The sequence below is a fragment of the Vigna angularis genome, chromosome 9 (genome assembly GCF_016808095.1).
Source record: "Vigna angularis cultivar LongXiaoDou No.4 chromosome 9, ASM1680809v1, whole genome shotgun sequence".
NCBI lineage: Eukaryota > Viridiplantae > Streptophyta > Magnoliopsida > Fabales > Fabaceae > Vigna > Vigna angularis.
In genome coordinates, this window is record NC_068978.1 from 2,706,484 (window position 1) to 2,767,952 (window position 61,469).

At 35.2% G+C, this 61,469-nt stretch overlaps 1 protein-coding gene and 1 long non-coding RNA gene across 2 annotated transcripts; both read right to left on the bottom strand.

The window, feature by feature from the left end:
- Positions 1-22,632: 22,632 nt before the first annotated feature.
- On the bottom strand, positions 22,633-26,265 carry LOC108320205 (seed linoleate 9S-lipoxygenase). The gene is made up of 9 exons (XM_017551570.2): positions 26,040-26,265; positions 25,498-25,799; positions 25,172-25,412; positions 24,758-25,036; positions 24,581-24,666; positions 24,362-24,469; positions 23,933-24,243; positions 23,563-23,826; positions 22,633-23,430 (listed from the first exon to the last, which is right to left on the bottom strand). Exons 1-9 carry the CDS (start codon positions 26,230-26,232, stop codon positions 22,689-22,691), a joined length of 2,526 nt encoding a protein of 841 aa, XP_017407059.2. The 5' UTR covers positions 26,233-26,265; the 3' UTR covers positions 22,633-22,688.
- A 7,035-nt stretch (positions 26,266-33,300) lies between these two features.
- On the bottom strand, positions 33,301-35,232 carry LOC128194126 (uncharacterized). Its single transcript, XR_008245451.1, has 2 exons — positions 34,047-35,232; positions 33,301-33,959 (listed from the first exon to the last, which is right to left on the bottom strand). It is a non-coding gene; the product is annotated as an uncharacterized LOC128194126 (long non-coding RNA).
- Between the last annotated feature and the right edge of the window lie 26,237 nt (positions 35,233-61,469).

Below are 61,469 nucleotides of genomic sequence, written 5' to 3' on the forward strand. Positions count from 1 at the left end.
AATAACAAACAAACAAATGATGAGATTCTAAGATCATATATATATATATATATATATATATATATATATATATATATATATATATATATATATATATATATATATATATATATATATATATATATATATATATATATATATATATATATATATATATATATATATATATATATATATATAATGATGAGAATTTTTTTCTCCGAAAAATTGGTCTCTATCGTGGCCTACTTCAACGCATTCTCTGCTACCTAGGATAATAATAAAGCCACAAGCAATATTATATAACGTCGGCTTATATCTACTTAAATATATTCATATATCTCCATGTTGATTGTAATAAGAAATGCCACGATGGATTTATGAATCTATTTGGTTTTACAATTTAATTATGTCAGTGTAAACCCTTTTACAGTGTTATTTAACAATGAATTGTTATAGAGAGACAAACATTAATTTTTAATTAATTTACTTTATAAATTAGTTGAGCACGTGTGTCAAAAATAGAACTATATATTATTTAGATTTTGGAAAGTTGCTTCAAGTCAAGGTCACACGTGTGAGAAGAATTATAACGATTTCTTTTAAGAAAATGGGGTTTCAGCATGGACCTTCCTTAAAACTTCATGATTTAGAGATAAAGAACAATAACAATTTTTAAACAATCTTCAAAATTCAATTACTAAATCACATGGCTTTGTTTGAATAAAATAATTAAAGAGAGAGAAGAAAGGAATAAAATGAGTTGAATAAAATGTAAAACCATAATATTCATGATTATAACTCTTGAATAATAAAACTCAAAGCACAGATAAGAAAGGTTTACAGTGATAAAAGGAAATATGCTAATGAGCTTATTTATCAGGATACAAAAGCTGTTGGAATATAAATTGATTTTGTATGTTGGGCCTAAAAGATAAAAGTCCAATATTAGCAAAGGCCCAAATAGCATTCTAGAAAATCCTATCTAGAAGGATTCTAGAATGTTCCACAAAAATATCTAGAGATGCTTATCCATAAGAAGTCTCTAGATAAGTTTAGAATTATAGGAATGTTTTAGAAAGTTCTAGAGAATAAATTATAACCCTTAGATGAATGTTGTGGTGGCAAGATCCTAACCATTGGTTAAGGAGGTGCCATTAGTATAAATAGGGGATGATTGTATCATTTGAAAACAAGCCAAAAAAAGTTTAGAAGCACTAAATACAAGCCTTTCCTCTTCTCTCAAAATCTTCCAACCTCTCCCAATCTTAAACACTTCCTTCTAGCCTTTAAAGTTTTTCCCAACAAAGTGGTATCAGAGCCATAAGATCTTCATAGAAATGGCAAATACTGGAGTTCCCTTTCAAGTCCCAATGCTCACTAAGAGCAACTATGACAATTGGAGCTTAAGGATGATAGCTCTCCTTGGTGCACATGATGTCTGGGAGGTGGTCGAGAAGGGCCACATTGAGCCAGAGAATCTAGAGAGTCTTTCTCAAGCTCAAAAGGATAACTTGAGAGACTCAAGGAAGAGAGACAAGAAAGCTCTCTGTCTAATCTATCAAGGATTAGATGAAGATACTTTTGAGAAGATTTCTGGAGTCAAGTCAGCCAAGGAAGCATGGGAGAAGCTTAAGATCTCTTACAAGGGAGCAGATCAAGTCAAAAAGGTACGTCTTCAAACTTTGAGAGGAGAGTTTGAAGCTTTGCATATGAAGGAAGGTGAACTAGTCTTTGATTACTTTTCAAGAGTTTTAACGGTTACTAATAACCTAAAAAGAAATGGTGAGAAGCTAGATGATGTAAGAATTATGGAGAAAATTCTTAGATCATTAGATCCAAAGTTCGAACATATTGTCACCATTACCGAAGAGACAAAAGACTTGGAGGCCATGTCAATAGAGCAACTTCTTGGTTCGTTGCAAGCTTATGAAGAAAAGAAAAAGAAGAAGGAAGAGATCACGGAGCAAGTCCTCAAGGCACACGTTGATTCAAGAAAAGAAGAAAATACACACAACCAATCAAGACGAAGTTATAGTCAAGAACAAGGACGAGGGCGTGCATATGGACGTGGACAAGGACGAAGGCCTAACAACAATAACCAAAGAGGAGAAAGCTCTAATAGAGGTCGTGGGAGAGGAAATCCAAATTCAAGGTATGACAAGACACGAATCAAGTGTTACAATTGTGATAAGTTTGGACATTATGCTTCTGAATGTAGAGCCCCTAACAAAAATAAAGTCAAAGAGAAAGCCAATTATGCTGAAGAAAGGTGTCAAGAAGATGGTACCTTGCTATTGGCTTACAAGGGCCAAGATAGAGGTGAGGATAATCGTTGGTACCTTGACAGTGGAGCAAGTAACCATATGTGTGGGAAAAGAAGCATGTTTGTGGAGCTTGATGAATCAGTAAAGGGAAACGTGGCTTTTGGAGATGAATCAAAGGTGGCAGTGAAAGGAAAAGGTAATGTTCTCATCCGACTAAAGAATGGAGAACATCAATTTATTTCCAACGTATATTATGTGCCAAGCATGAAGAGCAACATCTTGAGCTTAGGACAACTCTTAGAGAAAGGTTATGATATTCAACTTAAGAATAATAACCTTTCTATAAGAGATAATACAAGTAGGTTCATTGCAAAGGTGCCAATAACAAGAAATAAAATGTTCGTGCTCAACATTCAAAGTGATGGCCAACAATGTCTGAAGATGTGCTACAAAGACCAATCATGGCTTTGGCATCTTCGATTTGGCCATCTTAATTTTAAAGGATTAGAGTTGCTCTTCAAGAAAGCAATGGTGAGAGGACTGCCTCATATTACTTACCCCAACCAAGTTTGTGAAGGATGTCTACTTGGAAAACAATTTCGATTGAGTTTCCCAAATGAGTCGGACTCAAGAGCTCAAAAGCCATTAGAACTCATACACACAGATGTGTGCGAACCAATCAAGCCAAGATCACTCGGTAAGAGTAATTATTTCCTTCTCTTCATTGATGATTTTTCAAGAAAAACATGGGTATATTTCTTAAAAGAAAAATCAGAAGTGTTTGAGAACTTCAAGAAGTTTAAAGCCCATGTTGAGAAGGAAAGTGGCCTTCTGATCAAAGCTTTGAGATCCGATCGTGGAGGAGAGTTCACATCAAAAGAGTTTCAGAAGTATTGTGAAGACAATGGAATCAGACGACAGTTGACAGTGCCAAGATCCCCTCAACAAAATGGAGTGGCTGAAAGGAAGAATAGAACTATCCTGGAGATGGCAAGGAGCATGCTTAAAAGCAAGAAACTTCCAAAGGAGTTTTGGGCTGAAGCTGTTGCATGTGCAGTCTATCTAACCAACCGCTCTCCAACAAGAAACGTTAGTGGAAAAACACCACAAGAAGCATGGAGCGGAAGAAAACCAGGTATTTCTCATCTTAGAGTCTTTGGAAGCATAGCTCATGTGCATGTGCCAGATGAGAAACGAAGTAAGCTTGATGACAAAAGTGAAAAATACATCTTCATTGGTTATGACGCCAACTCCAAAGGGTACAAACTCTACAATCCTGATTCAAGGAAAACAATCATCAGCCGGAATGTAGTGTTTGACGAAGAAGGAGAATGGGATTGGTCGACAAACTGTGAAGATCATACCTTCTTCCCGTGCATTGAAGAAGATGATGTGGAACAACAACAACAACCGCAAGAGGCACCTGCTACTCCACCCACTTTACCAAATACAACCATTCAAGATGATGAAAGCTCAAGTGAAAGAATGCCACGTTTTCGAAGTCTCCAAGAAATTTATGAGGTAACTGAAAATCTAGACAATGTTACCTTATTCTGTCTATTTGCAGACTGTGAGCCCATGAACTTCCAAGAAGCAATTGAAAAGAAGAGTTGGAGAAATGCAATGGATGAAGAGATCGAGGCAATAAAGAAGAATGATACTTGGGAGCTAGTCTCGCTTCCAAAAGGGCACAAAGCAATTGGTGTCAAGTGGGTCTACAAAGCAAAGAAAGACTCCAAAGGAGAAGTTCAGAGATACAAAGCAAGATTGGTGGCGAAGGGCTACAGTCAAAGGGCTGGCATCGACTATGACGAGGTATTTGCTCCAGTTGCTCGACTAGAAACTGTAAGACTTATTATATCATTAGCAGCTCAAAATAATTGGAAGATACATCAAATGGATGTCAAATCCGCCTTCTTAAATGGAGTTCTTGAAGAAGAAGTCTACATTGAGCAGCCACAAGGATATGAAGTCAAAGGTGAAGAAGATAAAGTCTTAAAATTAAAGAAGGCTCTTTATGGGTTGAAACAAGCCCCGAGAGCTTGGAATGTTCGGATTGACAAGTACTTCAAAGCAGCGAATTTCATCAAGTGTCCATATGAGCATGCACTCTATATCAAAGCTCAAGGTAAAGATATTTTGATTGTATGCTTGTATGTCGATGATTTGATTTTTACAGGGAACAATCCAAGCATGTTTGAGGAATTCAAGAAGGATATGACAATGGAATTTGAAATGACCGACATGAGGCTTATGGCATATTATCTCGGAATTGAAGTAAAACAAGGAAACAAAGGAATTTTTATTACTCAAGAATGTTATGCCAAAGACCTCCTCAAGAAGTTCAAGATGGATGATGCTAATCCAGTTGGTACTCCTATGGAATGCGGCATCAAGTTGAGTAAAGATGAAGAGGGAGAAAAAGTGGATCCAACCCTCTATAAAAGTCTTGTTGGAAGTTTGCGCTATTTAACTTGTACAAGACCAGACATTCTCTATGTCGTTGGAGTCGTGAGTCGATACATGGAAGCTCCAACAACTACTCACTTCAAGTCTGCGAAGAGGATTCTTCGATATATCCAAGGTACGACAAGCTATGGCCTATACTACTCCATTTCTAACGATTACAAGCTTGTTGGATATAGTGATAGCGATTGGAGTGGAGATATGGATGACCGAAAGAGCACAAGTGGATTTGTGTTCTACATGGGAGACACAGCCTTTACTTGGATGTCCAAGAAGCAGCCTATTGTCACTTTGTCTACATGTGAAGCAGAGTATGTAGCTGCAACTTCATGTGTTTGTCATGCTGTTTGGCTACGCAACCTATTGAAGGAGTTAAGCTTGCCACAAGTGGAGCCGACAAAGATTTTCGTAGACAACAAGTCAGCAATAACATTAGCAAAAAACCCAGTCTTCCATGATCGAAGTAAGCACATCCACACCCGTTACCATTACATTAGAGAATGCATCAGCAACAAGGATGTGCAAATGGAATATGTGAAGACACATGATCAGGTAGCAGATATCTTCACCAAACCGCTGAAGAAAGAAGTCTTTATGAAGTTGAGAAGTTTGCTTGGAGTACAAAATCAAGTTTAAGAGGGGGTGTTGGAATATAAATTGATTTTGTATGTTGGGCCTAAAAGATAAAAGCCCAATATTAGCAAAGGCCCAAATAGCATTCTAGAAAATCCTATCTAGAAGGATTCTAGAATGTTCCACAAAAATATCTAGAGATGCTTATCCATAAGAAGTCTCTAGATAAGTTTAGAATTATAGGAATGTTTTAGAAAGTTCTAGAGAATAAATTATAACCCTTAGATGAATGTTGTGGTGGCAAGATCCTAACCATTGGTTAAGGAGGTGCCATTAGTATAAATAGGGGATGATTGTATCATTTGAAAATGTTGGTATCAAAGATAATTTTATTATTTTAAAAGTTGGAAATACAGGGTACAGAGACAACACTTCCTTCTCTTAGGAACTCACAATATTATTTTCTCACTCCACTTGCACACTCCCTCACGACACAAACACTTATTTTTCTTCTTCTTATACAATACTAATTTTCTGTTTTTGGAGGTCTGAGTTTGGTCTCCCATAGGGGTATCTATTTATAGAAGGGAAAAGCAAATGTAATAATTCCACTTTCGGTGCATTTGTATGGTAGGTACTAACGGTGATTTAATAATCACAAGCCAACAAAAACTTTCAGTGGGTTTATCATTTCTCCCTTCAATAATTTTATTTCTTTCGGCAGATTTTTTTCATAACCAGACAAGGTTTTTGGTGCAGTGGAAGACATGTGGGCACCATTTGAGTTTATTCTACAAAACTCCCCCATAAACTCAAATGCTTCTATCCTTCATCCCAATAAGCTTTCTGTATTCATGAAATATTACTGTAGGGAGTGGTTTTGTGAATATATCTGCAATTTGTTGTTTAGTTCCCACATGTTCTAACTCAACACTTCCTTCTTTTATCTTTTCCCGGATAAAGTGAAAACGAACATCAATATGCTTGCTTCTTTCATGATAGACTGGATTTTTTGCTAGCTCGATTGCTGATCTATTATCTACTCGAATCACTACCCTCTCTTCTTGCATCATATCCAAACTTTTTAGTAGGTTTCTTAGCCAAATTGCGTGTCGGACACTCCAGGATGCTGCCACATACTCTGCCTCACATGACGATAGCGTCACAATGGGTTGTTTCTTGGAAAGCCAAGTAAATGTTGTATCTCCCATAAAGAAAACATAGCCAGTCGTGCTTTTTCGATCATCAATATCTCCACACCAATCACTATCTGAATATCCACTAAGCTGGTAGTTGTCTGACATAGTATACATTAATCCAAAAGATATTGTACCCTTTACATACCTTAATATCCGCTTTACTGCTTTCCAATGAGAATATCTTGGTTCCTCCATAAAACGACTTGTAATCCCCACGCTTAGCATTAAGTCTGGCCTCGTGTTGGTCAAGTATCTTAGGCTTCCGATTAGGCTACGATACTTGCTTGGGTCGACTCGATATCCATCTCCGTATTTGGTTAGCTTCGTTCCGAGTTCCATAGGAGTAGAAACTGGATTGCACTTCATCATCTTCGCCTTCTTCAGTATCTCCTCAGCATATCTCTTTTGGGATACAAAAATCCCTTTCGAGCTTTGATCCACCTCCAAACCTAGGAAGTATTTCATCACACCTAGATCAGTCATTTCAAACTCCTTTTTCATTACCTCCTTAAACTCGTTGATTAGCTCAATTTTGCTTCCCATGAAAATTAAATCATCTACGTATAGGGCAACAAACAACATTTCTCCTTTCTTCTTTTTTAGGTATAGAGCATGTTCATACGGACACTGCTCGTAACCATTATTCTTGAAGTAGGTGTCAATCCTTTCATTCCAGGTTCGAGGAGCCTGTTTCAAGCCGTACAACGCCTTCTTTAACTTCAACACCTTCTTTTCTTCTCCTCTTCGCATGTAACCGAGAGGTTGCTCCACGTAGACTTCTTCTTTTAAAACTCCATTCAAAAATGCAGATTTCACATCCATTTGTTGTATCGTTGATAACGGTAATTTTTACCATTATCTTTGAACCAATTCTTGTACCAAATCTACCCTTTTTAAGCTTGAAACATGTTTAATCCTCCCTTTTTATCTAAGTTTGCGAATAAGTCTAGCTTAAGCGTTACATGCAAGTTTTCATCATTAATTCCTCAAATTTGTAGGCGAATTGCAAGCTGTTAGAGAAGTACTGTATTCACCAAGAATGGGAGCAAGAAAAGGATTCAAAAGCAGGATCTGATGGAGCAGGAAAGGAAGTTCACGCCTAAAAGCCCAAGAAGAAGGAAGCAGGATACAATTTCTGCGCAAGCCTCGCGCCTGGGCGCGACCAAAAGGGCGCTTGGGCGCGACCATATGCGCGAGCTCCGCGCCCAGGCGCGAGAAAGAGGGCGCCCGGGCGCGACCTTCTGCGAGAGCTTCGCGCCTGGGCGCGACTGAGGAGGGGCGCCCGGGCGCGAACTCTGCTGACATGGAACCCTAGATCTATTTAAAGCATTCTGTAACTGAGGGTGGTATCTTCTTGGCGGCTGAAGCTTGGAACACCATTTTCGGACCTAAGGGAGCTGGTTTTGGGCAGTGGAAACTCTCCATCCTTCCTCCTTGGATCCCCATTCTTCCATTTTTCTCCATTGTAAGCTCAAGTTCTCCATGACTATGGAGAACTAATTTCCATTTGTTGGGGAATGATGTAGTTACGAAACTTTCATGTAAATGCACTTGAGTTTAATGAATTTAAGCTTCTTTCAATTGATTGTGAGTGTTTAATTTCCTTCTCTTAAAGCTTGTTGTGACTTGATCAACCATAACATGATTCTAAGATTTGCTTGATATTGGAAAGTATTGTGTGGACCTTGAACTGGAATTAACACCTAAGGGAGATTGTATCTAGGAATGGAGCTTGATGCTTTAGTTGTCTTAAACCTCTAATCGTAATGCAGATGAACTTTCTAGGTTACCAAGGAATTGGGACTGAAAGAAGTGAGTTTAGGCTTTTTCTACCAAGGAATTGGGTCTAAGTATAATAGGAAGGTTGACAAATGCAATTAATTGATGAAGTAGTGATGTGTATTTGCATGATAGCGTAGTAATTACAATCATTCTCCAACATCTCATCCATATTGTTTCATTATCCATTAACCATTTTCCAATCTTTTAGCCTCTAAGACGTTCATTTTATCACTTATAATTGAATTGGAATTTTATTACACTTGAATCATACCAAAATGATGTATTCTTAGTCTAAGTTAGTTAACTTATTATACGGTTTTAAAGTATTACACGAGTCTCTTGGGAAACGATATCCGGTCTTACCGGTTTTATTACTTTGAACGATTTGGTACACTTGCCAAAGAGTTAACAAGTTTTTGGCGCCGTTGCCGGGGACTCGGTGTTAGTACTTTACTGTTGTGTAATTCTTAACCAACTTAGGCTTTATTCTTTTTATTCTTTTTACTGTGAATAAATTTGTTTTAGTGATCTTAAAGTTAATCTTGTGCTCTAGTATTGTTGTTTCTAGTGAATGCAGAGAAAAATTCGTACTAGAAGCACACCATCACTTGAACCTCTTCTATTGGATCCTGAAGTTGAAAAGACAGCAAGAAGAAACAATAGCCAAAGAAGGAGAGAAAACAGAACTTCGAGAAACATTTCTCCCGCACCTGTAATCTCTGAGCAACCAAACTCTTCCACAGCTAATCAGGAAATGGGGGATATGGGTGATGATATGAATGGCAATGGTGATAGACAAGCAAGGCGCACCTTGGAAGACTACTCTACTTTTGCAGGACCGCTCCACTTTAATAGTATTGCTCGACCACGGGTAAATGCTGTGAACATGGAAATGAAGCCTGCTCTCATCCATCTGGTGCAGAGTAATCAATTCAACGGCCTGTCACACGAGAATCCTTATAATCATTTAGCAACTTTCTTGGAAATTTGCAACACTGTAAAGATCCATCAAGTGCCAGATGAGGCAATAAGGCTCAGTTTATTTCCATTCTCCTTGGGAGGTAATGCGAAGATGTGGCTGAATTCTTTCCCTGAAAATAGCTTCACTACGTGGGAGGATGTTGTGGCAAAATTCCTCAACAAATTCTTTCCACAGTCCAAGGTTAACAAAGGGAAACAGGAGATTTCATCTTTTCAGCAGGATGTCAATGAGACTCTGAGTCAAGCCTGGGACAGATTCAAAGGGCTACTGAGAAAGACACCCACTCATGGGTTTGATGAGCCTACTGTTCTCAACATGTTTTTGGGAGGATTGAGATCCCAAACCAAATTGATGTTGGATGCCTCAGCTGGAGGAAATATCCGTTGGAAGACACCAGAAGAAGCTCATGAGCTAATAGAAAACATGGCTGCAAATGACAGTGAATTGCAGAATGAAAGGGCTCAGCAAAAAGGCGTGTTTCAACTACAATCTCAGGATGCTCTATTAGCCCAAAACAAGATAATGACCCAACAGCTTGAAGCGCTCATGAACAAACTCTCTCAGTTGCCAAAAGAACTCCAGAATGTTTCACAAGCCCAACATCAAGGGTGTGAATTGTGTGGTGGAGAACATGCTAATGGTCATTGTGCTATGCAGGTCAATACCCAAGAAGACGTGAACTATATGGGTAATCAAAACCGTAACAATCACTTTAATCAAGGATGGAGACCGCACCCAAGCATGGGCCAAGGACAAGCTGGACCTTCAAACAGACCACCTCAACAACAATACCAACCACACCCATCTCTATCAGATAGGACCTCTAAGTTGGAGGACACTCTTCAACAATTCATGCAAGTATCTATCTCCAATCACAAAAGCACGGAAGCATCCATAAGGAATTTGGAGATACAAGTTGGTCAACTGGCCAAGAAGCTAGAAGAAAAACCTGATAAGAGTTTTGGAGCTAATACTGAAACCAACCCAAAGGAGGAGTGCAAGGCAATCACTACAAGAAGTGGTAAGTTGTTAGTGAGTGGAGAGAAAAAGAACTCAGAAGAGAGTGATGAAAGAAAAGATGAAAATGAGACGAAGAGTGAGAATAGAAAAGAAGAAGAGAATGAGAGAAAAGAAAATGAGAATAGTGTTAGTGGAGAGAAAGAAAAAGAAGAAGAGGATGAGAGAAGAAAAAGAAAAGAAAAAGAAGTTGAGAGGCCCCTTCCCTATCCACAAATATACACAAGAAAGGATAAAGAAAAGCAGTTTGGACGGTTCATGGATATCTTCAAGCAATTGGAGATAAAAATACCATTCTCAGAAGCACTACAACAAATGCCGGCCTATGCAAAATTCATGAAGGAACTCCTCACTAAGAAGAGGAAATACATTGAGGAAGAGACCATTGAAGTTCAAGGTAACTGCAGTGCCATTATCCAGAAGCTCCTCCCTCCCAAATTCAAGGATCCTGGTAGCTTCACCATTCCCTGCACTATAGGTAAGCTAGCTATTGGAAAAGCTTTGATCGATTTGGGTGCAAGCATCAATTTGATGCCTTTCTCTTTGTTTGAGAAAATTGGAGAGCTTGAACTCAAACCTACTCGGATGAGCCTACAATTGGCAGACAGATCCATCAAGTATCCACTTGGTGTAGTGGAGGATGTTCTTGTACGAGTAGATAAATTTGTGTTTCCAGTGGATTTCGTTATCATGGAAATGGAGGCGGATGTGGAGGTACCACTCATCCTTGGAAGGCCATTCATGAAGACGGCAAGAGTACTCATCGATGTTGATGATGGTAAGCTCAAGGTGAGGGTGGAAGATGAAGAGGTGAATTTCAATGTTTTTGAAGCAATGTCTCACCCCAGTGATGAGGGAGCTTGCTTTCAAGTTGATGTGCTTGACGAAGCCTGCGTAACGGTAGAAAGGGAGATACATGTGTCGTCCCCGCTGATAAAAACACTCATAGATGCACGTGAATCTCTCAATGAAGAAGAAGAGAAAATGATTGAAGAACGTTTAACAGATTTGGATGTGCTGAAGGAGATCCCATCTAATGAAGTACAGATCGAAGATATAAAGACTGATGTCATGATGGAAGAGAAGAAGCTTGAACTAAAAATTTTACCCTCTCACTTAAAGTATGTTTTTCTAGATGAGGGTAACAACAAGCCTGTGATTATCAGCAGCTCCTTATCATCTGCTGAAGAGAAAAAGTTGATCGAAGTGTTGAAAAGAAACAAAGGAGCTGTAGGATGGTCTATCTCTGATTTAAAGGGGATAAGTCCAACCTATTGCATGCACCGTATTTTTATGGAAGATGATTTTAAACCAGCAACTCAACCTCAAAGAAGGCTAAATCCAGTCATGAAAGAGGAGGTGAGAAAAGAGGTTCTCAAGCTTCTTGAGGCAGGGATCATTTATCCTATCTCTGATAGCACATGGGTAAGTCCTGTGCAAGTGGTCCCGAAGAAGGGCGGCATGACAGTTATATGTAATGAGAAAAATGAGCTTATACCTACACGAACTGTCACTGGTTGGAGAATGTGCATTGACTACCGGAAGTTGAATAAGGCCACAAGAAAAGACCATTTTCCACTCCCCTTTATGGATCAAATGCTGGAGAGATTAGCAGGGCAAGCTGTCTACTGCTTTTTGGACGGTTATTCTGGCTATAATCAAATAGCTGTAGATCCAAAAGATCAAGAAAAGACCGCATTCACGTGCCCCTTCGGTATATTCGCTTATAGAAAGATGCCTTTTGGGCTTTGCAATGCCCCTGCCACCTTTCAAAGATGCATGCAAGCTATATTCTCCGATCTTGTGGAGAAATGTATACAAGTCTTCATGGACGACTTCTCAGTGTTTGGAAGCTCATTTGACCTATGTCTGGCAAATTTAGAAACGGTGTTAAAGAGATGCATCCAAACCAACCTCATTCTTAACTGGGAGAAATGTCACTTCATGGTAACAGAAGGGATTGTTTTGGGGCATAAAATTTCTTCCAAAGGAATTGAAGTGGACATAGCTAAAGTGGAAGTCATTGAAAAGCTTCCACCACCAACAAATGTGAAAGGAATTCGAAGCTTTCTTGGACATGCTGGCTTTTATAGAAGATTCATTCAAGATTTCTCCAAGATTGCTAAGCCTTTAAGCAATCTCCTTGTAAAAGATACACCATTTGAACTGAATGAGGAATGCTTGAAGGCATTTGAAGCATTGAAATCCAAGCTAATTTCTGCTCCGGTGATCATATCTCCTGATTGGAACAAAGATTTTGAATTAATGTGTGATGCTAGTGATTATGCTATTGGTGCAGTGCTTGGACAGAGAAGAGAGAAAGTGTTCCACACAATCTACTATGCAAGCAAGGTCTTGAATGGAGCTCAACTAAAGTATGCAACCACGGAAAAGGAGTTTCTTGCCATAGTGTATGCATTAGAGAAATTCAGACCCTATCTCATAGGTTCAAAGGTGATTATTTACACTGACCATGCTGCTATCAAGTATTTGCTTACCAAGCCTGATTCCAAACCAAGATTGATAAGATGGGTTCTTATGTTGCAAGAATTTGATTTGGAGATCAGAGATAAGAAAGGAAGTGAAAATGTCATTGCTGATCATCTCTCAAGACTTGTCAATAATGAAGTTACAACTAAAGAAAGAGAAATCCGTGAAGAGTTTTATGATGAGAACTTGATGATGGTCCAACAAAGGCCCTGGTTTGCTGACATAGCTAATTTCAAAGCTGCGGGAATCCTTCCAGATGATCTTTCATGGCAACAAAAGAAGAAATTCTTAAATGATGCTAAGCAGTTTGTTTGGGATGACCCCTATTTATTCAAACTAGGAGCTGACAATCTCTTGAGGCGGTGTGTTACTGAAGAAGAATCAGCAGGAATCTTGTGGCATTGCCATAATTCACCCTATGGAGGACACTTCAATGGTGAAAGAACAGCTGCCAAAGTCCTCCAATCTGGATTTTACTGGCCTACTATATTCAAGGATGCTTATGCCCAAGCCAAGCGTTGTGATAAATGTCAAAGAGTGGGCACTATCTCAAGAAGGCATGAAATGCCACTACAAAGCATCCTGGAAGTTGAGGTTTTTGATTGCTGGGGTATTGATTTTGTCGGTCCCCTACCTTCATCTTATACTAATGAGTATATTCTGGTTGCAGTAGACTATGTTAGCAAATGGGTGGAAGCAGTAGCATGTCAAAAGAATGATGCAAACACTGTGATTAAATTCTTGAGGAAAAACATATTTTCAAGATTTAGGGTGCCAAGAATTCTTATTAGCGACGGAGGATCACATTTCTGCAACTATCAGCTTGAAAAGGTTCTAAAAAACTATGAGGTGAAGCATAAAGTTGCTTCCCCATATCATCCTCAAACCAATGGGCAAGCGGAAGTATCAAACAGAGAAATCAAGAGGATTCTAGAGAAAACTGTTTCATCTTCCAGGAAGGATTGGTCATTAAAACTGGATGATGCTCTGTGGGCCTACAGGACTGCAATGAAAACACCTGTTGGGATGACTCCCTTTCAACTAGTCTATGGCAAATCTTGTCATTTACCGGTGGAGATGGAGCACAAAGCTTATTGGGCCCTGAAGTTCTTGAACTTTGATTCTACCTTATCTGCAGAAAAGAGGAAGTTACAATTACAGGAGTTGGAGGAAATGAGATTGACAGCTTATGATAACTCCAAGAATTACAAAGAGAAGGTTAAGTTGTATCATGACAAAAAGCTCTTAAAGAGAGAGTTTCAACCTGGCCAACAAGTTTTACTCTTCAATTCCAGATTCAAGATTCTGCAAGGCAAATTGAAATCAAAGTGGTCTGGACCGTTCATCATAAAGGAGGTAAAGCCCCATGGGGCTATTGAGTTGGTTAACCCTGCAGCAGATGATCCAAACAAAAGTTGGGTGGTAAATGGACAGAGGCTGAAACAGTACCTAGGCGGTGAGATTCAGCGTCTCACAACAATCATTCACCTCTCAGATCCATGAGCATCAGTATGTCAAGCTAATGACGTTAAACAAGCGCTTACTGGGAGGCAACCCAACTTTCTAACCTTCTTTCAGTGATTTTTTGTTATTTGTGTGTTGTTGATTGTTTGTTTGTGTTTTAGCACTTGTTAAAATTTTGTCTGTGAGGAAGTTGTTACTGTTTTGTGTAGCTTGAGTTGTGAATGGTGTGATTGTGTTGTGTCTTGATTTTTAATTGCTTGTTTTGGAGAATGTTGAAAATTTGTGAAATTGAACACCTTCAACTTGATTCTTCAAGTGAATTTCCCTTATTGAAGATTTAAGCAAACGTGTTTGATAAAAAGAAGGTGTTCTGGGGTGTTTTGAGAGCTAGAGAATGCAAAAATCAGAAAATGGTACTGTGAGTTGAGCCATTCTGCAGTCTGCTGAAATTCTGCAGAATTCACGCCCAAGCCCCCCTAACCAGGCGCGCCTTGCAGGGTCGCGCCCAAGCGCGAGTAGCTCGGCCATGAATGTGGCCCATGCTCTGATCTTCAAATGTTTTTCCATTTTCTCTGTTTCATCTGTGTTTTGTCTGTTTTGAATTTGTCTTTGTTGTTCAATTGAATTGCTTGTATGTTGGTTTGCTGTCTAAAAATTCCAAAACTCACAAAAATAGGTAGAGAAGAAGAAACCATTCTGCAGATTTTTTCTGCAGAAGTCGCGCCCAGGCGCCCCTAGCAGGTCGCGCCCGGGCGCGACTGGTTCGGCCATCATTTGGCCCTGGGTGTGCTTTTCATACATTTTGTGTATTTTTGTCTTTTGATTTCCTTGTAATTGTTTGTGATTGAGTGTCCTAATTGTTTGTGTTTGCTCGTGAGCCTTGAATGCACAAACGTTACATATCACTTTGATTTTTCTGTGTCTCCTCCTCACATTCACAATCCTTGCATGTTTGTGCAGAAATGGCCTCTGTTTCAGGAACAAAAAGAATCAAAACCACAGCAACAAAGAGGCAGAAGCAAAAGAAGCATTCCAAACCTCAAACCTTCCTCTCTCAGAGACACAAGAAAAATTTTGAGGAGTCTCAAAACAGACGGCTCCTTATGGAAAGAGTAGTAGAACAGCTACCTCGGGAGGAACCACAATTTGCCCAAGAGGTGTGGCGTCGACATTGGAGCAATCTTATCTCATTCCCTGAACCGGCTAATATTGATGTAGTCCGGGAATTCTATGCCAATGCTCGCAGCTATTTAGACGAACCACAACCGTTCACAAGTTATGTGCGAGGGAGGCCTGTAGCTTTTGATGCAAATACCATCAACTCTTTCTTGAACACTCAGTGGCCAGGGGGAAATTCAACATGTCATTACTCAGACGCAAACAGATCACATTTTGCAGGGATAGACTATGAGGAGGTTGAGAGGACCTTGTGCCTCCCCAGAGGACACTTTCATAGAAACAGACAGGGACAACCATTGCATATCAAGCGTTCCTTTCTTACACCTCTCTCCAAATATTGGATGGCATTCATTCATGCCAACATATCTCCGTGCTCCCATATGTCTGACCTCAATGTAAGTAGAGCACTCCTCCTTTTCCTTATATTGCAGGGTAAGCCAATCAATGTGGGAAACATTATTGCACACGAGATCAATGACTGTGCCAATACTGCCCTGAGCAACACTCCACTAGGTCACCCATCTCTGATCACTCACCTATGTGAGATTGCTGGGGTTGATACTTCACTGCCTCCATTTGAGAAACCAAGGAAAACCATTGATCGATCCTATTACCTGCAATACTGCTTAATTGATGAGGACGGTCAGAACATCCCTGCACCCCAGCCACCACGAAGGCATAGGAGAAATCAGCCTGACCCACCTGCACAGCCTGAAGAAGACGGCCCACAAAACCCCTTCAATATGGCCGACCTCAATGCTAAGCTGGAAGCACTACACAGGATGGGCCTTGCTCACGCAGACATGATGCGTCAGGTCTACGCCTCCTCTCACCCAGGTTTCATGACTTCTGAGGAGTATGCTGCAAGAGTAGCTTGGCCTGGGGACCAGACCTCTACTGATGGGGGAGCTGGAACATCTTCTGGAGCTCAAGCAATGGAAGAATCTGAAGAGGAAGATGAGGAGGAACAATCTGAAGAGGAAGAGGAGGAGGAGCAATCTGAAGAAGAAGAAGAAGTGGAGGACACTGAGAGTGATTCTTGAGGAGACAGATGAGACAATGAGACGGGCAACTTTCATCTCTTTCATAAACAATTACTACTTTCATGCTTTAAATTCCGTAGTTAATTTTATTTCAGCACTCGTACTTTTGAACTTGGTTGAATGAACATGTTGATGAAAATGTTTCGAACTTGACTTGATTAGAAATCGCTTGTGTTTGCTTTTACTCTGTGAGACTTTGAAATTAGGCTCGAGTTGGGTAGTTTCTTTTCACTGTGGTTACGCTCGACTGAATGAATTTCATGCGCTGTTCTTCTTGTGATTAATATGCATGGCATTGTGTTTGAAAACAAATTTGGAACCCTAAGTAACCTAGTGAGATTTTGTGCTCCAGAATGATTGTTGAATGATATCACCTTAGAAGCATAATTGAGTTTTGCCTGATTTTCTCTGAAGTGGATCATTTACTTGTTCAATACACATGATCAAGGTTGTCTTGTTCTCCCTTTGTTGTCTTAAGTTCTTGAACCCAAAGCCTATTGTAACCTTTTGTAGCCCATCCATGAACCTTAAAAAGCAATCCGAAAACAATTTGTAATCCCTCTACCTTAAGCTAAGATGAGCATTCAAGTGGGGTACAGGAAAATGGTTCAAGTTTGGGGTATTTGAGGTGACATGTGAATTGACATTAAGGGTCAAAATAAAAAAAATAAAAAAAAAAAATTATTTAAAATTAAAAGTATTACAAAAAGGGAAAAAGAAGTAAGATTTGCTTACAATTGGTGGAAGTACGCGAGACTTTGTTATCTTGTGCTAAAATGAATGCTCTCTTAGTATTAGTTTTGCCTAGAAAAACCAAAGCTCCTTCTTAACCTAACCCTTGTAAAGCCTTGAATGTTCTTGTATCTCAATTTTATAGGTAAGTGTGTTCATTGTAAGGGAAATGAAAGGCAAAGTTCAATTGTGTGATATTGTGATGTTTGAGTGAGAGACACACCTCCCCATACACCTATGAGATTGAGTGAAACAGTTTCTTTTCAGAGGAAGGGTTCCATGTTAGTTAAGAAAATACTTTTGTCATGTGTGTTAGTCCCTCATAGAACATAGCTGTTGTTTAAATTCTGTAAGTTTGTGAGTACCACCAGTGAAAGTTTCACCTCTTGTGACAAAAATCTAGTCAACATGACGAGCAAGCATGATTGAATTTTATTCTTGTTTAGTGATGAAGCATTAGAGTTGTTTGTTTGTTCAAACCAGTTCATTTGTTTGTTTTTTCTGCTTGAGGACAAGCAAGATTTCAAGTTTGGGGTTGTGATAACGGTAATTTTTACCATTATCTTTGAACCAATTCTTGTACCAAATCTACCCTTTTTAAGCTTGAAACATGTTTAATCCTCCCTTTTTATCTAAGTTTGCGAATAAGTCTAGCTTAAGCGTTACATGCAAGTTTTCATCATTAATTCCTCAAATTTGTAGGCGAATTGCAAGCTGTTAGAGAAGTACTGTATTCACCAAGAATGGGAGCAAGAAAAGGATTCAAAAGCAGGATCTGATGGAGCAGGAAAGGAAGTTCACGCCTAAAAGCCCAAGAAGAAGGAAGCAGGATACAATTTCTGCGCAAGCCTCGCGCCTGGGCGCGACCATATGCGCGAGCTCCGCGCCCAGGCGCGACCAAGAGGGCGCCCGGGCGCGACCTTCTGCGAGAGCTTCGCGCCTGGGCGCGAGAAAGAGGGCGCTCGGGCGCGACCTTCTGCGAGAGCTTCGCGCCTGGGCGCGACTGAGGAGGGGCGCCCGGGCGCGAACTCTGCTGACATGGAACCCTAGATCTATTTAAAGCATTCTGTAACTGAGGGTGGTATCTTCTTGGCGGCTGAAGCTTGGAACACCATTTTCGGACCTAAGGGAGCTGGTTTTGGGCAGTGGAAACTCTCCATCCTTCCTCCTTGGATCCCCATTCTTCCATTTTTCTCCATTGTAAGCTCAAGTTCTCCATGACTATGGAGAACTAATTTCCATTTGTTGGGGAATGATGTAGTTACGAAACTTTCATGTAAATGCACTTGAGTTTAATGAATTTAAGCTTCTTTCAATTGATTGTGAGTGTTTAATTTCCTTCTCTTAAAGCTTGTTGTGACTTGATCAACCATAACATGATTCTAAGATTTGCTTGATATTGGAAAGTATTGTGTGGACCTTGAACTGGAATTAACACCTAAGGGAGATTGTATCTAGGAATGGAGCTTGATGCTTTAGTTGTCTTAAACCTCTAATCGTAATGCAGATGAACTTTCTAGGTTACCAAGGAATTGGGACTGAAAGAAGTGAGTTTAGGCTTTTTCTACCAAGGAATTGGGTCTAAGTATAATAGGAAGGTTGACAAATGCAATTAATTGATGAAGTAGTGATGTGTATTTGCATGATAGCGTAGTAATTACAATCATTCTCCAACATCTCATCCATATTGTTTCATTATCCATTAACCATTTTCCAATCTTTTAGCCTCTAAGACGTTCATTTTATCACTTATATTTGAATTGGAATTTTATTACACTTGAATCATACCAAAATGATGTATTCTTAGTCTAAGTTAGTTAACTTATTATACGGTTTTAAAGTATTACACGAGTCTCTTGGGAAACGATATCCGGTCTTACCGGTTTTATTACTTTGAACGATTTGGTACACTTGCCAAAGAGTTAACAATCGTCCAACCATGTTGTGCTGCCAAAGAAAATAGCAGTCGGATTGTCTCCATCCTTGTTACAGGGGCAAACACTTCATTATAATCAATACCTTTCTGTTGTTTATAACCCTTCACCACGAGTCGAGCTTTGTAACGTTCCACATCTCCGTCTGCGTTGATTTTCTTCTTATATACCCATTTCAAGCCAATTGGTTGAGCTCCTTTGGGTATATCTGTCAGCTCCCATGTTTCATTCTTTTCAATTGAGTCGATCTCCTCATCCATTGCTTTCTTCCATCTATCATCAAGCATGGCCTCTTCAAATTTAAGATCTTCTGCTCCTGCTAACAAACATACTACATGTACTTCATCAGTGGAGTTATAAATGTCCTGTAAACTTCGAGATCTAGATTGCATAGGTTCATCTTCTTCTTCCGAAAAATCATTGATTCTCTCAGTTATGTTTTCTAGGTTCCTCCCAGTAGCTTTCGAGCTTCTGTGACCTACTGTTGAATTTTCTCCCCCAGACTCCGAGCTCCATGAGGACTTCTCCTTCATGTTGTCCCAGCTCCATTAACTTTCCTCATCAACTTGAACATCCCGACTTACAACAATTTTTCCTGTAATTGGGTTATACAGTTTGTATGCTTTTGATTTTTCATCGTATCCAATAAAAACATATTTCTTGCTTTTGTCTTCAAGTTTTGTTCTGTGCTGAGTTGGAACATGGTCATAAGCCACGCTACCAAAAACCCTGAAATGGATGACACTCGGTTTCTTCCCACTCCATGCTTCTTGTGGTGTCACTCCATCCAGTTTAGTATGTGGACACTTGTTTTGCACATAGACTGCACATTGTACTGCTTCCGCCCAGAACTTCTTTAGCATATTTTTTCCTTTAAGCATAGTTCGAACCATATCAAGAATGGTTCGATTCTTCCTCTCAGCCACGCCATTCTGTTGTGGTGAATATGGAGCTGTAAGAAATTGCCTTATTCCATGCTCTTCACAATATTCTTTAAACTTTATTGAAGTGAATTCACCTCCTCTGTCAGATCGTATACCTTTTATCTGCTTGCCAGTCTCCTTCTCCACCATCAGCTTGAACTTCTTAAATACCTCAAATGCTTTCGATTTCTCCTCTAAGAAATATACCCAAGTCTTCCGAGAGAAATCATCTATGAATGAAATAAAGTATTTCTTACCACTGAATGAATCAGGAGAGATTGGTCCACACAGATCGGTGTGTATCAGATCGAGTTGTTTTTCTGCCTTGAACTCAACTGACTTTGGAAACCTAGTCCTTGAATGTTTTCCGAGTACACATTCTTCACAAAACTTTTTCTCAAACTCTATGCCTGGTAATCCACGTACCAGCTGCTTCTTTGACAGCTCGGCTAGGCCTCCGAAGTTCAAGTGACCAAACCGGAAATGCCATACCATGGCTTCATCATTTACGTCAAGCTTCAGGCACTTATTTTTTAGAATATTTAACTCCAACTTATACATTCGATTTTTCTTCATCTCTACTCGTGCAACCAGACGACCAATTTTATCTTTCAAGTATAGTACACGATCCTTCATGTGAACTGAGTTACCTTTCTCCATCATCTGTCCCATGCTCAATATATTATTTTTCAGCTCAGGAACATAGTAAACATCTCTTATTTCTCCAACCCGTCCATCCTTCTGAATGTATCGGATTGTCCCACGTCCTTTTACAGCCACCTTGGAATTATCTCCAAATGAAACATGTCCGGCCTCAATCTTGGTGAGTACGTTGAACAGATTCTCATCTCCACACATGTGGTTACTTGCTCCTGTGTCTAAGTACCAAACTGTGTTGTTTGAACAGTTTGGCTTAAGCTCGGCTTCTGGGCCTTTTGACATCAACAAGACTCCTAATTCTTCATTGGTTTCCTCAGTAAGCAAATTTGTTTCCCTTTTCTTTTCAGACTGACAATATTTCGCTATGTGGCCTGGCTTCCCACAGTTGTAGCAACTTTCTGATCTACACTCATTTGCGTAGTGACCATTCTTACCCCACTTGAAACATTCCACTTCAGACTTGGACCGACCTCCTCGACCCCTTCCTTGACCACGACCACGCCAATTTTGTTGTCCGGTATGTTCTCTGAAGGCTTCAATGTTACCTTTGCCACGTCCACCTTGTCCTCGACCACCTCGTCCTCGACCTCCTCTTCCTCTGCCTCCAGGACCTCGGTCTTGAGTGTTCCGAGTTCCCTTCAAGTCAAGTTGTTCTTGTAGTGCTTGGTCAAGAGGTTCCTTCTTTTTCCTTCTCCTTTGTTCGTGGGCTTCAAGTGACCCAGTGAGCTCTTCAACTGAGAGTGCTGACAGGTCCTTCGATTCCTCGATAGCGCAAACTATACTTTCGAAATCATCTGTTAATGATCTCAGAATTTTCTCTACCACCCGACTGACTAGCAACTCTTCTTCGTTTTTGCGGATCTGATTTGCCATTGCCTCTACTCGAGATATATACTTGGTTACTCGTTCTTTCTCCTCCATTCTCAAGCTTTCAAATTCGCCTCTGAGAGTTTGAAGCCTGACTTGTTTAACTCGACTGTCTCCTTTATAGACTTTCTCCAGAATCTGCCATGCTTGTTTTGAAGATTTAGCATTCACTATCTTCTCAAAGCCAGATTCGTCTACAGCTCGGTATAAAATGTATAGAGCTGATTTATCCTTCACACGCGTTTTCTTCAACGCTACAAGTTGGGCAGCCGTCAGTCCTTCGTCGTCTGTGGGTTCTTCGTACCCACTTTCCACTACATCCCATACGTCTTGGGATCCAAGAAGAGCTCTCATCTGCACACTCCAATTATCAAAGTTGACTTTCTTTGTCAACTGAGGAAGGGACACACTGTTTACAAGGTTTGCCATTTCTACTCTCTTTTTCACTCGGACACTCAGACTCTCAGAGCTCTGATACCAATTTGTTGGTATCAAAGATAATTTTATTATTTTAAAAGTTGGAAATACAGGGTACAGAGACAACACTTCCTTCTCTTAGGAACTCACAATATTATTTTCTCACTCCACTTGCACACTCCCTCACGACACAAACACTTATTTTTCTTCTTCTTATACAATACTAATTTTTTGTTTTTGGAGGTCTGAGTTTGGTCTCCCATAGGGGTATCTATTTATAGAAGGGAAAAGCAAATGTAATAATTCCACTTTCGGTGCATTTGTATGGTAGGTACTAACGGTGATTTAATAATCACAAGCCAACAAAAACTTTCGGTGGGTTTATCATTTCTCCCTTCAATAATTTTATTTCTTTCGGCAGATTTTTTTCATAACCAGACAAGGTTTTTGGTGCAGTGGAAGACATGTGGGCACCATTTGAGTTTATTCTACAGAAAACAAGCCAAAAAAAGTTTAGAAGCACTCAATACAAGCCTTTCCTCTTCTCTCAAAATCTTCCAACCTCTCCCAATCTTAAACACTTCCTTCTAACCTTTAAAGTTTTTCCCAACAAAAGCAGCGTCAAAGACAATGTGACCTAAACAACAACATAGAAAACGAGGCATGCACGTAACATGCAACTGTTATTGAAAGCAAAAGGAAGCCACCAAGCGATTAGATAGAGACACTGTTAGGGATTCCTCTAAAAGTCATCCCTGGTTTGCTGGTAGGAAGAAGCAGAGTGTAGGGCATTTTGACTGGTCCAGTACGATTTTTAAGTCCTTCATTGCTGTTCCTATCTGAGATTTCGTTCTCAATTTTTCTTAAGTCATCTGTAAATCTTCTAAACAAATCTTTTGCTTCTTGATGAGCAGTCCAATCCAGACTGTTCCTTTGTCCAAGATACACCTCGTCTGAAGCATGGGTTGATAGTAGCTCCAATACTGAAAGATCAACAACGGCCTGGTACTTTGGAGTAATTGTTTTCAAATAAGCTTCTTGAGGATTCTTTGTCATCTCATCATACTCTTGAGTTTCTGCTTTTGGGATCCATCTTCGGCTTTGTGTAGGACGGTTCATGATATAACCTCCATAAGGATACTGTCCAAAGTTAACAGCGGCATGAAGAGCTGAAGCAATCCATATAATGGTAGTGCAATTTTCAACAACATCTGAAAAACTCTGCATTTTAGGCCATGGTGTTTCTAAGTCACGATGACCCTCTTCCACAGCTTCCTTCCACCATGCTTGCAATTCAGTATCTCCTTGAATTTCCCTATCGTCCGAATAATACAGAGCGACATAGTCTTGTACCCAGAGCTTAGTAGCATTCCATATTTCTAATCCATCAACAGCGTAAGGATAGTCCTCTATCACTAGCTTAAGGTCATTAGCGTCATCCTCAAACGCCAAACCTCTAAATCAATCATAAGAAGAAGAAGAAAAAGGTTATTTTGATAACAAGGCTATCTCAATTTTCACCATCGACATGATATTTTCCCATAATTGGACACATTAAATTTTTTCTAATTTAATACGGTTAATTTACCTTTTGATGAGATCCTTTGGTAATGCTTGGTCAGCGAAAACCCAATTCTTGTATATAGCAGAAGACATCACCATAGAATATGGTCCAGGCAAAAATGTTTGCTCTATAATGCTACCTGCACTAATTAGGGACTTCCTGGCAAGTGAATTTATATTTAAGGTGTCACGGAAGTGAGGATAAAGGAGTTTGTAAATGGGGTGAAGTACACTGAGATTCCTGTTTGTTGATATGACAAATGGCTCAATCACTGCGTGAGTATGTAACCTGTGACATGTGACAGACACAAAGAAAGTTAAAAGATTAAACTTCGTATCACGTAAACATGTTTGCATATGTATGCTTCTAGCAGATTGAGTTCTTATAAATATACCAGTGGCTTATGAGCTGATGATAGTTGGTGTCATTTACAACAACATGAGCTTTGGCCAATAACCAAATTGTACTTTCGACACCTTTGTCTGCAGGCAGCACCACTGTGGTCTCGACATTCGGATGATCACATGGACATTGATGTGGCTTGTTTAATTCAATAGCAAGTGGTTTCAATGTGCCGTCATTTTGTAAGAACAAGAATGTCCTGGTGGCATAAGCCTTTGCAGAAGGAAGGTCATTTATCTTCCCCAAATACGCCATGAATGCTTCATAGTAATCCAATATGAACAATCTCTTCTTAGCAAATGCCTGTTCCACAAACAATATCAGTTCAAGTGCCTTTGTATAGGAAAGAATAATTCCAAATCCAAGTATTTAGAGGAAGTGTTGAACTATGATATTAAGTTGTTTCTGTTTACTTCATTACCTCATCTACTTTGACTCCATTCATGTTTTTCTCCAACATTTCTTTTGTTACTGTACTGCGTTGAATACAGTTGCATGATGTGTTCTTTGGCAATGCGAGCTCCTCCTTCTGCCATTAATAAAGATGTCCAATAATAAGAAAGAAAGGCCATGACAATAGAATAATTCAGCATATAAAAGATCTCTGTATATTAAAAATAAATATAATATTTGCACTCACTTTAAGAAGCCGAATTACAAGAGGGTTTACACCGGCAATCATCTCTCTTGCAAATTCTTCATCAGTCATCCATGCAAACTTGCTCTCTATACAAAACCATAACAAAGAAAATAAAATTGGCAAAGAGTGTAGTGTTTGGAAGTAGTTATACCGGAGTTCCAAGTAAGCAATAGTTACCTTTGATTACATCAGGAGTTGGGAAGTCAAGGACACTTGGATTACCGTTTCCAGTGATAGATAGAGGCAGATTAACTCCACCTTCATACATTTTCAGCACTTCTTCGAAGCCATTAAATTCATTTGATGTGGTCTTTAAATACAAAGATAGGAGCAAAGGTTGAACGCTTCCACCTAAAGCTTTCTTTGATAATTGAAAGAATTCTGCAGTCTTCTGGTCACTGAAATTTTCATCTCTTGGCACATAATAAACCTCGTCTGGTAGCTCGTATCCTTCACCTGTCAAGACATAAATTAAGCATATATAGAGACACTTTTATCATCCACAATTCAAACTTTTATTTGTCACATGTTTCGTTGACTGGGCCTTTCATATTAGACCATGTGATTAAAACATGATAAAATGTAACTCACCATTTCTTTGGATGACGGTTCTCCCCGTCCTAACCCTACGAGGGTAGGGATATTTGGGGCCTCCAAGAACTGGGTGACGTTCTTGTCCATCGCTTTCAAGAAAGCCCAGATCATTATAGACATCATAATCATAAATCCTATCCCATTTCTCACGCTTTCCTTTTCCATCTCCCCTTAAATTCTTCAACTCTTCTTCTCTGTACGCTTTTAATTGCTCCGGCGTCTTACCAGGAAGATATGGCTGCAATGCATATGTTTTCATAAATACATAGTTTTCTCATTTAAATTTTAAGAATGGAAATAACAAAGATCGTTATTTGACTTACAATGTTGGCGAAGAATATGCGATCCGTTTTGTAATGCTTATGGTTGTGAACCCAGGAATTACAGTCAAAGTGAATAATATTGTTCTGGTCTTGTTCACTTGGATATTCAATAGTCACATTAACTAGGAAGAACTCTTCATTCATTTTGTTTGTTACATAAAATGCACCTGGAGTTCCCATATCTTTATCATCCCATTCAAAATAAATATCAAATTCCTCCCGTGTCTCTTTCAAAGTTCGCAACACAGAAACATTATTCTCCAAATAGGCATCATTTCCAACTTTCCCAGCTAATTTACAAGCTGCAAAATGCAAACAAATCAAAACCTAAAAATAACAAGAAAGTAGTACATGTTTATGGAATGCAGAAAGATTTTTTTACAGTATCATTTGATTTCAAATCATCATATATGATATAAGCTATTGGTTTTGATAATAAACGTAACTATTTTTGAAAGATTGATAATAGAAAAACTTGTATACTGATAATGCATATATAGTGTGAACTGAAAAGAAAAACATGAGAAAGAGAGAAGACTAACCATCCTTTGATTTGGAACCACTAATCAACTTGAAAGACACAGACTTAGTGATATCAAGTTCGGGTGAGTCGTTAATTATCTTGATGCCAGTGACAACAAGACCCTTAACACTGCTTAAGGTTTGTACCACACTCTTCCGTATCAACACTACCCTCCCCTTCACCAACTTGTTCCTTTCCACTATTGAACTCATTGCTATAGCAAGAACAATTTCTTATGAATCTAATTATGCTGTGAGTTGTGAGAAATTCAAGCTCTAATCTCAGCTATTTATACACAAAAGTATGTGATACTGATCGTATTTGTATACTCGTAAAGAAAGGAACATAAACAAAGAGGATAGATCTAATAAGATGATAAATCTCTTTATATAATATATGTAAGTGGTGTGAACACTGCGTTTTATGAAATTGAGCATTATTTTTTATAACACGTTGCTTCCATAGAGTTATTAATTTATTTTATCATCATTAAAAATAAAAAAATCGTAATTAATTCATTTTGGCAATTAATGCTATGCCTGTATAATACATAGGTTGGCAACGACTGTAAAGCATGCAGAGTTTAATAATACTCCTTTACATACTTTCTTAATTATACTTGTTTCGTACTCACATATCAAAATTTATATTTAGGGTTTTATACCTGTATGTTATCATTATTAGGTCATGGGTATACCATCCTCGTCTAAATATTTTTTCTTAAAACAAATCAAGAGTTACTCTCTACTACAAAATTATAATTATCAAGAACTCGCTTTTTACACGCAGTTTATTGGATAGCCGTTTATGAGGGCGCTTCCAAAAAACAAAACTAATAGATAATGTTTGTTTGAAAAATCACTTTCTATTATGTCATTAATAAACAACATTAAAGGTAATGATTTTTTAAACAGGTGTTGTTTATTGGTTTAGATTCTTTTTTCACCCGTCAAACTTTTCACCCGTCAAACCTCAAATTGTAGACAAAAAACCAACCATTCTACTAACTTATTATTAAACCAAGATCCAATAGCCAAATTAATCAATCAACATAACCAATCTAACCTCCACAATTCATCCAAACTCAAATATAATTCAATGACTTGTCTATAAACAAGAATTCATCAAATTTCAATTCATCATACTAAATTTTATCAAACAATCCCATTACTCAAATTAACTATCATACAAACATCAATTTAAACTTGCTTTTAAGTTAAAATCAAAATACAAGCTTCCCTTAAGCAACCAAAGAGCTCTAGGAGTCTTAAAACAACTTCAAAAACTCAAGAAGCTCTATCTGCTGCTATGAATAACATAAACACGATCAGAATACTGTTAGAATCATTAATTAAGAGAAATTAAGAATCAAAAGAAACATACAAATTGAAAGAGACTCACATGCAACATATATAAAAAAAGATAAAAAAATGATTACAAATTTAACTTACTCAAATAAACAATCAGAAAACTTTATAAAAATAATTTCTAGAAAGGATATATTTTACAAAAAAATAAAAATAAAACTATTTATATAAAAATTATTTAATATTAAAATAATTGATAAAAATCTAATATTAATCAAATACATAATCAAGTTATAGTATACGTAAATAAAAATACTAGCTTAAGTAAACCGAAACTAAATAAAGCTCAAGCTCAAATTTTTTGAACAAAGTTGACATTTTAAGAAAAAAAAGAAAGAATAGTTATCGAATAAAATCATAGCAACCGCGATTTGAGGGTGTGGTATGAGGCCGAAACGTGTCGGTGGAAACACGATTAAAAATATTTTTGGATCGTTGACTTCCAGAAAATATTTTATTTTTGGGTAGGTAATAAATATATGAATATATTTATTATTACCATACATACATGAATATATTTATTAGGATAAGAAATAATTAATTTTATGCGTTCTGAAAAACGTGCAAAATCTACACTCTCAGAATAGCCAAGACAATAACCATAGATATAAATGGGGTTGTCGAACATTTTCATTATATTCTTTTTCGTCTTTTAAATAAAATTTACACTCATATCTTTATTTGCTTGTTTAATAAAATTTTTATTTCATTTTTATTTCCATCTAGTTATATTTTAAATATTAATAAAATATTTTTTTGCAAAAATTAAAAATTATATCAGATAACAGTTAAATATAGTATTTAATAATAATTATATAAAATTAAAATTTCATATCATCTATTACTTTTTATAAATATTAACTTAAATAAATGTATTGGATATCAAACAAGTTGATTTGTTAAAAGAAATAATGTAAATTTATATAATAAAAAAAGGAAAAATACAAATTTCTATAAGTTATTTAATAAATTAAAAATTTGAGCAATTGAATATTTCAAGTTAAAATCATAAATTTATATACGAAAAAAATATAAATACTAAATAAAAAATATTACAAAAAAATAAATGTCTATTTTAAAAGAAATTTAATTTAATAAATTTAAAATTTATGTTATCTGGAAGGTAATGTATGATTTAAAGATATGTAATTCGGAATGAAAAAGAAAATGCTTTCAGAATGAGTTATTTTGATATTTATTGAATTGAGAAAAAGATTAAAATTATATAAAAAATGAATTCTTGAAATAAAACAAAAAACAACCAAAGACTAAAAGTATTATTCATTTTGAATTAACCTTTTATTTATTAAATTAAATATGTTTTAATAATGTAAACTAGTATTCAATTGGATTAGGTGAGTTTAAACACTGGTATATCCAATTTTAAATTTTAGATAATAGCGGTGCTGATATTGAATCATATACTAAATTTTTTCATTAAAATCAGGAAGAATTATGATATATTCATGTTTCCTATAGTATTTAAAGTCACTGTACTCTCCAAGAAATACTCCAATGAACCATTTTATAGATTTTTTTCATGGAAAACTGTTTGGGTCTGAAAAGGGTGTGAAGGTTGGAGACTATAATGCTACCAAAAGAAAATACAAAACAAAGTTCAAGAAACACAGGTTACATAGCTTGAATTCGTGATTTTTTTACAATTGAAAACAAATCGCTAAAACATTTTTACAATATTGCAATTGTTTATTTACAACTTTCTATAACCATATATGAATTTTCCATGCTTACAAGCTAACAAACCCAAATCAGTTCAACCTTTTCATACTCAAGTAAGCTATTAGCAGTCTAATAGCGTTAAAAAGTAGAGCTTAAGATAATTCCATCAGAATTCACATCCATAACCAATACAAAGAAAAACAACACAAAAAATAGCAAGAAAGAGAAGAAAATTAGAAGTTTGGAATCCATATTTCTATAAATAACTTATCACTATCAGGTATATGAGAACTCTATTGAAATTTCTATGGATGAAAAAATTAAAATCAAATTTACCGGATTCTACAGTATCCCTGCACTTCAATTTAGAGGCCTAGAATTAGACCAAACAGTATTAATATTCTTCAGCAATTAAACATCAATCTCTGACTACAAGAAAATTCAACAGATTAACGAATATTCATTTAACAATTGCTATAACTGTATGACAATGAGTTACTTTTCTTCAGATTGAGAGATAAATATCAGTATGCATAAAAAGATAAACATAATAGTTTTTCACTTTACAAACAATATGTCATCTTTTATTCTATATTGAGAATGTATATGACTGATAATGATTCGAAACAATGTTTAGTGCTAAAGGCAATGAAACTTAACTTTGTATTGAAAAAGTATATAGGCATATTCTATTCATATACACACACTGTCCAAATTTATTATCTTTTTAAGTGAAAAGAGGTTCATTTTAAAATAAAATATTATCTTCAAAAACCCTAATACCTTATTTTTACAAAAAAGTATAGCATAGGATTGATATTGTCTCTTATTGTTTAGTCTGACTTAAGGTAAATACTTATGATATAATTAGAAGTTATTTTGATTTAGTTATGTGTGTTGGTATATTTAGAGGAAGTAAGAATAAATATGTAAATAGTTTTTGAGTTTTTTTAAATAGGTAAGATTTCTATTTGCGTTAAATTTATGAAGTTATTTATAATTTGAAACACACTTTGGAGGAAAGATATTTAGAGATTTTGGTTGAATAATAATTCTACTTTAATTTGTCATCATTTCTTACATCTAGAGTCATAGTCAGAATAACAAAAAACTTACATTCTTGTAAATTTATGTAATTCAAAATTTCTCATAGGTTTCTTATGAGGTAAATGTATTGATAAATTAATTAATTTGAATTTTATTCATAGAAAATAATATAAATGATATAATCTTATGTGAAGTGTAATATTTTATCACAATTTTTTTTTTCACTTTTTATTAGAATTTCATGTGATAACAAATGAATCATGAATTTCGAAAATGTCAACTAAAATATCAAATTCATAATATTACCTAATATTAAATTATTTGAAAAAAAAATATTAACTTGTCAAAAAATATATAACTTTTGACTAAGAATTGTAAGAGCTGTATAAAAAGATTTGAGACATGAGTTATGAAGAAGTCAATATATACTCACTAATAAGGAACACAAGAAAAGAAGATCAATCTATTAACAAAAATGTTACTTAAAATAAAATAAATTTATAAATTAAACATATTCTATATTAATATTTAGATATATCATTATTTAAATATATGAATTTACAATACAATTAATATAAAATACTTACATAGTTTTAAAAGATGAATAAGGCTATGCTCTTATTCATGGCGCTCAAAGTTGTACTAGATGACAACAACTCTAAATTTTTGTTTTAATGCACTCAAAACCTATTCCAATGAACAAATCACTATTCTTAACACTGTAATTTATTAGAAAACATGTGTATGCACCAGATGGAATACAAATTTGCTCATTTGGAGCAGAATTCAATTCATAATATCAAGTTAACGACCCAAAACACTAACTTCAGATTTTCTCCTATGCAAACTAGATTTATGTAAAATAAGGCCTATCAAGTCTTAAATGACCTGAAATCAAAGCCCAAACATTAAACTTACCTAAATAACCATTTCTCTAACTTTTCACCCCTCCAACCTCAAATTGTAGACAAAAAAACTTGTAAGACCCATGAAAAATATTTACTTTAATAGTAACAATTTTATTACTAGTAGTAATAAATTTCTTTGTGAATGGAAAATATAATAAGTTTATAAAATGTGGAAAGCTAAATAAGAAATTTTGGTAACTTAAATGGTAGAAAATTGTGGGGATTTCAAGAACATGAGTTCAAACTCTTTTCTACCTTTTTCTTTAAAAAAAAATTAAAAAAAAAATTAAAATATTGATAGTGGATAAAGCACTCCAGGTTTGAAGGCATTATTGAGGGATCCAATATGTCAAGTGATGATTAAAATATTAATATAATAAAATAATATTAAAATAATAAATAATATTAAAAAATTGGTGAATAGTAAAATTTTTGGACTATAAATAGCCATGAGAGGGGAGGCTATTCTGCACAAAGAGAGGAAGAATCAAGTGAGAAAGCTTGAGAAATAGAGAAGAAAGACTTAGGAAGAAATTTTTAGTTGCAAGAAGAGTAGAGATTCTCGAGGGTTTTCGGGAAAACAAATTCTGAGCAAGAGATTAAGTCTGGAATAGAGGTAGGGGAGCTAACCTTTCTAAGCTTTTATATTATGATTTAGTATTGTTTTATTACTATTCGTGTCTTGAAATTCTGTGTGAATACTGTTAATGAAAAACATAGGTGCTTGTTATATATATATCTATATTGAATTTCTGTGTTAATATTATATGTTGTTGTTTTGAATCTGTAAATAAGAAATTTGTTAAAACTAGTTGAGGAACACTTTGGCTAAGGAAAAACTTGGTACTTAAGTTGTCCATTGTGACGCACCTCTCTTTCCTGGAAGTCTACTCGACAAGTTTTTAACTTAAATCTTGTTGAACAGATTATGTACTGTTAAATTATTGTGCAATATATCTTGTTGGAATGAAAATTTATGATGAATTCATGTTATTGTGGTAGATATGGAATTATGAATTATAATTGTGATGGTAGGATAGAAGAATCTTAAAAACCGGAGTTGGTACATCCCTGATCATAGAGCAACCCTGGTCAAATCCAGTAAGTTGTGACTAGTCATATGTACTGGCGTTTATGGTAAGTTTGATTCGTGAAACATTTGATTCTTCTCCGGTGACCATTTATGGTGATATTTTAGTATTGTTAATTTATTTTGTGATATATTCATTTTGTATGATTTCTGTGATGATTGTATTTTATTATATTGGATTTGAATTTATGCATCTGAACATGATATGAGTATTATGAGGAGATTTTGTAATGGTATAATATGAGTTAAGGAATATGAGCATGATATGAGTCTCGTGGAGAGATTCTGTAATGATATGGTATTTGTGTATATGTTGATGTTGAGGGTCCTATTGTTGGAGGTTATCCTGATACTCTAATAATCATCGAGTCTCAAGTAGAGAAGGATGAATTATGTGGTGAGAGGGACAGGAGTTCCTGGTCTATGTGCCGGTTTTGGACATAATGTTGAGGACTAACCTTGTGGATGGTATGGAGTATTTTGGAAGTGTATTTGTAAAAAGAAGTAGAAGTCATCACAAGTGCATAACCTCCCGTGACCGCTCATCAACGTATCATCCGGACGAGTGTCTATTGAGTATTATGGGATGAGTGTCTATTGAGTATTGTGGGATGAGTGTGTATTGGGTATTGTGGAACGAGTGTCTATTGAGTATTGTGGGATGAGTATTTATTGGATATTGTGGGACGAGTGTCTATTAGGAATTGTGGTATGATGGGATGAGTATCTAGGGTGTGATTGTGGTAGGATGGTGTCAACACCCAATTTCGTCCGGGTGACTAAATAATATAGTTTTGATAAAATTTATTTTATTTTATTTTATGTTATTTTAATTTTATTTTATGATTATTTTACTTTGTTATTTTGAGTGATTGTATTTGAGTCTATTTTAATATACTGTATTTTATTTCATTTATTTTATTTTAATCTTATTTTGGTTATTTTTTATTTTTTATTTTTATTTTTTTATTTATTTAGAGTTATTTCATTATGTTTTATTTTAATCTATTTTTTACGTCAATTTATTTTGTTTTTGCCTTCTTTTACTTTAATTTATTTGCTAAAACTAGACAAAAAGAAAAAAAAAAATGGCAAAGGTCAGCTTTCTCGGTTTGCTTTCTTTTTCCACGCTATCTCTCATTCTTGTGCAAATCTTCTGCTGCGCCATGCATGCATCTACACTGCCTTTAGCTAGCCTACCTTAAGAGGAAACACAGCAGAGCAGAGTAGGGGCTGTTGCAGGAAGCAACCATTGCACAGGCCACGCTTTTGACTTTGGTTTCATCTGACCCAGTGAATATGGCTAAGGGGGAGGGATGATGGAATTCATCTTCTGACTTCCATATCGCGTCTCACACCTCATGACCAGGGGGAACCCAAAGAACCCTGGACTCCCCTCCAACAACATCCGTCATTCACCTCTCACCTCTTCTCTATCTCCTCCATCATGCACATCACAGGAACCCACTATTCCCTCAACCTACACCATTAACCGCAAAAACAAAATCCTCGTCCATTCACTCATCGGATATCACCATCAACCAGGATTCAAAGAAAAAAGATATCACCATCAACCAGGATTCAAAGAAAAAACTTGAACGCAGAGACAAAAGGCAAGTTCATCTTCTTAAAGCTTATTGCTCACAATATGATGTGATCTATTCATAATTGGGTTGATATCTGCGTTCATTTGGGTTGATATATGCTCTTGTGTTGGTTTGGTAAGACCTGGCTTTGTCTAAACATGTAATCATATTTGATATACATGATTAGGTTATGTGTATTCTTTGCCACTCCATCATCCCCAACTCCAGCATCATAATCATAGCCTTGCTGTATCCCATCACCTAAAAAAACAAAGAATCAAGTATCACACTCACATGCACACACGCACACTCCAATGCACGCTCTGTATAGTGAAGCTGTGAAAATACCTCTTCTGTCTCTCCGCTTCGAAGCCACCGAGCAACACGAGCTCTCCGATCTTCCATAGCCTCCAACGCCTCTGTTCATCTCCAACCATTAACAAAGTTGAATCATAAAAAACCATAAGCACACCACAGCAACAGAATAAAACCCTAAACCCCCAAACATTGTCTTGGCAAATCTTTATAGCTTTATAGCTGTATTCTCTGATAACTAAACATTGGGACTCCAAGAGGTGGTAGGCGCGGTGGCGATTTCAGGAGTGGTTGTGACTGTGACGGTTTTAGGGGTAGAGGTGGATTTGGTCGTGGCGGTGGAGGACGTCGACGCGAGGACCGGCGGCGACCGTGGTCGTGACCCGTGACACTGGTGGTGCTCCGGTTCGAGGCAGCCGTGATCGTTCAAGCGGGGATTGACGGAGAAGCGTGAGAGTTTCTCTAACGCGGGAAGAAGAGAAGGAAAGGAGGGTCTGGCGCCGTGACCGGCAACGACTCCGGCGACGAGCTGCATCGCTGGCGCGACCTTGGCTCACGGCTCGCGGTGGTTGGCCTCATCGGGGGTGGCGGTGACGTTGCAGGGTGAAAGGCGAGTTCCTCCCTCGCACGCGAAAAAGAAAGAGGGGAAGAGCTAGAGCGACGGCCGGCGATGGTATCGACGGTGGGCGGCTGAGCTGGCGATGGCTTGGACGGCGACACGCGGTGGTCGATCTGGCGGGGGCGGCATTGTGGGCGAAGAGATGACGACCCTTCGTTAGGGCTCCTGGCTGGGAGAAGAGAGATACGCGTCTTGTGTTCGTGATGGTCGAGTGAGATGGAAGAATGAGAGAAGGGGCAGAACTCCTAACCCCTAATGCTTCTGTTTGAAAAAAAACCTTGGGCTAGATCCATGTTTTTTTTTAAATAAAACACTCCATCCTCCCTTTGCACACACCCCTCTCCCATTCACACCCCTATTCCGTTTGGGTTTAAGCCCATTCTTTTCTGCAAACAAAAAAAAGGAGAGGTTTGGACATTGGGCTCATTTCATTTCTGGCGCCTCCAACTTTACTGCTGTACCCCTATCTTTGGCCTGGATAAGAAATTTCGAGTTGCACCCCTGGTTTTTATCTGTGTACTCCTATTCTTATTGGGTTATTCTTGTTTTTATTTTATTGGTCTAATTATTAGGTTTTATTGTATGTAACCCTTTATATGATACCCCACCCCTTTATTTTATTTTTTTTATCTATTTAACTTGTTTGTTTTAAATAAAATTAAAGTAAAAAAACATAAGATAAATTTTAAAATTACAAAAAATTGATTTTCTAATATTAAAAAAGGGATATAAGTACTCGTGCGATCTTCCGCATCAGCCTAATACTTAACATTCTCAATCTTAAAAAATTAAATAACGGTATTAGCACATGTGTGATCGCTCGCATTGTCCTTGTGTTCAAAACCTTTTCTCTTTCTTTTATAAAAAATACCAAAAAATATTTTAAAGGTTAAACACATGTGTGATCGCTCGCATCGTCCTTGTGCTAAAAACTTTTTCTCTTTCTTTTATAAAAAATACAAAAAAATATTTTAAAGGTTAAGCACATGTGTGATCGCTCACATCGTCCTTGTGCTAAAAACATTTTCTATTTCTTTCATAAAAAATACCAAAAAATATTTTAAAGGTTAAGCACATGTGTGATCGCTCGCATCGTCCTTGGGCTAAAATCCTTTTCTCTTTCTTTTATAAAAAATACAAAAAAGATATTTTAAAGGTTAAGCACATGTGTGATGGGATGTTACAAAACCAACCATTCTACTAACCTATTATTAAACCAAGATCCAATAGCCAAATTAATCAATCAACATAACCAATCTAACCTCCACAATTCATCAAAACTCAAATATAATTCAATGACTTGTCTACAAACAAGAATTCATCAAATTTCAATTCAGCATACTAAATTTCATCAAACAATCCCATTACTCAAATTAACTGTCATACAATCATATTAACATCAATTTAAACTTGCTTATAAGTTAAAAAAATAACAAGCTTCCCTTAAGCAACCAAATAGGTCTATGAGTCTTAAAACAACTTCAAAAACTCAAGAAACTCTATCTGCTGCTATGAACAACATAAATACAATCAGAATACATCGTTAGAATCACTGATTAACAGAGATTCAAACTGAAGAATAAAAAGAAACATGCAAACTGAAAGAGACTCACATTACAGCATATATAAGAAAAGACAAAAAAAAAATTAAAAATTTAACTTACTCAAATAAACCGTTAGAAAACTTTATAAAAATAATTTCTAGAAAGGATATATTTTATAAAAAATAAAAATAAAACTATTTATATTAAAATTATTTAATATTAAAATAATTGATAAAAATCTAATATTAATCAAATACATAATCAAGTTATAGTATGCGCAAAAAAATCCTAGCTTTAGTAAACTGAGACTAAATAAAGCTCAAGTTTCACTATTATTAGGTTTAATAGGTTCGGAGGTCCCTATATTTGTGGGTTCGTTTCAATTGGGTCCTCTAATTTTGGAAGTGATCAATTGGGTCCCTTTCCGTTAAATGTAATGGACGGTGTTAACTTTTTAAACAGGTGGCATGCTAAGGCATCCTTTTATTTGCAGGTGGCACAATTTGAGCTGAGTACGTTGAATACGTGGATTTTATATGATTATAAAGCATTGGTAAGAAGTTGGATTTATAAACAGATTAATATTCCTACTTCACTTTTTCCTTCACATTTTCTTCTTATATATACAGTCATGTACAAATTAATCCTAACAGGTTCTACCTAATCCTTGATCTGTTCTATACTCAGTTTGCAACTAAATTTTCCAGCAGGATTCAAAACCCAGCAGGATTCAAAACCCAGCAGGAAGAACCCGATTGGGCAAACAAGTCCAAAACAATGGAAAGATAGAAGCTTCAAACTCACATCCGAAAAGTTTCAAGCTTCCGCAACGCGTCATTTAGACGAACTTGTTTCGTTGGGCGTCTTGGCGACAATGGAGGGGGCGTGCAGGCCGGACTGAAGCTCGTCGGCGAGGAGGTCATAGACGAGACGGTGTCGTTTCACGAGGCTCTAACCCTCGAACTTGGACGAAACGATCTTCACGTTGAAGTGGGTCTCCTTGTCGGAACTTCCCCTCACGACAGCATGACCCGCGTGCTAGTGCGACACGTCGTCCACCTCTAAAACAGTGGCTTCCAGCGCAGACTGAAGCTTCGTTCTTATCCTGTTTGCTCTTGATAGCACCATAGTGGCTCCTCTCGAACCCATTGGAAAATATGAGAATGCTGTCAATTTAGGGTTCTGATTTGGGAACGGAGGAGTTTGCAGACGAAAACAGGGACAAATACTGGAGAATGTACATAGCAAACGAAAACAGGGACAAATCCTCTCGAACCCACCCACGAACGTTGACATTTTAAGAAAAAAAAGAGAGAATAGTTATCGAATAAAATCATAGCAACCGCGATACGAGGGTGTGGTATGAGGCCAAAACGTGTCGGTGGAAACACGATTAAAAATATTTTTGGGTCGTTGACTTCCAGAAAATATTTTATTTTTGGGTAGGTAATGAATATATGAATATATTTATTATCATACATACATGAATATATTTATTAGGATAATAAATAATTAATTTTATGCGTTCTGAAAAACGTGCAAAATCTACACTCTCACAATCGCCAAGACAATAACCACATATATAAATGGGGTTGTCGAACATTTTCATTATATTCTTTTTCGTCTTTTAAATAAATATTTTTTAATTAGTTATATTTACATTTATTTTCATATTATTTTAAATATTAATAAAATATTTTTTGCAAAATTTAAAAATTATATCAGATAACAGTTAAATATAGTATTTAATAATAATTATATAAAATTAAAATTTAATATCATCTATTACTTTTTATAAATATTAACTTAAATAAATTTATTGGATATCAAACAAGTTGATTTGTTAAAAGAAATAATGTAAATTTATATAATAAAAAAAGGAAAAATACAAATTTCTATAAGTTATTTAATAAATTAAAAATTTGAACAATTGAATATTTAAAGTTAAAATCATAAATTTATATACGAAAAAAATATAAATACTAAATAAAAAATATTACAAAAAAAATAAATGTCTATTTTAAAAGAAATTTAATTTAGTAAATTTAAAATTTATGTTATCAATGTATGATTTAAAGATATGTAATTCGGAATGAAAAAGAAAATGCTTTCAGAATGAGTTATTTTGATATTTATTGAATTGAGAAAAAGATTAAAATTATATAAAAAAATGAATTCTTGAAATAAAACAAAAACAACCAACGACTAAAAGTATTATTCATTTTGAATTAACCTTTTATTTATTAAATTAAATATGTTTTAATAATGTAAACTAGTATTCAATTGGATTAGGTGAGTTTAAACAGTGATATATCCAATTTTAAATTTTAGATAATAGCGGTGCTGATATTAATCGGATGATAACTTTTTTCATTAAAATCAGGAAGAATTATGAGATATTAATGCTTCCTATCATATTCAATGCTGGATATCTCAAAATGAAACTTAGCTAAAGTATATGGTTTATTGTGTTCATGTACAATCTCTCAACGTGGTGAAAATACAATTTTTAAGTAAAAAAAAGTGTAATAGTCTCTTTGGTCCCATTTTGTTACCTAATCTGAATTGAGTCTTCATTTTTAAAAGTGTTTGGAATATGTCCACAGTTACTAAAATTTGCGTCTAATTTGTCTCTTCCGTTAAGTATCACCAAACGAAGTTAATTTATTAATGATGTGGCACTAGTTATGTGCAACGTGTCACTATATTGATTTGTGAATGATGACATGTAAGTGACTAACAAAGAATATGATTTTTTATGAAGTTAGGGTTTTATAATTTGGGGGAAATTTGATTTTGGGCATAGATAGAACCAATTAGGGTCTTCTCCTTTCTGTTGCGAACACGGTACAATGGTGGGTGTTCTTCAAATTTGTCTTGTTATCTTTCTTTTGTTGTTCTTTAGCGTTTGGAGGTTAGTGTTGTCTGTTGGCAGTAGGGTGGTGGTTCGTGTTTGGCGAGTTGGTGTTCCCTCATTGGCAGTTGGTTGGCGAAGTGGTTCGTGGTTGTCTCGTTTTGGGGTTCCTTCTTGTGTCAATGTCTTTGAATCAAGGATGTTCGCCTCGCTCATGGGGGAGCTCTCGTGGTGGTACATCCAGAGGATTCGTTGGAAGCCAAATATGCCATTGTGGGGAGGTTGTTGTGGTGAGAGTGGCAAAAATAGTTAAGAATGAGGGGAAGTAATTCTGGGGTTGCCCTAATTACAAGGTTTGTTGTTTAATTTTTGTAATAAATTGTTCTGATGATTAATGAAATATTAATGAAGTGAATACTTTGAACAGCGGACAAGAAATGAAGAACTTAAAGGATGCAATTTCTTTAAATGATGTATTGAAGATAATGTAGATGATGTTGGTAGTACTATTGCTAGGCAAAGGAGGAAGATTAATAGCTTGGAGAATGCACGTCCAAATCCAACGTACAACGATCTCTACACGATCTGTGTCTTCGCAATGTAGGCCAAGTTCGACAACGAATCTATCTTCTCTCGTAGAAATCCAATTGCCCTCAACTCGCAGAAATGAGCCCTAAATCATATTTCCCCCAAATTATAAAACCTTGACTTAATAAAAAATCATATTCTCTGTTAGTCACTTGCACGTCATCATTCACAAATCAATATAGTGACGCGTTGTACATAACTAGTGCCACATCATTAATGCATTAACTTCGTTTAGTGATACTTAGCGGAAAGGACAAATTAGACACAAATTTATCTAACAGTGGACATATTCCAAACACTTTTAAAAATGAAGACTAAATTTTGATTAGGCAACGAAAAGTGGGGACCAAAGAGACTATTAAACCTAAAAAAAATGCATTTTAAAACACTACAATAAAATAGTATTAAAAGTCACTGTACTCTCCAAGAAACACTCAATGAACCATTTTATAGATTTTTTTCATGGAAAACTGTTTGGGTCTGAAAAGGGTGTGAAGGTTGGAGACTATAATGCTACCAAAAGAAAATACAAAACAAAGTTCAAGAGACACAGGTTGCATAGCTTGAATTCGTGAATTTTTTTACAATTGAAAACAAATCGCTAAAACATTTTTACAATATTGCAATTGTTTATTTACAACTTTCTATAACCATATATGAATTTTCCATGCTTACAAGCTAACAAACCCATAGCAGTTTAACCTTTTCATACTCAAGTAAGCTATTAGCAGTCTAATAGCGTTAAAAAGTAGAGCTTAAGATAACTCCATCAGAATTCACATCTATAACCAATACAAATGTCATTCCCAAAACAATGGTTAAAGAGAAACAATACAAAAAATAGCAAGAAAGAGAAAAAAATGAGAACGTGACAACAATGTACCATGTTGTTAATACAATAACCTCTCAATACCTTGTAAGTACAATAATCTTCCCGCAAGTCCAGCATGTGATGAAATTTGGAATATATAAGGATTATGTGTCCTTGCCCTTTAAAGTTGACCATCATCTTGTCCAGCTTGACGATTCCGGTAGTTGTCTGTCAAACGGAATGAAAAGGAAAATCAGTAAGAACATTAATCATAGTACGGTCAAAATGGTTTGTAACTCGCAAGTCAAACTCACTACGAGTTTGAGCCGGGTTGGGTTTGAAAAAAATGTAATTTTTTTATGCGAGCTAGTTTTCAATCCGGCTAACTTAGAATCCGATTCACCAGGTTGAACTCGTGGTGAATTGGGTTGGTTCACCAACCCACTTAATTTAATTTAATTATTTAATATTTTGTTTTTCAATATTATTAGTTAACATTTTTTTTATTATATTGTAGATGGTGACAAAGAAGATGTTTGAGAGAAAAATATTATAGATTTATCTATTCAAGACTCTAATATTATAAATGGACAAATGATACAAAAATTATCAATACTAAAAACTTATTTGTTCGCCTTTTGTACATGTTTTTAGATTACACTCGGATTATATGATACTTTTGTTTTTATTTTGAATTGTCTTTGGAGTTTAACATCATTTTTGTGTAACGTTTATTTGGATTTGAAATAAAAAAATTGTAATTTTTTTATTTTTAAAAAAACTTATAATTAAATGAGCTAGTGAGCCAATTGTGGTGGGTCGAGCCGGGTTCGAATTTTTTCAACTCGCTAATAAGTGAGCCGGGTTGGGTTGACTCACTAAGTGACCAACCAGTGGTGAGCCGAGCCAGGTCGAGCCAAGTTACCCATTTTGATAGCTCTAATTAATCAAATCCAACAATAGTACAAACTATACCAAAATAATGTCTTCCAGCATGAAAACCTAATTTCACTTTGGTTACAAGTTACAACAGGCAAAAGCTACTAATTTCTATAGTGAAAAAAAATAAGATTTAGCCCAAATTAAGCAGAGAACCCAATATTTCTAATCAACAACCACAATAACAATTTAAAACAATGACATTAGTGCTTACTTGTATGCTTCTTTTCTATCTAGTTCCCCCTCCTTCTAACAGGATGACAATAAAGCTTCTGCAATTCCATAACAACATTGATAAGAGAAATCTGATTCAAAAACATATAAATATAAAAAAAACAACAATACCATTAAGATGTATTGTCACTCTATTTATGAAGCTAAGATTAGTAATAAACAAAATAGTCAGTTCATCAAATCATCAATCTTGCCTGAACACCACCACAAGTTAATATATGATAATTCAGTGACCTAGATTGTTGTATTGAAAAAGATACAAATCAAAGACAAGTCGACTTTGTACTTTTTGTATAATGCAGTGGATGAATCAAGGTTCGAGAAAATAACTAATGCAAAGTCAGCAAAATAAGCCTGAGAAATTTTGGAGGAGGCATACAAAGCATATATCCGTGTGAGGCAGGTTTAAGTACAAGCTCTCAAAAGAGAGTTTAAAATATAGAGATGGATGAAAAGGAGGAAGTTGTCGAGTTTATAACTCGAGTGCAGAAAATGACCAACCAACTTGGAATGAATGGAGAAGAGGTACCTCATAACCGGGTTGCGGAAAAGATCTTGAGGAATCTGACGCATGATTTTGAAAGTATGGTGACACTACTGGAGAGACAAAGGATTTGTCTACTCTCACAGTGGAAGAGTTAGTTGAGTCATGAAAGGCCCATGAACTGAGGAAGAAAATGAAAAAGAGGGAACCCGATGATCAAGCACTACAAGCACATTTTGACTCAAATGAAACTCAGAATACTTAGAGCCGAAGTCCTGGAGGCAAAAGGCTGAGGACGAGGTGAACATGGTCGAGGTAATTTTGAGGATGATAGTGAAAAGAAAATCGATCACTAGAATTGGCATGGCCGAGGACAAGGGAAAGGCCGAAGAGATCGGAGTGGAGTGTTTTAAGTGTGGCAAACACAGTCACTATACAAATGAGTGCAGATCAAGGAAGTGCTACAACTGTGGTAAGGCTGACCAAATTGCAAAGTATTGTTAGATTAAGACAAAGGGAGAGATAAATCTCTTTAAGAGTGTAGAATTTATTGATGGCAAAGAGCTCGGGTGTAGAGTGTGGACATGAAGAGATCGGTAACAACATTGGATGAAGTGATCTCGGTAAATGGTGCGGCAAATGTGGAGAAGGCAAACTTGGAGAAGAAACTCACACAAAAAGATGATGAGATTCAGCGGATAGGGAGACTTCTGGATGAAGCTAATAAGATTATGAATAAACAGAGGGTTGAGCTTGAGGAGCTAAAGAAGGTGAGTGTTGACAAAGAGGAGAAAACATCTAATGTTCTTAAACCAATTGAAAATGAGAAAGAGGAAGATAAGTGTTGAGAGGAACCAGGGTAAGAGAAGCTCATATACTTAGAGAGTAAAAATCTAATGAGTAAAATTTCAGACAAGATGAAGAAGTCAGCTAATGTTGCAGTCAACCCAGATTGCTGAGAATTTACCTAAGGTCAGAAACTGAGTTGGTCGAGATTACTGAGAAGATGGATAGAACAAAGAATAACTTGTCCAAAGCAATAAAGAATGCACTTAAAGTGAAAAACAACACGACCAACATGACAAAAATGGAGAATCCAAATCTGGTTGAAAGAAGAAAGTTTGATTTAAGTAATGCAAGTAAAAAGTTGAATAAAGAATTAAAAATTTATATTTATGAAAGAGTTTTATTAAAATAAACTTAAATTTTAGGAATAAAATTTTATTTCGTCTCTATTATTACAGGATCTGCTTGTTCAGTTTTTTCTGTTATGTTTTATTAAACTAGGTTAATATTATTCTTTTGTATCAAACTGGTATGTATGGCTTTTATTTCGTTAAGTTTTGATTTATAATATACTTAATCCAGGCCCAATTACGTGACTATTTAAGACAACGCGATTTAATGAATATGCACACACAAATTTTAGTGTCATTTAATTTTTCTTAACATGAATATAACTCTTTACTTTGCTCTTATTCACTATATAAATGGGTAGGGTAGAGAGATACACCTTTTTTATTGCACCCTGCCTTTTTTCTCCTTTTATGCTTGCTTAGTTTGTCTTTGTACAATCCAATCCGAGCGATGGGTACTTGCTAAAGACACTTCAATACTCAAGTCAGATTTTAATCAACAAATTGAATTCACAATTAATTATGTAAAACTCAGTTAATCTAACCTTTACCTCTGTAGCTTACCTCAATATTTATAGAGTTTATCATGGACCTTTAATTAATGTTAGTCCAACACCAATAAGGTCCATATGGACCCAATTGTAGCCCAACACCACCTAGGCCTGTTTCACCTGCTTAATCCATAAACTAAAACAAACATATCGAACGGTCTTAATATCCTTCATACACTGATTCGACTGTCATGACACACTCGTTGTCGGAGTTGGTTTATTGAACGGTCTACTGACCGGATCAGACATTATACCATACATTACCCTTCAAATAAATACTTGCAACCATCTTTATACGTGAAGAAGTGTGAAATTACTTTCCAACCATGAAGAAGTTTGGCATTTGTTGAAAGACTTTTTAGTCGTATAAAAGTCAACAAACCTAAATTTCCCACTAATGTAGTATAGGATAACCTAGGGTCTAATCGAAGGACTTAGTTAACTTAAGTTTATAATTGTAGAATTAATTCCTAATTTTACTTACCAAAACAAAGTGGGGAAAAAAAAATTAAATGGAATTAAAAAGAGTAACCAATATACAATGCATGATTGTCTCTACCTAATAGGGATTATGCTAAGAAATTAAACTATTTAAGTTAAAGAAACTAAAGGCCAAATGCAAAAACAAGTAAAGAAACTAAATGCTTAATTCTAGAATGCATATGCAAGAAAGAAATATGTAAGTAATTATTAGAATAGATGTAGAAGGAAGGAAAGAATTAATGATGATGATCATAACAGATTCAGAAAGGGATCATGTTTGTTTAGAAATAAATGGATGCATGAAACCTAGTAAACTAATGCATAAATCTACACTAAACAGTAACTGCTTTGTTTATTTCGATATACTAAGACTATCTATACAAAGAGAAAATCAGAACCTAATAAAATTAATATCATCTAAAATGCTAAAAATTAAAATAGGAAAAAAAATGTTTATGCAGTGAATGAAACATGCAAGTGAAGATTTCTAATTCTACCAATGAGAAGTTATAACGCAAGACCTAAAAAAAATGGTAACAAAACTATTAAAAAAGATACAAAACTGAAACAATAATGAAGCAACTTTTCTAAATCTATAATCTATGTAAAGAATTATACAAAGAATTTAGGTAAAGACATTTTCCCAGACTTAACAAACATTGAATTGCTAAAATGGGTTTGATTCACTCTCAAAAAGATATCCTATAATATAAAACTCTCTTTGAAGTGTTTGAGTTCATAGTTCAAAACTTGAAATGGTGACTCTTACTCAATTCATCATCCCGATATTTATACAATTCAGAAATAAATCATTAACCATACCACTTATCAACAAATGGACAAAATCAATGCAAAAAAAGAAATACAAAACAAAATCAATGCAAAAAAAGAAATACAAAAAATCTAAAGTAAACATAGAATCAACTATGTAGAAATATAAATTGAATCGGCAAACAAATATAAACTAAATCAGAAATGGAAACGAAGGTACATGATATTAGAGTGCTTGGAATCTCAATGTCTGTCACCCGTATCCTCCAATACTCTAATGTAGAGAACGGTTTTATTTCTATAAAAGCTTGAAAAAATTAAACTAAAGAGATGAATGAAAATCGGAAATTAAATCTTAAAGTAGTGTTTGTCATCCACCACGAGCTATTGTTCCTAACTAGGTTGAACAAAGAAAAGAGAGAAAAAGAATTGAGGGAGCACGAAACTGTTCTAAGCGCAACCGTATAGAGGAGGTATGGAAATATTGGCCTTCAAGGAAGTTGAATGAAGAAGACAGAGCAGCGGCAGAGGGTACAATTGCATATGTTAGGACATGACTTTATTTTTTTATAAACAATTTCTCTTCATTTTTTCAGTTATATATATTAGTTTAAAATTTAAATATTAAGAAATCATTTAAATCTTATTTTTATAAATATTGATATATCTTATATTAAATTAAATAATTATTATAGAAAATTAATCTAAACAAATCATTTAATATATAATAGGTTATTTTATCATATTAAAATTTAGATCTTCTCCTTATTATTTTAATAAAAATTATTATTTTTTATTTTCTTTAAAAAATACTGAAGAATAATTTCATAAGGATTATATAGTAATAAAAATAATTAAAAAACAAAATAAACATTATTTACTTTATAGACTATTAAAATAGATTCCTACCACATATTTATTTATTTTTAATAAATTATTAAAATTATTTTCTATCAAATATAATTTTGTTATATATAAATATAAATAGATATAAATATAGAAATTTGGTTAATACATCTCACCAATAATGTTTTATATGTTATTTCAAACTTGTAACTCAACTTTTATACACTTCATTCATGTATATCACACTATATTGATCATGCAATTTTATTTATATACATTCATGTGTATCATATTTCCTTTTTATCATGTAAAATTGACATAATGCATAAATTACTAATTCATTTTATTTTAATTTCTTTGATAAATAATGATAAATAAAAAATTATATGTAGCAAACATGATAAAAATAATTCAATATATATATATATATATATATATATATATATATATATATTAAAATTTGTTCTTTAATATTAATATTATTATGTATCTTTAAATATAGGCTATTAAAATAAATTTGTACTGTATATGTATTTGTTTTAATAAAATAATTACTAAAATTATTTTCAATAGATATAATTCTTTAAATAAGAATCTACATATAAAATTTTGAATTTGATTGGGTTTTTAAAATTCAATTTAAAATTCAATCCAATCTAGTAAAATATTTTGATATTGAATTATTAAAACAATTTACCTTTTTCACTATACACATTTTAATTTTAAATTTTAGTTTCACTATCATATTATTTTGAATTGGTTTAATGCATAAAATTATCTTCAAATAAAACTTACAAGAAAAGATGTTTTATTACTTTTTCTTTTTCAAAAGAATATGTTATTTGAAATTAAGATGTTCCACAAGACTCTTTTATCTTGAAATTTTATATATTCTCTTCCTGTTTGTTTCAAATGTTTCCTTCTCTAAATTTAAATACGGGTGCTTGTAAAGACTCTCTTGCTTAAGTAAGTAAGTAATATGATATGTTATGTTTATATTATCAAAGAAATTTTACCTTAATAAATAGCATTTCTTATATATCTTTTCTTTTTCCTCATGGGTTTTGTTTGAATGAACTTGACTCAGATGTATTAATTATATTTTATGAATGTTTGGAAGGATAGATAAATATCATGTTTTTCTAAGGCTAAAATCACACTTATACTCGTACTCTTCTCGACAGATAGTTTGATGATAATCACTCACTTTTATAAGTCCTTAGATGAACTTTTAACTTAATGCTAGCTGAATAGTGACCAATAACCTTTTAATATTGTTTAAGATTTTAATCTCGCAATCAACTCTAATAGATTTCTTTGCACTTAGTTATTGGTATTACAAAGTGGACTTTAAAACCTAACCTAACTCCACAAAACCGGTTTATAAAGTAAGGTTTACATCACATTTATATATTATAATTTGGTTTTATTTCTGGTCGATGTAAGACTTCCAATAATTAATCTCGATTGGTGCCTAATATACTATATCAATCGGCTTAAGTCATCTTTATTTCATGGGTGATATGTATACTAACCTCTAAGCTGGAGTGTATGTAGTTCCTATATGATATGATTGTATGTTCTGAATTCACGTCCTGAGAATAAGAGAATTAGTATGTGTAAGATTACAATATATATATATATATATATATATATATATATATATATATATATATATATATATATATATATATATATATATATATATATATATATATATGAGAGATTATGCATCAAGAGAGATTTTCTTATGCATTGTCCAAAAGCATTAGTTGAAAGGAGTCGAGAGGCTTGATGAAGAATATCCCTGGTTAGAATTAAAACTCTTCCTTCTTACTATTCAAAAATTGTGTAAACCTATCTCGCTTTTATTTTATAATTTGCAATAGTTATTTTATATTTTTCTATAAAATTTAACCAATACTTGAAAGTTTGCCAAAAAGAATATCTTGATAATGCGATTACTCTGAAATTATGGTGTATTAATGGAAAATTTTACATGAACATAAAAAATTTCACTACACCTATAAGACACCTAATAAGATTTTAATACTTTTACTTTTTTATTTAATTATATTTAAATTATTTTATATTTTAAAATAAAAAAATAGTTTTATTGAGGTGTATCATCACTCTAAAAAAAAAGCATTATATATTAGACTGGATGATTGTTTACAATGCCGTGTCTTTTTCATGTTTTTTAATAAAGCTCTTGTACTGTGTACTTTTCCTGTTTTTAATGATAATAAAGTTCTTGTTTATGATAATAAAAGTCTTGGCTGCTATCTTTTTCTCCCACCGGATTAGAAGATTGGTAGATATTAAATAAAATTCTATCAAACAATTAGTAATTCAAAAGCATAATTAAAAAAACACAGGTTCAACTTATCAAAAATAATATATAAAAAAATATACATGAAAATGGAATTGAAGTTGTCGTAAGAGCAATATAAGGAAATGTGTATAGAATACAGAGTCTAAAATTAAATTGGGATGTTTTTACATTTCAAAACCTTATCTGTATATTATGAAGAAGTTACGTCTTTCATAAGTAGCATGTCAACTCTTTCAAGCAAGTTTAGAAAATTATTGAGGAAATTTTGTCATAATTTAGAAGCTATTGAACCTAAAACATTCATTATTGTACTAAGAGTTATAATCTATAAATAAAAGTGTGTGTATGTGTGTATTTAATGTTATTTTGTAAATAGCCAATCGAGTTGAATAAGAGTTTTTAATATTTGAAGAATTTTAATATAAATACTATTTTAGTTATAATTTTGAATAACTAGGTATACTGTTTATGTTTTTATTTATATATTGGCTTTTTTGGATTGATGCATTATACTGTTATTTTATTGTTTTGGAGAAAACGTTTATTAATTATTTTTCTAGGTTCTTTTCAAAAAAAGATAAAAAAACGTTATAGTTAATTATATTAAAATGTAATTAGTTATTTTGTATCTATTCAAATGAGATATTCACATTAGTTAAGATCATTTTTTATGATAACCAAAGAATTATATTAAAATATAGGATATTGAAATGTTCCAAACTCATGTATAAGATATATACAAAATACATTAGTTAAGACCATAGCTTATCATATTCTAGTAATATTGATTATTTGAAATATTTGAGTACATTTTTTGTATTAATTTTATTATTAAATATGCGTTAAATAAAAGTTTTTCTTTTCTGAAAATTTGATAGAAAACAAATGTATATATAATTCAGAATAATTTTTTTAATTTGAAAAATTCCGAATCCAAAAAAAAAAATGTTATATAGGATCTATATTGAGCAAAAAGCAACTTGCATCCACAAGCATTTAAGAGTCCCTGTATAAATGAATTTCTTTCTGTGCAGTACATCCCATTTATAATTCAACTCCACTGCTTCCCAATCTCTCTCTACGTTGGATAAGATCACACAATTTTGCATCTGTACTTATATATTTAATATTACATTTTAGTAGATATTTTATTGTTAGAGTAAATTTACAGTGTAAAACTTATAAATGTTTAACTTAAAATTTACTTTCTCTTAAATGACATCGGAATCATTTTAAAATTTATTTTAATGAAGTTTTTGTTTGTTTGTTATTTTTATTGTGTTATCCTTATGAGATTCATATTGAATATTGTATATGTTTTGAGGTGAGAGAGTATTGAAGATTTTATGTTGGTATATATAACTTAAATTTAGAATAGATACGTAAATACAAATTTTATAAAGTTAAATTCAGTTTAGAGTACATTTATCAAGATTTATTATAAACTTTTGTTTCTATTATTTTGGTAATTATTTTTATATATGTTATTATATTAATATGTAATTTTTTCTTTTAGAAGAATTTAATAAAAAAAACTATTAGGCTATGATAGTCAATCAACAATACTCAAATTTTGTTGATTGAAATGGATCTTTATTTTGTCCCTAATGAAATGATAGCTAGCACTATTTATCCCTTATATGTTCCTATACAAGAACATTGAAAAAAAAAAGACAATTTAACTTCTTTTTTTATGTTAAACATTCAATACCTTCCTGTTCTAATTTGAAGAAATAATGAGATATTATAGAAATATTATCATTATGACAGTTTAATTTATTATTAATGAGAAGATATATTTTTGACTTTTTTTTATCCACATAATTATGATTATATTTATAGTTATGTTTATGGACATTATTTGGTAGCCATTTCTAATGTATATTTATATTGGTGACTTAGATGAATAAAGCGAATGAGTTTTCTTGACGTAGAACTTATCACAGCTTTTGCTAAAAAAATTATAAAAGAAACAATTATATAGGAATAAACTTAAGTAAGAGTTATCAAATAATTATTAAAAGTGATATTATTTATTATATTAGGAGAAAAAAAGGTCAGGAAGTTCCTCTGTTATGTTTTATAGTCATTATGACGTATTATTTGTAATAATTTGGAGCATTATAGTTGGTAGATGAAAGATTTAACATTAGTTGTATAAATTATGACGTATTATTTGTAATAATTTGGAGCATTATAGTTGGTAGATGAAAGATCTAACATTAGTGGTATAAATTATAAGCCTTATGAGAAATGAAAATACACTAAAAATATATTTAGAAATATCTAAGTGAATGTCATTTTCTAACAAATTGACATCAGAACTAAGAGAGTTTGATGCCCTAGTGAGAAAGAGATAGTGAGAGAAAGATGATCAGCTTAGCAAACAGTATGTCCCTACCTCAGTTGACAAAGAAAGTCAACTTAGACAATTGGACATATGAGAATCCTTCTTGGATCCCACGACGTTTAGGATGTTATTACGAATGTGTACGAATAGCCCATAGAAGATGTAGAGCAGACAATGGCCCAAGTTACCGCATTAAGAAAATCACAGGTGAAGGATCAATCAACCATGTACATACTGTACTGAGATGTTGATGAATCTGGCTTTGAGAAGATAATGAATGTTATATCTTCAAGAGAAGTGTGTCAGATTCTTGAGAAATTTACAAAGACGATAACAGTGTAAAGCAAGTTAGAATTCAAACTCTAAGAGGCAAGTTTGAGAATTGAGAGTAGAGAGCGAGTAACCGAGTATGTATCTCAAGTGAAGGCGGTAGCGAATCAACTCGAAAGAAATGAGGAGGAGGTGTCTGTCATAACCATATTGTGGAGAAGATTCTAAGGTTACTAACTAAGGACTTGGAGAATATTATGTGTAAAACTGAAGAGTCCAAAGACTTAACCATGCTCTTGATTGAAGGGCTTATTGGATATTTGGAGGCACGCAAACAGCGGAGGAGGATGTTGTTTGAGCCACTTGATCTACTTTAGGCAAAACTCCACCTGAGGGGAGGTACTCGGAACACTAGAAGCCGAGGTGGTCCTAGAGCAAGAGGTCATGAACGAGAAAGTCGTGGCCAAGGTGATAGTGAAAACAAAGATAAGCAAACTGAGCAACAAAATTGGAGAGATAGTGGAGAAACGAGAGGTTAAGGAGGTCAATCTATTAATTCTGAAGTAGAAGACTATAAATGTAGCAAGCATGGTCATTATACCAATAACTGCAAGTCGACGGCCAAGTGTCATAATTGTGGTAGCACATAGCAAAATACTTTCAAGTTCAAAAGAAAAAGAAAACAAATTTAAGTAATGTAGGAAGCAAGAACGCATAACAGTTATGTTTACAAAACCACTATCTATAGTAATGTTACATTAATACAGAAAGATGATTGGATGAAATAAAGCAAAATTTAAGTTTATAGAGAAATTTTATAGAAATAAACATAAATTTAAGAGTTATGAAATAATTATTAAGAATAATAGTATGTATTGCATTGAGAACTCTACAAGGAACTCTCCCCTTCGGATACCGCTGAAACTGTTTCGGAACTTGGGGCCTAATTTGCTTTGCTGGGCAAGAAGCTAGTTTCAAATCTTAGCCACTCTAGATGATTGATGGCGCCAACCTGCTGACCCAGGATATTGAAATTTTTTGGAAGATAGTTGATAGTGTGATAGGTAGACAAACATTGTAACTACTTTATAAAATGGATCTTATGATATGTATATTAACTAAATTTATGTTTATCTTATATAAACTAAATTTATAATGCAAATCATCAATATAATAAGTTTTCATTCCTATTATTTTGGTAATTATTTTTATATGTGTTATTGTAACATCCCAAAATTATACAGTCAGCAACTATATAATTTTGTAATCACATGTATTAATATAACAAAACAGTCTTACAGAAATAACGAGATAAACTTCGCAGTTTGCCGAACGGCCTTACATAAACAAGTAAACTTACGAGCGTTCAAAAACAATAATGACGAACGGTGTACAAAATAAATACCGAACGTCCAACTATACAACTATAGCAAAAGGGCGCTCGTTCTAAAACGGCCGCTAACCTAACTATACTAACAGCTCACCGAACGTCCTACTGTTCGGCCTTCACTTCAACTTCTACAAGATTTTCTTCAGTAACGAAACCTTCTTCAAGCGCTTCATCCAGAGAGGCATCTCCCTCTGCTCACATCCACACGGATGATCATTGCAAGGAAAGGACGGACGTACAGATACAGACAACACAAAGGAAACACAAGGGTAAGCTTATTGAATTTAATCCAAGTAAATCAAGCATTTCATACATATCAAGCACATCAAATAATTTACAACACATACATTCACCTCATTCATTAACTCAATCAAATTCCTGATACTAGACAGACCGTCCGGACTGTATGAATCCTGTGTAGCTAAGGCGTCCATGCACCCAGGTGGGATAACTGGAATATTCATCAGTCGCCACCTGAGGTTAGTCCGTTCTGTCCAAGTTACAGTTATGGACTAAGACCTCCTGCCATTCCCACACATGACATACTCCTCTCTACTTGAGAACGAGAACTCACGGAATATCAGGATGAACCACCATCTAAGCTTACCACGTTTATACTTTACAAATCTCAATTTCAATTCAAGATTCGTTCCTCCCTGGAACGCTCGTTCAAAATCCACAATCATAATTTCAGTTCTTATACTGTTCGCACATCATAATACTTCCTTTTAAATACATTTTCATTCTTTGTTCCACTTCCATAAAAGGACGAGCGTTCAATCCTCTTCATAATGAGGACGAACGTCAAGAGCGAGACAGAAAGATCTTTTCCAAAGAGATAAAGCTGACACTTTTTACATGACGAACGTTATTACAATTTGAATCAGTTAAGTGAACTGACTCTAGAACAATTCAACTTATACTTAGAATAATTCAATAATCCAGATTCAGAGTCAATCCAACTGAATGAAGATACAAAAGACGAGTGCTAAATGTACTAAGTACAATTTAGTTAGAATAAATCGACTGCCAGTAAATGACCGGACGCGGTACGCGAATTCACTGAAGTTTAGGACGAACGCTATTTACTTTTTGGACGAACGCTATGAAAGTTTTAGGACGAACGTTATTTATACTCATTTAGTAATTATGGAAAGAGCGAGCGTTCGGTATAAGACCGAGCGCTACTTATCACGTACGCTTTGGACGAGCGTTCGGTATAAGACCGAACGTCACTTGGGACGTACGTTTTTGGGTCGAGACCATTCGCTGATTCAAAATCATAGAAATTGGGATTTATATATAAGATGAGATACTGAAAGTTTATGTTTTAACGATTTAACTAAGTGTCCGAAGGTAGATTTTCAAGCTTCTCAATTTCTCACACAACACTCATGATGTCTACGTTTGGCCGAACGCTCAAACGTAAAGTTAGGTATAAGAGGGCGTTCGTCCTCAGCTGGAATTCTTTCCGAATGAAAGAATTCTCTTCCCAATAAAATTTGGCAATAACACCGAACGGTCAAAGACCGTTCGATGGCGAACGTTCAATATCATAGAAAAGTTCAGATTTACAGATTTAATTCCATTTACTCATTTTTCAGCATATACATTTCACACTTCCAAATAATCATACTATAATTCATCTCATATTTATCATACATCAATTCATACTTTATACTTCTCATTAAAGGTTCATTTATACACTTTCGCATTAACACATATCCAGTATCATCATGCAGATTAATCATCATAAATCATATTCAATCCATCAAACATCGAAAGTTCATAACAACCAAAACAAATGAATTAATTCAAATAAGCTTCCCTTACCCGGATTCAGGAGTGATCGCACGCTCTTCAGACAGAAATCAACTTTCAGTAAAACTCTTCTCTACCCTTAACGCTCAACCCAAAACTATTCAAGCTAAAATTACAGAAAACCAAGATTGGTTCAGATAAGATGCATGCAAATCCAGAGTTTGCATGTTGATAAGGAAGAACAGTTAAGAACGTGAAACTTACCCGTTTCAGAATCCAAAACTGTTCGGTTCAATTTGAAGCTTATGACGTCGGGAGCACTTCTATGGTGTCTGAACGGAGAAAGGAGAAGGGAAAGAATGAATTTCAGTAGAGAGAAGGAAGAGTTTTCTAGAGAGAAGGAGGAGAAAAAGGATTTTCTCAGAATCGTGAAAGCGGTGCGCGCAGAGAGAGAGTGGGCGTTTTTCTGAGAATTTCAGTTTTACTTGCCAGCGCTGAACGAACGTCCTCTCTTCGACGGACACGTGCTTTCCACTATCGATTCGCGACTCCCCTCGGCATGACACATGGCGTTCGTTAATGAAGTGTCGCGCTCTCCGAGTGACACGCGGACTGCACTGCGCTCATCACTCCAGACTCCATGCAGCGTGACACCTGGCGTCCGTTGGTGAAGTGTCTTTCTCTATGGTCACCACGTGCGTTGTTGAGGTGTCTCGTTCTCCGGTTGCCACGCGTACTCCAACGTACGTTATTTCCAGGGTCTGACATTCCCTCCAACTACAAACATTTTCGTCCTCGAAAATTAAAACTTAGCCTTATAATAGATGAGGATACAAGTCCTTCAAGGCATCCTCCACTTCCCAGGTAGAGTCGCCAGTCTTCTCATCCCATACGACCTTCGCCAATCGGATTGCTTTCCTTTAGTAATATTTGGTGCAGCTATTTTCTACTCGGACAGGTTGCATTTTGAACGCTTGGTCTTGAGGAAGACGAACGTCTTCTAATTCCAGTATGTGAAAAGGGTCGGCTATGTACTTCCGGAGTTGAGAATACGTGGAAGACTGGATGCAGGTTGGATAGTTGAGGAGGCAAAGCTATCTCGCACGCAACTGACTTGATTCTCCTTAAGATTTGGTAAGACCAATGAATTTGGGATGTAGTTTCTTAGGACGAACGGCTCTGCCTACACGCACGTCCTTAGCAATTGTTTTTTTTTTTTTTTTTTTCAACATTAAATAGTTACAACTATAATGAACAGTTATATTCGAGTAATGGCTGAATGGTTATGAGCAGAGAGTAACTACAGGAGAACTCTGAAGTGAGGAAACGGTTGATAACATTTAAATGAAGAGATAATAGTCGTGAAAGGTTAACCAATCGGTAACATAAATACCGAACGAGAAATTTTCTATTAGGAAAGTCATAGTCTTTCAAGAGGAGAAGAATTAATACGGGAGTTTGTTAATATTGGATTTGAGTGTGAAACAGAAGAAACCAGAGAAATAGAGGAGAGAAAATATAAAAGAATGATCTGAATATCCCGAAATAAAATTATTATAGAAAACCAAAACAGTTACAATATATTTATAGACAATCCAAGTAAAGGACAAAATAACGATCGTTAAAGTAAGGACGAAACCGAGCAGTCAAAAGACCCGAACGTTCGTTCATAACCGAACGCTTAGAAGGAAGAAATTGTTTGGCCACAATTGATTAAACGAAAACCGAACGATTACTCACAAGAAACAAAATGAATAAAATCAAAAGCTGATTCTAAAGGACAATTACTGTTTGAAGAAGTGATTATAGATAATTCCCGAGTGAATGAAAGAGAGTATCAAACATCTTAAGTTTAGGCAGAGAATGGATTTCTTGGAGAAAATGAGACTTCACCCCTGACCCCAAATCGACTCAAATCTCACGTACGTCCTAGAGGAAAATTACGGTTCGTCTGACTACAATCCCTTCTATCCCTACGTTCAACGATTCAGTTTCAGAATCTGAAACTGTTCGATTCACAATGTGCGTACGTCCAGATCTTCATGTTTTTGGATTATCCGTCTGATCGTTCGTCTGGAGTAATAAACTGAACAAATCTTCAACTGGTTGCCCAACTTACTCTTAGATTATTGCCCAGAACCGAGAGATGAAATGAAAATCTCTACTTATCTTGCTACTAGATTGCGTTCTAAGCAATCCGACTACTCCCCTGCTGCTTCTAAACTGATTATCATAACGCACATACCCTCGGTCAACCCGTCTCTTAACTACTATAATATTATGGCCTTATGACCGATCGATAAAGGTAGTTGGCCTAAGTTCTTGGTAATCCTATCTCGTTGCCGTATGATCATGAAGGTTCTACCTTTACCTTTTGACATGCTACCCATAACCCGAACGATGTCCGCTTTCGTAACCAACTATCAAGAATGATTTTTTTTTTCGGCTGCTTAACTCAGATCCTTGACGAACAGTTCACATACTATCTCCAACTGAAACGTCTGATGCCGTTCGATTCTGATCCTCCCGTGAAATCTTACGTTTCACAAGCTCTCACTCAACCCTACTCATGTATCATCATAGCCGACAGAAGTCCTAGAGTTTTCACTTCACTCATCCAGAATACTCACTTGACAATCTTACATACCGCTCCCATTTCCATAAGAAGCCAAGGGCTACCCTCAGACATTCCTAAATCTTTACTGAACAAACTGGTACACTCTATAGTAAAATGATCGTTTATGATAAACTGTTATCTCGTGTTCCATCTACTCTGCTGAAGCTATTCTGTAAGAAACTATTAACGCTGATTCCGCACTGGCTACCAGGTCACAGTAAAGTTCAACTTCACATTGAGGGAATAGCCTAGGCGCCTCATCAGGAAAACTCAACAATCCAAACGTTTCTTATTAATCGCTCGGCTACCTCTCTTGTTACCGAACGGTCCACATCACTTAATAACCGAGCGATTTACACACTACCTACTTGGAAGGACTTCCAGTGAAATAACGTCAGCAAGTAACATGCTTACTAAATTATTACTGAGCATCTGACTCATGGACAGTTGAACACTGTAAGGATTGACGAAGAGTAAGAATTTGAGATTACTTGAGATTACCTGTTGGGATAGAAAAAGAACGAGGGTTTGGTATTTATGAAAAAGAAAAGTAACTACCAAGGACAGTTAAACAGAAACTGTTTGGGTCATCCAAAATAATTCACGCTCAGCTTAACTCTAACATCACTACCTATGATTTTGACATTATTGACTCGGCTATTTAGCCTAAGATCTACCATCTCCCTTTTTGTAGAAACTAGCTTTTCTGCCTATTAGGTGTAAGTGATCAGAGAAACGAGAAAGAGAAAACCAGAAAGAACAAACTGAAAATAAATTGTATTGAAAAGTTACAGAATAAACAACAAAACAAAGTATTTATACAGAAAATAGAGAAACAACTAAGACAAGTGGAACGCAGACCGAGCAGTTTCCCAGACCGATCTTCCTAGAGAGAAGACTATTGTTTTATCCCGATTTAGACACGCCCTAGCAATGCTCCCATATGTTCCACTCCGGTTGTTAACTAAGAGAAGAAGTAGACGACCAGCTGTAGTACTATCCTTCCACACCGAATCCACGTACTGTTGCTGAGACGTCTCTACTCAAACTTGAACGCTCTTCAGATGTTGAAAAGTCTGAAATAACGTGATGTTCTGTTGCTGCATACCTGTGATTATTCATCCCATCAATGTCGTGGAATTAAGCGTATTCATAACCGTAGATGGGGGAGGAAAGACCTAAATGCCCCCTACTGAAAATACAAGGAGAGAATATTCCTCATTCTAACTCAGGAACCCTATTTAAATCGAACGCTGACTACGGCCAAAAGCCAAATCAGCTTAATCACAAGACAGTGCTTGACCGAACGGTAATTAATAAAACGTTCGGTCACAAGAAAACCAGCAAGAGACCGAACGATCGAGTTCAATAATTAGAAGGGTCAAATCTTAATCAGAATTGAGAAAAGAAAAATATCTCTGGCACAAGTTATGAGTGTACATCCTCATTACTTCTATCCAGACATTCTCTGTTCTCAAAGCTTTTAGTTGAGTATATAAATTTGGCATCTAAATTTGGGGAAAATGGTAGAACATACCATTTAATCTCAACTTCCTATAAGAAAACATGACAACCCGCAACTCACAGGTCGTTTTAGGAACTAACTGCTCTGATACCAATAATGTAACATCCCAAAATTATACAGTCAGCAACTATATAATTTTGTAATCACATGTATTAATATAACAAAACAGTCTTACAGAAATAACGAGATAAACTTCGCAGTTGGCCGAACGGCCTTACATAAACAAGTAAACTTACGAGCGTTCAAAAACAATAATGACGAACGGTGTACAAAATAAATACCGAACGTCCAACTATACAACTATAGCAAAAGGGCGCTCGTTCTAAAACGGCCGCTAACCTAACTATACTAACAGCTCACCGAACGTCCTACTGTTCGGCCTTCACTTCAACTTCTACAAGATTTTCTTCAGTAACGAAACCTTCTTCAAGCGCTTCATCCAGAGAGGCACATCCCTCTGCTCACATCCACACGGATGATCATTGCAAGGACAGGACGGACGTACAGATACAGACAACACAAAGGAAACGCAAGGGTAAGCTTATTGAATTTAATCCAAGTAAATCAAGCATTTCATACATATCAAGCACATCAAATAATTTACAACACATACATTCACCTCATTCATTAACTCAATCAAATTCCTGATACTAGACAGACCGTCCGGACTGTATGAATCCTGTGTAGCTAAGGCGTCCATGCACCCAGGTGGGATAACTGGAATATTCATCAGTCGCCACCTGAGGTTAGTCCGTTCTGTCCAAGTTACAGTTATGGACTAAGACCTCCTGCCATTCCCACACATGACATACTCCTCTCTACTTGAGAACGAGCACTCACGGAATATCAGGATGAACCACCATCTAAGCTTACCACGTTCATACTTTACAAATCTCAATTTCCATTCAAGAGTCATTCCTCCCTGGAACGCTCGTTCAAAATCCACAATCATAATTTCAGTTCTTATACTGTTCGCACATCATAATACTTCCTTTTAAATACATTTTCATTCTTTGTTCCACTTCCATAAAAGGACGAGCGTTCAATCCTCTTCATAATGAGGACGAACGTCAAGAGCGAGACAGAAAGATCTTTTCCAAAGAGATAAAGCTGACACTTTTTACATGACGAACGTTATTACAATTTGAATCAGTTAAGTGAACTGACTCTAGAACAATTCAACTTATACTTAGAATAATTCAATAATCCAGATTCAGAATCAATCCAACTGAATGAAGATACAAAAGACGAGTGCTAAATGTACTAAGTACAATTTAGTTAGAATAAATCGACTGCCAGTAAATGACCGGACGCGGTACGCGAATTCACTGAAGTTTAGGACGAACGCTATTTACTTTTTGGACGAACGCTATGAAAGTTTTAGGACGAACGTTATTTATACTCATTTAGTAATTATGGAAAGAGCGAGCGTTCGGTATAAGACCGAGCGCTACTTATCACGTACGCTTTGGACGAGCGTTCGGTATAAGACCGAACGTCACTTGGGACGTACGTTTTTGGGTCGAGACCATTCGCTGATTCAAAATCATAGAAATTGGGATTTATATATAAGATGAGATACTGAAAGTTTATGTTTTAACGATTTAACTAAGTGTCCGAAGGTAGATTTTCAAGCTTCTCAATTTCTCACACAACACTCATGATGTCTACGTTTGGCCGAACGCTCAAACGTAAAGTTAGGTATAAGAGGGCGTTCGTCCTCAGCTGGAATTCTTTCCGAATGAAAGAATTCTCTTCCCAATAAAATTTGGCAATAACACCGAACGGTCAAAGACCGTTCGATGGCGAACGTTCAATATCATAGAAAAGTTCAGATTTACAGATTTAATTCCATTTACTCATTTTTCAGCATATACATTTCACACTTCCAAATAATCATACTATAATTCATCTCATATTTATCATACATCAATTCATACTTTATACTTCTCATTAAAGGTTCATTTATACACTTTCGCATTAACACATATCCAGTATCATCATGCAGATTAATCATCATAAATCATATTCAATCCATCAAACATCGAAAGTTCATAACAACCAAAACAAATGAATTAATTCAAATAAGCTTCCCTTACCCGGATTCAGGAGTGATCGCACGCTCTTCAGACAGAAATCAACTTTCAGTAAAACTCTTCTCTACCCTTAACGCTCAACCCAAAACTATTCAAGCTAAAATTACAGAAAACCAAGATTGGTTCAGATAAGATGCATGCAAATCCAGAGTTTGCATGTTGATAAGGAAGAACAGTTAAGAACGTGAAACTTACCCGTTTCAGAATCCAAAACTGTTCGGTTCAATTTGAAGCTTATGACGTCGGGAGCACTTCTATGGTGTCTGAACGGAGAAAGGAGAAGGGAAAGAATGAATTTCAGTAGAGAGAAGGAAGAGTTTTCTAGAGAGAAGGAGGAGAAAAAGGATTTTCTCAGAATCGTGAAAGCGGTGCGCGCAGAGAGAGAGTGGGCGTTTTTCTGAGAATTTCAGTTTTACTTGCCAGCGCTGAACGAACGTCCTCTCTTCGACGGACACGTGCTTTCCACTATCGATTCGCGACTCCCCTCGGCATGACACATGGCGTTCGTTAATGAAGTGTCGCGCTCTCCGAGTGACACGCGGACTGCACTGCGCTCATCACTCCAGACTCCATGCAGCGTGACACCTGGCGTCCGTTGGTGAAGTGTCTTTCTCTATGGTCACCACGTGCGTTGTTGAGGTGTCTCGTTCTCCGGCTGCCACGCGTACTCCAACGTACATTATTTCGAGGGTCTGACAGTTATTATATTAATATGTAATTTTTTCTTTTTATTCTAAAAGAATTTAATAAAAAAAATCAGCTACTAGACTATGATAGTCAAATAACAATACTCAAAATTTGATTTTTTATAATAAAATAAAATATATTAAAATTGATCGTCATTTTGTTTATAATGAAATAATATAGCTAGTACCATTTATTCTTCTTATGTTTCTATATAACTAGGCGATATTTTTACAAGAACATTGAAAAAAAAACACAATTTTACTTTCTATTGTCATTCATATTCTAATTTAAGGGGATAATAAGATATTATAAAAATTATTATTATGACGGTTTATTTTATTATTATTGATGATTCTGTATATTTTTTATTTCTTTATGTATATAATTATTATCATATTTATAGTTATGTTTATTATTTGATAGCTGTTTGTAATATATATTTATATTGGTGGCTTAATAAATAAAGGAGAATGAGTTTATTTTGCTGTAGAACTTATCACAACTCTGATAAAAAAATATAAAAGAAACAATTCCCTGTCAAATATGGTAACGAGTTTTCTTAATA

Excerpts from the sequence above, each read along its gene's own strand:
- LOC108320205 (XM_017551570.2), bottom strand. The coding sequence starts at position 26,232 with ATGAGTTCAATAGTGGAAAGGAACAAGTTGGTGAAGGGGAGGGTAGTG. Across the intron at positions 25,037-25,171 it reads AACCGTCATCCAAAGAAATG|GTGAAGGATACGAGCTACCA; the intron begins GTGAGTTACATT and ends ATGTCTTGACAG. Across the intron at positions 23,827-23,932 it reads CATCAGCTCATAAGCCACTG|GTTACATACTCACGCAGTGA; the intron begins GTATATTTATAA and ends CACATGTCACAG.